This window comes from Lemur catta, chromosome 7, assembly GCF_020740605.2.
Source record: "Lemur catta isolate mLemCat1 chromosome 7, mLemCat1.pri, whole genome shotgun sequence".
Classification (NCBI taxonomy): domain Eukaryota; kingdom Metazoa; phylum Chordata; class Mammalia; order Primates; family Lemuridae; genus Lemur; species Lemur catta.
In genome coordinates, this window is record NC_059134.1 from 15,855,593 (window position 1) to 15,916,540 (window position 60,948).

The window sequence follows — 60,948 nt, forward strand, 5'->3', positions numbered from 1 at the left end:
AAATAGAACAGTTATGTTGCTTCTGACAAATTCAGGTAAGTTTACTTAAAACAAGTGAAGAGCTGATATACAGACACTCATCAACGATTTCCTATTGTCACTGGATAAAAGTCCAACTCTTCAGTGGTACACAAGACCTTTCATGATCCAAACCCTGCCTACTTCAGTCTCTCCTCTTGCTTCTCTCCAAACACATCTTTCACTCTGATCAAATACTTGCAGTTCCCATGCTTCTCATAGTGTTGAGCCTTTGAATATGCTGTGTCCACTGCCCAGAATGCCCTCCTTTGTTCTTCACTGGGCCAACCACTCACTCTCCTCCAGTCTGACCAGGCAAATCTCCTTTAAGAAATCTTCCCCTTGCAGATGATGTGCACTTGCTATTGCAATAAATTAAAAAAAAAGAAAAGAACAAGAAACCTTCCCTATCTCCCGCCTCCTCCCCTAACTGGGTGCTGCCATATCAAACAAAACCTACCTCTGAAATAAACTTTTTATACCATATTAATATTGCCAATTTACTTGTCTGTCTGTCCCTCTTAAAGTAAGGTTGTATCATCATAGGCCCTAAATAGTCTTCTGAACAAATAAGTGACTGAATGAGTTGCTCAGCAGAACCACCTTTGGAGCAAGCAGACCCAGCCTCTAAATAGTCCCATATGGAAAGAGCCTTGTACACAAAGATACACTTCACAGCAATTAGTCAAAAAGTCAAACAACATAGAAATAATTACGCAAAATATAATATAGCCATAACTAAACTATGAACCACACATTTAAAATTTTGCTTCTCAAGAAATCATAATAACACTGAAATGACTATAATGGTAAATTATTAAAAGGAAACATTATATTTCATATGCTCTAACTGATATAAAAATGTCTGAAAATATGAAACACATATATTAATACTTACATGTTAAAAGTGGTTCACTCCAAGGGGCAGCATTATGGATTTCTGAACATCTTCCTTGTACTATATATTCTACATTTCTAAAAAATTTGCGTGAAATATTTTGTAAGTGTAAGGAAATGTTTCTAATGAAAAAGAAACGATAAACATTTTTACATAAATTCCATTGAAGTCCTTTAGCCAGAACAGCCTACAAACTAAGACAAAGGATTGCACTTTCCTTCCCACTAGATACATGTATATGAAAATGAATAATACAGATAAAGTTAGAACCCCAAGCTTGCAAGGACAAAATACAGCTAGACAGCAAATAAGTCAGACAATTAGCAAATATTCTTCTTTTTTTTAGAAAAGAAGAATAAAAAGAAAGTCCCTTCCTATCACAGGAACTATTTTCAGGTTCCAAGGTAAAGTGTCAGTGTATATTATCAAAGGCTTGAGTGTGAGTATTTTGTGATCTGGAAATAATCCTGGAGGTTTCCAAAGCTGAATCTTTATGATTGCCTTAAGAATGTTTTTGAAAGTGTACTGGCACCCTGAGAAGCTGCTCTATTAAAACCCAGCCAGGTCCAACAAGGGCAGCTTACAGTATGGACAATCATAAAAGGGCTTCCATAAGCTTTTGCTCTGTGTTAAAAACCATTTCCACCCCCCACCTGCCCAGACCCTGTCACTCTTTCTACAATTTTCAGAAACGAAGTACCTGGGTCATCAATTCTAAATCTATCATTTTTGAATTCTGATTATAAGTTACTTTAGTGTTAGAATCTTCCTCTCCAGTAATTCAATGAACTTATTGTTTTAACTAGGTAACATATTTTCCAGAATTTCCATATACATCTCTAGAAGTCTACATTTTTACTATATTAACAGTAATTATATATCAGTAGAGAACAGTTTAGAAATTAATTCACCTCCATTATTCTAAGAAGTATATTCAGTTTTGAGAGAAAAAAACAACCAGATGCTCAAGGGTACTGCTGGAAGAAAGCCTTCCACCATCCAGCCCCGGGGCATTTACCAAATCTGCACCCAAAGATTTGCCTCACTTCCTTATTTAGTGATTTTAGATAGACCTTGGTTATATAGTTAGAACTATATAAATGTTAGAACTTTTGGTTTCATTAGGCAAACATTTACTTAGTGCTAGTATTTTATGAAAACTGCGTGTTAAATCTCCCATCTTCCCTACTAGATTCTGAGAGGGCCAAGGCCTTTTTTCCTATTCACTATTGTGGCCCCAGCTCCTAGGAAGAGCAAAGTATAAGAGACCCTGAAGAAATATTTATGCGAGCAGGGAAAGAAGCCCAGTCCCAGCACTTGCGCTCAAGTGCGTCCTACTATCCGGGAAGGCCTGTCTGTACCAAGTGTGAAAAACGGGTATTGAAACGCTGTGGCCTGTGGGCAGCGTGAACCAGAGCTCACGTTGTTAAAACCCTTGTTCGTTCATGCCTTAGTTCAACAACGGTACTCCTCAGCTAAACGCAGATACGCAAGTCACGGGCCGCCGTTTCCGGCCGCCGCCCTCCCTCCTCTCCTCGCCCGGGGCTCGCCCCTAGCTCTTCCCTCTTCCCGGGCCTAGGACCCGCAAGGTCAAGGCCGCGGCCCCGGAAGTTACGCGAGGCCGGTGCCGTTGCGTAACTTCCGGGCAGGGCTTACTTCCGAGACAGACGCGGAAGTGTTGGGAGGCGCCGGCGGCCGATTCGGTTAGAAGATTTCTGGCCCTGCGGTCAGCTCGGGGAACGTCCGGTAGAGCTAAATCCTTAGAGGCCCGATTCCGCCAGCCCCGGAGAGACTAAGCCGGCGCTCCTGCCCGCTCCTTGGTGTAGGGGCCGATGCCGGCCGCGTCCTGGAGCCCCCGTAGCGGGGCCGGACCATGAGCCTGCTGGGCGCCCTCACCTCCTCACCGCGGGCCCCGCTGCAGTCCAGCAGGGCCAGGATGAAAAAGCTCCCGAAGAAGAGCCAGAACGAGAAGTACCGGCTGAAGTACCTGCGGCTGCGCAAAGCGGCCAAAGCCACGGTGTTTGTGAGTCTAATGGTCTCTCAGCCCGTCTCCTCGAGACTCCGTCCTTGCGAAATCTTTCCCCAAGCTGTTCCCTTTCCCAGAGTGACAGTATAATAGAGTGTTAGCTTTTCAGTATATATTACTACTTGTAAGCCTTATATCTTTGGACAAATTAGTAATGTCTCTAATCCTGTTTCCTCATCTGTAAATGAGAGCTAGTAACTACATTGCAGTTATGAAGATTAAGTGAGAAAAGTAAAGTGTTGCGTACCTAGAGGATGTGTCAATAAATTGTAGTCATCATTGTTACTACAAAACTCTCAGAAATGTGTTTGATTCTCGAGAGGACCCTGAGATTTAGGCACTATAAAATAAGAACAACGAAGCCCAGAGAGATGATTTGCTTAAGGGCACTGTGACAGGGCCCTGACTCCAACTTAGAAACCAGTTTACTACTTCAGCTACACAGCCTATTTCCTGAGCACTCCACATACCCCATAACTAACCCCTTGCCTAGTACGTGAAGCTTTCAATAATGGTCCCTTCTAACCTTTGAGTCTCCCAGCTGTTTCTGCCTTTCTTTTATTGTATAGGCACTGGTTTACTGAATGAATGAATGAACTGGCTTGCCAACCATAACTTTGTGTTAGAATATTCTGGCTTGCTCAAGCTTGCCTCAAATGGAAATATGGGTGGATTTCTCAAAGATCCTCCCACATCTGAATCAGCAGTTAGTACCTCTTCTTTCTACCAAAAGCTTGAACATTTCTCAGCGTTATATAAAGAAAGGTTTGGAAATTAGAATATTAATTCCAAAAACATTTATTCAGCACTTGTTATATGCACTGAAGAGAAATAAGAGTAGAATTAAGAGAACTTGACATCTTATTGACTGTTCTCTTTCATTTATCCCCTACCTGTCAAAGGAACCTAAAACTTGGAGTCTATGTTATTGAAGGATGTTGGTTCAATCATATACATAAAGAAGGTTTTGTGAAGAAAAGGGATACTGTTTTGAACATTGAGAGTTTTTGAGGTTCCACCTATGGAGCATCCAGATTGGAGCATTCCCTTCAGGATTGGTATTTGAGAGACAGATTGAGTCATCAGTAAAGGTAGATGATACTTGAATACATACAAGTAAATTATAAAGCTTAATAGTTTTACACACTAAATTTGATTTTATTCCATCCATTTCTTGTAAGGTTTTTATTATATGGGATGCTTTGTGGCAAGTTGGCTTTGTAAATTCCTGAAAAATTAAGGCACTTGGGAATAGACAATCCTCATATATAGTATTATATTGAATTTAAACATCTATGGATCTAAGCAGTATGCCCTTTTCTCTGCAAAAGACTACACTAATTAAGGTAATCATTAATGTTGGTTTGCCCAGGACAATCCTGGTTTACCATGTTGTTCTGGCATAACCAATAATAGCACCCCGTTTCACTCAAAGGTATTCCAGATTGGATAATGAGTTATATAATTACTCTGCCCATAGTAGAACCTGGCTACCTTTACCTAAAGATTTATTTATAGCTTGTCTGCAAGGTATAATAGCTCTTCCTTCTCATCCAGCAACAGACTTTTTTATATGGATCTTCTCAAAAACAATACTTTGATTTTTTATTCATTTTATGAGATTATGTTCAAAATTTTTCTTCAAGGAAAATGCTGCTATTTGTGATGAAATTGCTCGTCTTGAGGAAAAATTTCTTAAAGCAAAAGAAGAAAGAAGGTAAGCTGGTTTCATTTTGTATTCAGGATCACATTTTTGACAAATTGATATGGTGTTATTGCTCTGGAGATTTTTCTCCAATGGGATTTTTGTGCACTGCACAGCCCCTTGGCCACTTGATCAAGTACAGAGAAACTCACAACCTGTGGTAGTGGTTCCTGCATACCTAAGTCATATTGGACCACAGTGATAAAACAGCTCCTCCACTCATCTTTCTAACAAAACCATCTTGCTACATCTAAGAAGTAATCTTATAACTCCCCAATTATAAAAGCCAAGTAATAAAGAAACTGCCTTTCATTCTATAACTATTTATTTAGTGTGTACTATTCTATGCAAAGCACAGTGGGTCTATATACATTTTTAATTCATGAGATATGCCGTTCAGAAGCCTAACACCTTCCAACATTAAAGTAGGGGAACCCTCCAGATGCAAGAGAAATAAGCTGTGATTCTTATCCTTGGCTTCTTGAAATATTGAATATCCTCTGGGGCTTCATTATTCCCAAGGTTCAATAAGAACCTTATTTTTGTGAGTATAATAATCTTTGTATATAATGCTAGCTCTCCCCAGTACTTGAGTAAAATACTGAATTGAGACAATACAGAAGTTCATACCTCTGCTCCCTTTCCTTCCTGACCTCAGGTACTTGCTAAAGAAGCTCCTCCAGCTTCAGGCTCTAACTGAAGGGGAAGTACAGGCTGCAGCTCCTTCCCACAGCTCCAGTTTGCCCCTAACTTATGGTGTGGCCAGCTCTGTGGGAACTATACAGGGAGCAGGGCCCATTTCTGGGCCCAGCACGGGGGCTGAGGAACCATTTGGGAAGAAATCCAAGAAGGAGAAAAAAGAAAAAGGCAAAGAGAACAACAAACTGGAAGGTACTTTGGGGAGACGTTACCAGTTGCTCCAGTGACTCAGCTACTAGTGACAGACCTGGTACCAAGTAGTAGGCACACACAACCATAGATATACTTAAAGTCTCATCTGATTCTTAAGGAGCCCTAATAGCCCTTTAGAAGCAAGTGTCTTATTAGAGCCACTTCGGGTGGAGAAATTCTGGTTAGACTTGGTTAAATGTGAAGGGGGCAGACTGAGACCTCCTCCCTCCCCTTCCTGCAACACCCTGGGTTGCATTCTGTTCAGTCTTTCCTAGAGGCAGGGAAATGGGCTGGGTGGCCTTTTGAGCACACTGCTGGCTTGGGACATTTCTGATCTTACACATGAACTAAGAGGCCTTAAAACGTGTAAGGCTTTTAGCTCCTAAGCACTTATATTAAAGGTGGGCAGGTTAGATACTCAGGGCTTTGGGGAAAAGCCCCACGTGCCCATTCAATGAGTCTGTAAACTCAGGATTGGCTTATTGCCCTTAACAATCACATGTAAATTTTTCCCTTCCCCTCAACGTTAGGAGGGGCCTAAAGTGGGTGACCCCAGATTTGCGTTTCAGTTCTGAAGAAAACATCCAAGAAAAAGAAAATGGAGGGAGGTGCTCGCAAGCTGGTTCAGCCCATTGCCCTGGATCCCTCAGGACGACCTGTGTTCCCCATCGTACTAGAGGGTCTAACAGTATATAGCCTGGGGGAGGTGAGTGAGACCAGCAATATATAGAGAGGAGAACCAGAGAAATATGGGAATGGGGTTGAGCCTTCCCTCCCTGTTCCCATTAGCAGCAGCCCCTTGCCGATCCATACCAACCCCAGAATATCTCCAGTCCCTACGAAACGAGGTCAGTTGTGTCTGCTGCACAGCCTACTCTCTTCCTTGGTGTATTCTGAGTCACTCGTTAGCCCCAAGGTGGTTCTAAAGGCTTCCACAGTAAACCTGACTTCTAAATTCTTCACAGACCTCAATTCCAAGCTGGGGGAATCTTTTTTGTAGATCATCACCGACCGACCTGGCTTCCATGATGAGAGTGCCATCTACCCTGTGGGCTACTGCAGTACTCGAACATATGCCAGCATGAAGTGCCCAGACCAACAGTGTCTATATACCTGTCAGATCAAGGATGGTGGTGTGCAGCCCCAGGTACTGCTCTAATAATGGCTACTATTTTTCCTTCCCCCCCTCCCCGAGAACTTACTCTCTGCAAGGCACTTAAAGTGTATTACATGTTCTGACACCTTACAAGGTAAATACCATGTAATCACCATTTGAGTAACCCCAAGATGCAGAAAAGTGACTGGCCCTAAGTCACATCTCTGCTAATGAGTGATTGAGCTAGGACGTGAATCTGTGTCTGTCTGATTCTCAAACTGATGCCCTTTCCCTTGAACCATGCTGTTTCTGCTGTCGATATTGTGACTGTGTGGCTTGATCAAGCCTGCTTATGTGAAAGGCAAGCCCAAATGCAGGGAAGATTAGTTTGATACTCTGCCATTTCAGGATAAACCAAAATGGAGGTAGCAAAGAAACTGCATATTAGTTTCTAGTTGCACGTAGTCTTAAGGACCTGGGAGTCCTGAATCCTTGTCCTGTTACATACTTTTGTTCATCCTTCTCAGTGCTAAGATTCGAGACAATTCATTTTCCATTTTCTCCAACATCACCTCTTGATGAAAAAATAGAGCCATTGACTCACTATTGTAGCAATATATCATATTTATAATAAAGCTATAAGTGCAATGCAAATCTAATCAAAATCCTGATGAAACTGACAAGCTGATTCTTAATGTCTTCTGAAAGACAAAATGCTACAACATTTTTGGAAATAAGAATCTGTGGAATTTTTAGTTTTCTTTTTTAGCTGATTAACCTAACTAGACATTATCTTTAGGTATATTGTGAGCTAGGAATCTAGCTTCATTTTTTTTTTTTCAACTAACATCAAGTGGCTTTAGTTTATATACTAAATGTTAATATATGTAATACTTGGATCTATTTCCAGATGATTCTGTTTTATTGATCTGTTGGTCTATAAGTGCCAATATAACTTTTAATTACTTTAGCTTTATAGAGCATTTTATACCATAAATATGTTAAAGCAAAATGTAGAAGAATTTTTTAATAATCTTAGGATGATGTGAAAAGGTTTTCTTTAGCAAGACATGAAACTTAGAAGCCATAATGGAATATATTTTAGTATATGTACTGCCGAAGCAAGCACCCATGGAATATAGTAACAGATTTGACAGTTTTAAACACTTTTAAATGACAGAAGACATCATAATGAGAGTTAAAGCTCAAGCAATAAACAGAAAATATATGCCAATGGATTACTGTTCAGATAAAATGCGCCTATAGAATACGAAAAAGCAATCAGGTAAAACAGACATCTCACAGAAACAGTGCAGATGGTTGATAAGAGTAGACCTCACTAATAACTAAGGAAATGCAAGTGAAACAACAAATGAGATCTGATTTTCCTCATAGACAAGTATCAGAGGATTGATGATAACCAGCACTGGACAGGGTATAGGAAAACAAGTATACATTAGTAGGACTGAAAATTGGTAGTCGTTTGGGAGGGCAACTTGGCAATATGAGCAATTATAATATGTTTATCCTTTGACCCAGAATACATCTAGGTAGTCTAGTATTTCCTAGAGAAATGTGCAAATGTACAAAGAGTAACATATGACACTGTTCATTATCATTCTAAAAAATTATGCAGAAAATAATCCTGTTCAGAATAATTTGAGTGAAATAAACATTGAACAACTGAAAATTATTTAACTGAACTTTGTAGAAAACTGGTCAAGGAATTTAATTGGCTAGGTAGAACTTGTTATAAAAATATTTTCTTGGCAAAAATTCCTCAGGATTAATATAATTTTGATGCAACAGTTTCTTTTTTTAAATACAATCAAGATATTTTAACATTCAAAAATGAAAGAAAATGAAATGGCAGTTTATAATCAAAATGCCCAGCTCCTCTCCTAGATACTATAATATAAACTTAAGATTTCATGGAGAGTGATCTCATTTTTTTTTAAAAATACCATTTGTATTTGTACTTACGGATATAAGTCAGTGGCTAGGAAAGGGTCTGGAAAGGTACATAACAAATTAAATGGTGACCTCTGGAGAGCAGTCAACCAAGAGAGTAGAACTGAAACAGTCAAAGGACTTTCTCTGTTTATTTGGATTTGTTTTAATGTTTAATAGCACTATAGGAATATGCCCATCTTCCAGGATGGTATACATCAGTTTCAAATTCCAGAGTGAAGCAATGTTTATAGGAGTAGTATGACTCTCCCTACCTCTTCCTTCTTGAGGATTGATCAGTTGCTCCTTTATCTTTCTCAGTTTGAAATTGTTCCTGAAGATGACCCCCAGAATGCCATTGTCAGCTCTTCTGCAGATGCTTGTCATGCAGAACTGCTCAAGACCATAAGTGCTACTATGTAAGTTGACCAGCAACTTGAAGACAGGCTAAAAGGATCACTGGATCACCATCAGTACAGTGAGACCTTTACTCTTGCTTTTAATGAGTGGAGATCCCTTATTTTATAAAACAGAAATCTATCCTGAATCCTTCAGACACCTTAGCAACTAGAGTCTCCACAGTATCAAAGTCAAGAAAGCTTATCCTGTGTGTTCATACCACTACTGCATTCTTAAACCCATCCTTATCTCTCTCTAAGCTCTCAAACTAAAATTCTCCCTTACCTGTTAGGGGGAAACCAATGCCTAACCTGTTTCCAACTGGAGCTGACTTCTTTGGGTTTTCTCATCCAACCATCCACAACCTGATCCAGAGTTGTCCAGGAGCTCGAAAATGCATCAAGTAAGTGTGGTCAAATCCATTCCCTTGAGAGAAGCTCAGTGATCAGCCAGCCAGGGACCTAAACTGGCAGTAACTGCTGTGTTCATGCATACGTTTATTGAGCTTCTCTGCCCAAAGCATGCTTGCTTCTTGAACAATGTGCCTCAGTATTGGGCCTCAGTATTGGGCCTCAGCTTCAGACAGGTGAGCAGGAGCTAGTACGCCACTGTACCATATTACCGTTTTCTGTGTGTACCATGACAGCAAAAGGATTGGGAAGTCTAACAGAATAATGTGTCACCAAAGAGGCCTATTTCTTTTATGTGTTTTCTTAGCTAATGTTTTAGATGTATATGGGAGGGATGTAAAGAAAAAATACTTGATCCCTTTGGAGATAGGAGTGGGTTATGACTAGCAAACAACTCTAGAGATAATGATTCCCTTTGATCCCACAGTTACCAGTGGGTGAAATTTGATGTGTGCAAACCTGGAGATGGGCAGCTACCGCAGGGACTGCCAGAGACTGATGCATCTATGAGTTTTGAAGCCTTTCAGCAACAGACCTTTGATGAAGATCATGATGATCCCATTCTGCCAGGTATCTTTTAACTTTACCTTTCTGGTTTGAAAATTGACCATTTTTAAGCTACGCTCCCCCTCTTCACACATAGCTGAGTGCCCCAAACATCCAGGCAATCAATAAGTGATACAAGCTTTCACTGATCCAGCCGTGGAGAGCGCTGAGTCAGAGGGGGACCCGCAGCCTGCCTAGCTTCCTAGATTACTCACAGAAGTCACAGGGAGCACGTGCGATCGTAGGAAGGCAGGGCACCCCGAGAAACCTGAGCAGAATACCAGGGGAAGGTTTGCTGTGCAGGGAATAGAATTTCAAGTGCAGTCAAAGGGGTCAGGTCATGGCCTTGGCCCTATGTTCCATGGATTTCCTCCTACAAATGCGTGGAGTGATCCAGGGACATTGGGGTCATGTAGAGAAAATGGGGATGGAAATTAAAAAAATGGAATTAAAGTTCTCACTCTTTACCTAATATACTGTATAACCCTAGGCAAGTCACTTAATCTGTTTCAGCCATACATAGTTTTCTTCATTATAAAAGTAAATATCTGTCCTAAACAAAGGCAAAATTGGGCTGACATATGTAAGGGTATTAAGGAATTTACTGAAAGGACATATATGTGTCTGACCAAAACAGTCTCCTGAGATTCCCAGGCAGCAGTGGAACTGACAGAATTGTTTTCTCCAGGATCCTTGGACCTCCCGGAGCTTCAGCCTGCAGCCTTTGTGTCTTCTTACCAGCCCGAGTTCCTGACACATGAACCCTTGGTAGACACTCACCTGCAGCACTTGAAGTCTCCATCGCAGTGTTAGCCCAATTCAGTCTTCAGATTGAACAAGAAGGGATCAGATACCACATGTTTTCATCATGATGAATTTTTTAATTTAAACCAAAATTTAGAATATATGGAAGAAGGCAGCAATTCAGGAGTAAAGAAGATATTAAATTAACACATTTCATCATGGAGGTTCCTACGGTGACAGTTTACCCTGGGAAAAACTTCAGCTGCTTTATTTTTAGTAATAAATTTCTCTTTACAGTTCTGCTCATTTTCATCTTGTTGTAATCAGGATGTAATCTTTTTTGCTTAGCTCTGCCTCAGAAAGAGTAAACTTCAGTCCTTTATAAACCAGAATAAGATAGATCCATTGTCTTAGTCCATTGGAGCTGCTATAACAAAACACCATGGACTAGGTAGCTTATAAACAAAAGAAATTTATTTCTCATATTTCTGGAAGATGGAAAGTCCAAATTGAAGGTGCCAGCAGATGCAGTGTCCTAGAGTTCATAGCTGTCTTCACACTGTGTCCTCACATGGTGGAAGGGGCAAAAGAGTTCTCTGAGGTCCTTTTTATAAGGGCACTAATCCCATTGATGGGGGCTCTGCCCTCACGACCTAATCACCTCCCAAAAGCCCCACCTCCTAATACCATCACATTGGGGGTTAGGATTTAACAAATTTTGCAGGGATACAAACATTCAGTCTATAATAGCTGCTGACTAATAAGGGAAACAGTAAAATTCTGACAAATTTCTACTCTTGATTCTGATCCTAGTTCAAGGAATATCAAGTTCCAGCCCCTGCAACCCAGGTCAAAACCAAATTTGCTTATAATCAGCCTGGAAAGTCCAGTCCAGGATACTGTTCATCTTTTTCTTCACATTTTGCACATCCTTCAGGGGGATCAAAAAGCCCTCTTTAGCCCTCTCTAGCTCGTTACGTTGAAACCATATGATAACAGAAATTCAGGTATAACATAAAGGGGATTAGTTCTCATCCTCCATAACAGACTCACTCCTGTCATTTTATTAACCATGTAACAAGATAACTCCATGTTCAATACAACTGAATTTTTTGGACCCTGTTTATAACATTAAGGTGGAGGTTTACTGCATCACCTAATCACGGTTAGTACAACTCCACACTACCTTGTGGGATGCTACCCATGCAACAGGGACCCAGGGCTGGCTGGAATGGGAGGGGATGAAAAGACCAGAAGTAGTAGATGGGGAAGGGCTGGTGAGAATTGAATTGTTAGTGTGCTGTCACTCATAACTGCCAACTGAGTACAATACAAATGCTATCACATTTTATAGTAATAAATCTGACCAGCAAAGGAGGGGATCAGATGGAGCAGTGTTTAGAGCACACACACTGGCCACTATAAACTCAGAAACTATAATAAGTTAACTGGTCTTAGTTTATGAGTCTAAGTTATACAAACTGTTATAAGTTTGTATAACTTTTATAATATAGAGGAAACAATCTAATAAAATTTGGACAAAGCAAACCAGGGGTGGGAAAGGGATTACTCAAACTGTTAATATTTTAATGTTTTTTTTTTCTCTGCATAAGTTGCTTGAGCATATTTGCACTTATATGGAAATGATATATGCTGCTTTTATCATATAACAAATATTTTTATGTTCTATTACAGCCTCAGTGAAACATATTAAAAGAGAACCTCATTTTAGAAAGACATTTAAATTTTTTTAATAAATTAGTGTAAGTTTCCTAGACCTGTTTTTCAAACTAAAATCTCAACTCGTTAGTTGTTCATAAACTTAGTGCGTCAAGACCTGCATCTTTTAAAATTAAAACAATTAAAACATGTTGGAATGTATCACACGGAGGAAGGTTGAAACTGGTTTCAACTATAGTGTGCATACATGTATTTATATAAACATACATACACATATGGGGGATACATGAGAAAATGCAAAATGTTTTTACTTTGGATCATGGTTTTAAACTTAAAAAGTACTGCCCTGGTATACTTAAAATATCTTTTCATCAGATTGTTACAGATTTTCTAAATTTGACAACATCCAATGTCAATGAGGTTGAAGGAAAAATGGGACTATACCCTGGTGAGAATGTAATTTGTTTAATCCTTTCGGAGGGTTAAGCTGTAGGTATCAAAATTTTAAATATATATTTATCCTTTAACCTGTTAATCCATGTTAAGAACCCTAAGAAATAATTGAACAAGTGTGATATGATGTTTGCATGTAATACTCATTACAGTATTAGTTTAATAGTGAAACTTTGGTAAAAACTTATATGTCCCTTAATAAATTCATTAAATAAAGTATGAGACTTCCACAAACTGAAACACTATATTCTGTTTACATAGGAAAATTATTTTAGTAAAATAGTCAAAAACAGATTACATACTATATAGTGTTAAAATTATATAACCTAAACAAATTAAGTGAATGTTCACCAAAATAGTGTTTCTTCTGAATGATGAATTTGGGGATGATTATTGCTTGCTTATATTATACTTTAGAGTCCAAATTTTCTACAGTGATTATAAATTTCATTTTCAAAGAGGAAAAAGTTCTTTTCATTTTGGGAGATACACTGAATTCCCACAAAATGTTTCATTCAACCACTAAAAATAAATTTACACATGATTTCTTTAATATGTCTACTACCTAAACCAAATTTTTTACACGGTGCAACTATGAATAAGTTACTGGGGGTGAAAAGAATCTGGCCTTAGAGTTCTTGGCTACCTCTAGCTGCCTCCAAATTATTAATAGAACAGCCCATGGGTATATGTGTATTGGGGGTGGAGGAGTGGACAGACAGATTTACTTTTTCTCAGGAGTTACTAGGTTTGTGGTTCTCATGGGCCCAGATGCATGAGAGGTCGAAGTATGAATGGTTAGGAGTTAACTATATGCTTAGGAAGTGCTCAGGGGGGCCAACGTTCCTTGCAGAGTGCATAGGGGTTTTTTTGTTTTTTGTTTTCTAACTAAATAAAATACTGACACTGACAAAGCTATTCCTGCTGTTTGGAGCTACACCCCAACCCCTTGGAAGACAGATGTGGAGTAAGCGATACTTACTGCTTTAGTACTCATTTTTCATATTAAGGGATGAAAACTACCCATAGGGAACATTCTTACTCCTTTCCCATGCTTTAAGGAAAACTTATAGGTTTGTTCCTAACTGAATTTTACCTGCATATAAATATAAACACATCACTAATGATTACATTTTTATTTCCAACTTTTAACAATACAATTTTCAAATGCCATTAGCTGTTTTTAATCAACAAATAAACCACATTAAACTTCTTAACAGTACACACAAAAAGCCTCTTTCCCATTTGTCGCATCTGCATTATTGTACTATATGCTTACCATGTAGCTAGCTTTACTTTCAGCCTCATTTTGTTCTTCCTTCTAGATTATCTTCAGTTAAACCTTTTACCTTTACAGAGCCTGGGATTTGTACTTAACTTGAATGACCCATTTGCCTCTGTTACCTCTACTTTCGTGTTTTCCTAAGCCCGTGTTTCCCCACTCCTGTTCCTTGCAACCTGAGTGCCTTCCCTGGGCTACTGCCACCTGGCCCTTTCTTTTCATTCCTTAAGGCACTCCCTTAGCACCTCCCAAAATGCCTGCACATTCACATTATCAATATTTAGGTTGAAGGAACAATCATTTTTGGCTTAAATAGATTACAAATAGGCCTATATTCAATTATTGGATAGACTGTCATGCAGTAGTAAAGTTTCATGAGAGAAAGATTTCAGTTCCACATAAAGGAAAACTGTTAAAAAGTTTAGAATGGAAACTTCATACAGAGCTTCAATAACCACTTGTCAGAGATTTGTGAAGAACACATAAGCACTACCCAATCCATGTGGCCTTTAAAATCTCTTCCAACCCTGAGATCCCACAAAGGGGCAAAAGTGTTAGACATTTCACTCCCAGTAATAGGAGGGAAGTGAATGACACTTTGTTCAGAATTAGTCCAATACAGACCCTTAGACAAACTAGGTGACAAGAGGCAAGCGTTTCAAGTTACCTACAAGCCCTAGTGCCTCTGAATATAGGAACAGCTGTGTGGTAGCTGGAAGCTGTTCAATGAGGTCTTCTGTTAATGTCCTTTCAAAGCAACAGTTGTTATCACTTAAACTCCTAAAGGCCAAAATCTAAAGGATACACCCTTATATCTAAATTCTAATCATACTGCAGCTATCATTTGCAACCTCACTCTAATTTCCAGGAATGTGGTCTGTGATGAAAGCAACGAAGGGAGGAGCTGGCAGGGTACTGTCAGGGTGGTATAGGGGACACTGCTTATATTCACAAGGCCAGGTGGTCCAGGCATAGCGCAGAGCAACCACAGTGCCATGACAAGAAGTGATCGACAGGGTCAGGGTCTGGGTGGAGAAAGTGTTCATGGGAGCTGGAAGCCACTTGCATTGATGGTCACTGCAACATGAGATCTAGTAAGAAAGCCATAAAACGGAATGGTCAGGTCAGTTAGAAGGGCGTCCCCAGAAACTGGGAACTGTTCTTTGAGACAAACTAGACGGGAGGGAAGGAGCCACTCTTAGCCAAGGACCTACTTTAGACAATAGCCGGAACAAACCTGAGTCCAGGTTGCGTCCAGTCAATGCAGCATAGGTTGATAATAACATGTTCATGTGATTAAATAAACAATTTAAATCAGTAAGTGAAACATTAACTTACTGAGGGAGACAAGGAAACATAATCATATAAAGCATGTAGGGAAGCCTCCCCTTGAGCTCTTCCAGTGATCCCTCCTGCCACATGGCAAGGCAGGCAGGAATGTGAGTGCGCAGAGAAGCCCAGCTGCTGTCACTACGCTCTGGACTCCCAAAGGAGCTACGGAATGAAGAAGTGGCACAAAGGAACTTTAGATACAAAGCTTTTCTCACTCAGGTCAGAAGGCAATCCAGAAAAGGGAACATAAATTATCCAGAACCCAAACATTAAAATCTGTTCTGACTCCATCTATGATCTGGGGCCAGATGGTGGGCAGACGGCCAGCAGCTGACTAGGGGAGAGAACTCAGAAAGCAGAGACGTCTTGGGAGTCTCTAAATTCATCTAAAACCCCATGTGGAAAGGAGCTAAGTGGGGTATGCACTGAGCAAGCACCTGAGGCAGGTGTATACTGTAGTTAGGATTCCAGAAGCAACAGCCCTAGATAACTTGTAATTAAAGTTTGTCTTTAATACTCTTTCATCTTCAATGCACTCTTGTCACACACACGTAGGAATGCCTCCACCCTCAATGACAGAAGACTCCTGAATAACCTCTTTAATCAACAGTCTCAATTCCACAGCAGAACGATCCTTGCTGGGTATTAAAAGAAAGTAGTCTCATTACATTTATTCACACTAAGTTACAAACCACTAAGATTAAGCCTCTTAAGACGTGAAACTCAAAGAATGTCAGAATTTAGGATAGTCTAACAAAAAAGACACCCGAGGATGAGGTATTAATAAATACTCAGGAGCAAGGATCTTCAATAGGTAACCTGCAAATAAAGCCACAGGCCCTTCCCTGAGCAAAGATGGCTGCTCTGGGAGAGAAAATTAAAAATGAGTATTATCATTTTAACATGGACTTGTTTTCCCTTACTTGTCTATCAAAATTGCCTCCAAGCTAATGAACTAATAGCTGCGTATGTGCCCCTCTGAGAGAAGCTCAGCTCCCCACCAACCAAGACCTGCCTCATCCCCACGTGATAATGAAACAGATGGGCCTCGTGTGGAGGAAATCCTGCTCCCAGCACAAGATAAACACCTATTTTTCTGCCATTCTCACCTCAAATGTCTTGTCCTGCTTCTGCACTTGGATTTGCTGGTCATACGTGAGGCTGAGCAACCCCTTGTCTGCCAAGAGCTCTATCTTCGCAGGCAGTGGTCCTTGAAAGGTCACACTCTTCTCACCATAAGCCACAGCACGGGCCCCCAAGTGCAGCCGATAGGCTACAGTCTTTTTATCTCGAGGGTGGATGCTACAGGATAAAGAACAAGTAAAGAACTGTGGATTTGAGCTCAGCAATAATTTTTTTTTTTTAAAAAAAGGAGATCATACAAAGCACCCTTTAAGAAGGTAAGAATAAAGCTGACTGAATTCCATGATCAGTGCTAGTCAGCTTAAGATAATGGTGAACAGTAACCAAAGATGGGTCTCTGGGCCCTCTATGGGTTGGAAACCATGAAACGATAGAAGGCTTGGAAGGAAGGAATAAAGGGAGGGATGGAAAGAGGGAGGAGAGCAGAGAGGAGGGAGAAAAGGCATTAGAACTAACTTAGGAGAGCTAACTCGTAAGATTATTCCCAACCACTGAAAGTCAGGTTTCATCTCAACCAGTTGCTCATTATTTGGTCCCCTCCAGCTCTTATTTGTTCATTCAGTAAATATTTTCAAGTTCCTACTATAATCCAGACATTGCGTGTTAGGCTCTATTTCATATTTGAAATGCCCTCCAATCCTACAGTTAGTGCGTGGTATTCACTGGGGCAGTTCACAAGCATTCCAATACTCGACTCTCTTGAGTCCATGCTAGAATTCCATTTCCTGCTCTCACTGTAGCTAACCATGGCCATGTGACTTGGTTCAGCCAGTGCAACGTGAACAAAAATGACTTGTGTTACTGCCAGACAGAAACATTTAGTTGCCAGTATGAATCTTTAAGGTAACCATGGAAGTGCAGACCAACTTCGAGCCTCTGTTGCTCTGGTCTGTGAATGATTACTATCAGTAAAGATCTGTTGATCTTTTTTGGATGTGTAGTGTGAATGAGGAATAAATTTTTGTTGCCAAAGAAACTGAGATGTTGAGGGGTGTCGTTGTTGTTGTTGCAGCACATCCCAGCACAAATAATTGCCATATAGTGCTTCTAAGCTCTAACCCTTAGTCCAATCTCCCTCCTCACAAAAGAACATGAGAGTGAAGGACTACGGACAAAGAACATACATGGTTCATGCAAAGCCCAAGAAGCAACCTTACCTGCCAAAAGGCGAGTCCTTATCACAGAGATCCATAGCTACGGCCATAAAAGTGTTGGGCATCTTTCGGTTGGGGACGTAGCCAAAGTCTGCTGTTTGATGCCAGCGGATCTGGGGAAATCCATCATCTGAGGTATCCTTAGACAAAGCTGAAGATAACTAGAAAGCAGAGACAGTGTTGCTTTTATTGCATCAGAGTTGTACACTGGAGTCTCTTTCACTGGCAGATTCTGCTTCAGTTTCTCTCATTTGCTCAAATGCTCATTCAACAAGCTTTTACTGAGCTTCTCACTGCTGTGGCAGTGTCTTTCCAAAGACGGATGCAGTAATCCCTCTCACCCCACGTGCTCTTTTATAATGCAACTTTGTCACACCTCTCATCAAGTGGTGAAGTCCATTTCTCCTCCCACTGAATCTACTGCATCTGGGCTAGCCCTGTGGTTTGCTCTGATCAAGGGAACACAGCAGATGTGATGTGTGGCGTCTGAGTCTCTGTCGTGAGGGCCCTGCCTTCTGATTTCATTCTCCTGGAACCCTGACCTGGTCATGTAAAAAATAGTGCTTTTCCCTCCTGGAGAGACTATGCAGAGGGAGGGGCCTTAGAAATTGAAAGATCATATAGAAAGAGAGGCTCTCGCATTCCAGCAATCCCAGCTGAGGGGCCAGTCATGTGAATTCTAGGGCCTCCATTTCAAATTGCAGCCACATGAGCAAGCCCAGCTGATATCACATAGTGCAGAGATGAGCCATCCCAGTTGAGCCCTGCCTGGTCAACCCCAGGAATCATGAGCAAAAAGAATGGCTAATGTTTTAAGCCACTAAATTTTGGGGTAGCTTGTTACAGAGCAATAAGTAACCAATACATCTGTCTATAACACAGAGTTAGGCACCGTAGGGAAACAGAGAAGACTCTGCCCTTGAACATGTGGTAAACTGCATCAAAGACCCCAATTCTTCACTCCTTCCTATCTGCACACCCTCTTGTCATGTGGCTTTGCAGTTCCTGCCATTAGGAAGAAGACTATTTCCACACCCCGTGATTCTGAGTTCAGCCATACGGTTTGCTTTGGCCAATAGATGGAAGCAGAAATTATGGTGTGTCAATTCCCAGCCTAGGCCTCAAGAGACCCTACATGGTTCCACTTGCTTGTTTGTACTTCTGCTATCACCATGAGAAGGTGAGCTAGCCTCCTGCTCTCTGGAGAAGGGTAAGAACCATGGAACAGAGCTGCCCTGTTTAATCCACTCCAGCCAAGCAGAGCACCTCTCTGGCTCAGAGAGATGTGAAAGAGCACTGTGGAGCTTAGTGAAATCACCCAACCTCCAGCTCCCCAGACAACATGAGCGCTATAATAAAGGTGTTTTAACCCATGAAGTTTTGAAGTGGTTTACTACATAGCCCCTAACTGGTGCATGTACTTTACAGCTTTGATGGGGACAGACTTGCACATAAGAAATGTTCATAAACAACAGTATGAAACAGTATGGAGTAAATGCTAAATTGGTGGCACAGACAGCAAGTGCTATACATTTACAACAGGCGAGGATTATTATTATAAGAAAACATGGCCTTAGAATACGTTAAAGAAAATTAGATGGGCACAGAAAATAGGAGAAGTCACTACAAATAGTAATGCTCATACTTCACATGTTAGAACCTTCTAAGATGCAAAGGCAGGAAGGAGAATGGCTGTTTTGAGAGAGAGAACAATGTAGCTGGACTGGAGGATTTGTGTAGGAAAGACAAGCTTGGAAAGATAGTGAAGCAAGTAATAGGGTTTATACTTAATTCCGTAAGCAATAAAGAACCACTGTAGAGTGATGGTTGTGCAACATTGTGAATGTACTAAAATGCCACTGAACTGAACTCTTGGAAATGGTTAATTTTATTTTATATGAATTTCATCTCAAATAATTACAGAGCTACTGAAATTATTGACATGATAAAAGGACCATCTCAATAGATTAATCTAGTGATTGTACAAATGGCTCCGTTAAAAAAAAAAAAACTTAACAGCAGAGAGACTGATTATTTAAGCAGCTATTACAATAGTCTAGACACAGAGGCCTAATCTAGAGGGAGAGTAGAAGGAATGGGATTGCCAGAAATTAGACAAACTGACAGAATCAGGCAACCGACTGGATATGGGGCACAAGAGAAAGGACAAACTCCATCACTCCATCAACATCTGAACTATCTGCTTGGAATCTAGGGCAGCCAAGCAGTGCCAGAATATTTGGGAAGTAATATTGCTCCAGAAAAGGCCTGTGAACGAATAACAGCTCATGTAATATCAGTCAGCTCATGTATTGATTCATTCTTTTAACAAATATTTATTGAGCATCTACTCAGTTCAGGTACTAATACTGGCCCAGGCAATAGAGCAGTGAACAAAACACAAGAACCCCTTCCCATGCTTACATTCTAGTGGGAAGAGATAACCAATAAACAGAAAAATAAGTAAACTACATATTCTATGAGGAAGTGATAAGTGCATTGGAGAAAAATGTAGCAGGGAAGGAGAAGCATGTAAAAGTTGAACAAAGACAAGAAGGAGGGCAGAGAGAAAGCTATCAGGATACCTGCATGTGTTAGGCAGAATTCTAAGATGACCTGCAGTGACCCATGCCCTTACATAATACTCTCCCCTTTGTGAGGGACCTGTAACTTGCTTCTAACCAACAGGCTATGCCAAAAGTAATGGGATAGCACTCCCATAATTATGTTCTGTCACATGGCAAAGGTGGAGGGATTTTGCAGAGGTAAGTGAGGTCCCTAGTCAACTGACTTCCAGATCACCAAAAGGGAGAATATCATGGTGAGCCTGACCTAGTCAGGGGAATCCTTTCAAAGAGGGTCCAGAAGCCACAGACTCTCTCCTGCTGGCCCTCAAGAAGTAAGCTGCCATGAGTTCTATAGCTTTGAGGAAGTAAATTCTGCCAACAACCACCTGAGTTTGGAAGAGAACCCCAAGCCTCAGATGAGACCCCAGCTCTGTCTGACACCTCCATTGCTGCCCTGAGCAGAGGACCCAGCTAAGCCATGCATGCTCAGACTCCTCGCCCATAGAAACTGTGAGATAATAAACGTGCATTCTATTGGTTTTGTTTTTTTTTTTTTTTTTTTTGAGACAGAGTCTTGCTCTGTTGCCCGGGCTAGAGTGAGTGCTGTGGCATCAGCCTAGCTCACAGCAACCTCAAACTCCTGGGCTTAAGCGATCCTCCTGCCTCAGCCTCCCGAGTAGCTGGGACTATGGGCATGCACCACCATGCCCAGCTAATTTTTTATATATATATATATTTTTTTTTAGTTGGCCAGATAATTTCTTTCTATTTTTAGTAGAGACGGGGTCTTGCTCTTGCTCAGGCTGGTCTCAAACTCCTGACCTTGAGCGATCCACCCGCCTCGGCCTCCCAGAGTGCTAGGATTACAGGCGTGAGCCCCCGCCCCCAGCCCATTGTTTTAAGCTGCTAAATATGTAGTAATTTGTTGTGCAGCAACAGAAAACTAATACAGTAAGGAAAGAACTTTCCAGGCAGAATGGAAAAGAAAATGGCAGGCCCTAGGGCAGCAGTGTGCTTAAAGTAAAGTAAGGCAGCCAGTGTGGCTAAAGTGGAGTAAGCAGAGCAGAGAGAATTAGGAGATCAGGGTAAGGGGAAAATAGGAGCAGGGGACAGATCACTTATGGCCTTACTGACCCCAGTCATACGTGGGGAGTACTGGAGCCTTCTGATCACTTTGGTGTGTTGAGAATATCCTAAAGGAGAAAAGGCAGGCACAGGACGAAGACCAGTTAGGAGGCAAGAGTTCAAGGGAGAGATGATGGTGGCTTAGACTAGCGCAGAAGCAGTAGCAGTAGCGAGAAACGGTCAGGTTCTGAATGCAGAGCGAGTTAACAGGATTTGTTTTCATCTAAACTGACAGTTGATATACTCCTACACTAGAAAGGACAGAGGCTCCCAGAAAAATTCTTCACTATTACTATGATGCATGCATTCCCACTATATCTTCCTTACTTTTCTGATGTTTGCATCACCCTGTCCCTTGATTTACATAGCATATTATTCTTAGCCCTAGTTCCAGCCAGTGAGAGGCATCAACCTATTATCTTTTACAAACCATGACCTAACTGTAAGTCAAACCGCAAACCAGGAAACAGTCCAGGCCAGCAACTGCATTGTCTTTTGACTCAATTTCAAAATATCTGACCTCATCAGAGGACTGCGTTATAAACAGACTTTTCAACCTAGTCTTATTACTCACACAGCCCAGAAAATACCTAACATCATCCCTACAATGTGGCCAAATAAAGCTTTGAATGGAGCATGTTTTCTGCTTCCTGAGTTGCTCCAGAACTAGAAAACCATCAGGAAAACATGGGGAAAGGTTGCAATAGAAGCAGAAAGGAACCTTGGATGTGATATGGAACTAAGGGAACATTTCCAACTTTCTTATTAAAATTCTCTTATGCAAATTAGCTTTAACATAGGAAATGATAGTTAATAAAATGTGCTGCTGAAGCTTCACAATGGAATCTCATGAAAACCAGAAAATAGGAATAAAAAAATCCAGTGAGTCACTCTACTTCTTCCACACAACTGGCAAAAGACTGAAAGTGGAACCGCATGCACCAGCCAGTGTCATGATGCAGATCACAGCAACAAAGCCACTGGAAAGAGTCTATGGTAAGTACTAACCTGAGGCTCAACAGGGAGAAATGCTAATGACAGCCCCTGAAGCCAAGGGCGTTTACTCACAAACAGGAGTTTGCTGAGAATTCCCACAGCAAATCCTCCACTCTATTTCATTGACTGCACTTCCACACACTGGCCACATGGGGGCACCAGCACACCCAAATGAAATTTCTGTGTTTTTCCTAATCTGAGATGTAGTGAGGCACTATTCAGTCTCCCACAGCGATTAATAGAAATACTGAGGCTAATACAGGCACAGACCAGCTGAAGAATATAAAACTGGCCACATTCAGAGAATTTTACAAATAACATACTGCAGTTCATGGTCTGTTCCACTGTTCTTCCAAACTCTTTTTAAAAAACATACTCCTAGGGGCTCCAGTCCCTAGCCTCCTGCTCTTTCTTTCCCAGGCTTCAGGTCACCTCTCTACTATAACTCTCTGGTACACATGTCTAGCCCTGGTCTCTCCTCGGAGTTCAAGTCCTACAGCTCTAACTGCACTCTAGTTATTGCAACCATCATTTCAAACTCAACACTTCTATAAAGCCAATTCACCATTCCTTACAGACCAACTGTCCCTCCAGATTTTCTGACTTCTCTCATTGCTTTTTGTTTTTTTTTTTTGTTTTGAGACAGAGTCTCACTCTGTTGCCCGGGCTAGAGTGAGTGCCGTGGCGTCAGCCCAGCTCACAGCAACCTCAAACTCCTGGGCTTAAGCGATCCTACTGCCTCAGCCTCCCGAGTAGCTGGGACTACAGGCATGTGCCACCATGCCCGGCTAATTTTTTCTATATATATTTTTAGTTGTCCATATAATTTCTTTCTATTTTTAGTAGAGACGGGGTCTCACTGAGGCTGGTCTCGAACTCCTGACCTCCAGCGATCCACCCGACTCGGCCTCCCAGAGGGCTAGGATTACAGGCGTGAGCCACCGGCGCCCGGCCTACTTCTCTCATTAATAATAAAAAACACTAACGTTATCCAGCATGTGCCAGGCTTTACATGGATTAACTCATTCAATACTTAAAATAACAAAGAGGTTCACTAGCTTGTTCAAAATCATGTAGCTTAAGAATTATCAGAGCTGGAATTTGAACCCAAGCAGTCTAGCTACAGACCCATGATCTGAACCATTATGTTGTTATATTTGATATTTCCCTTTGAAGTTATATATTTATATTTCCAGTTTTCCACAAGTAACCAACATATCTTTGTCGGCAATGGTAGAGTTAAAGCCTGGAGGTTAAGGGTCTTCTAGTAAACTGTATAAGTGCAAGGAGCAGGTCTCTCTCATTCATGCTGTATTTCTAGTATCTCACAAGGTTCACAGCATATATAATATTAAGCATTCAACACATATTTTGTTTGAACTGGCTGAAGTCATGTTAAAATCAACATGTACACAGACTAAGAAAAAAATTCCTCCAGAGTCCATGTGTAGTTTTCACCAACAGTTATACAGAACTGGTGACAGGAGCTGCTATTTTGAAAATAATGAGCAGAATAATCTTGTTTCAAAGTCAAAACAAATGTAAGAAAAAAGGAAAAAAAATGATCATAAAGGCATTTTAAGTGGAAAGAAGGTCTATAGAAATCTTTACTCAAAAAAAGTGTGCAATGAAACAGGATGAGGTAGAGGAGACAGGAGGATGGCGAGAAGACGGATCCGTGGGAGATGTGGAGGCAGATGTCTGGAACTATGGGTGTCCCGTTCCAACAGCAGAGCCTACTCTATTATGATGTTGCGGGTTGGCCCTTGCTTTTATAACACCTTACTTATTTAATTTCCTATGTTCTAGAAAAGCCAGAACTACCTTTCTGCTAAAAAGACTAAGTCTTGGTCATATGAACAGGTGGAGGCAAGGCAATTATGACCTTGGCCAAATACGTTTATTCTTTTTATGCAAGGCTGAAAGCACAATCTGACTAGTTATCAGAATCTTTCTGACTAGTTATCTCTAATTATGAGTCTGGTTTCTCTTGACATACTTGGTCATTCATGTGTTAAGCCATTATTTAATAAATGCTGACCAACTAGGTACTAGGGATGTAAGTGTGATCCAGGAAAATATGGTCACATGTGCAACCTACAGGCAAGTAAAAAGGGGAAGTAGAGGGTATTAAGAAAGCACATCATCTGGCTGCTTTCTTATCCAGAAAGGGGGCATTAACCCAGACTTTGGATAGTCACAGAAGGTTTCCTATTATCCAGGCTGATATCTAAAGGATGATTATAAGTTAGCTAGGAAAGTATGAGAAAGTTGGTTCCAGGCAAGGAATATGTGCAATGGCCTGGGAGTGAGAAAGCATGGTGCATCCTAGGGGATGGGAGGAATAACACTAATTAGGGAAGCTGAGGGGAAGTGGACTTTCTCATGGAAAGTTGCTAAGCACAAAAATTTATACAAATTCATAAATTTCTACAGAGAAATTTTAGGACATGTTCAAAGCCTTATAAAGGTGTGCCTTTTGACCTAGCAATTTCATTTCTGGGAAATTATCTTATGGAAATAATTAAGTATGTGTGCAATGATTTAGCAATAAGGAAAATAAACATGCCAATGCTTATAAAAGCAAAATGTTTAAAACAACCTAAGTGCCTATCTACTGAAAAACTAGTTAAATAAATCATAATGCAACCATATGTCAGAGTATTCTGTAATCATTACAAACTATGTTGAAGATTAATATTTATTGACATGAAAAAAATGTTCACGATATGACTTTAAGAGAAAGAAGCAAGATACGGTACAGATCCTGTTTCAAAAATACATGAGCAGGTGCTTATTTCTAGACTGTAGAATTATCAATGTTTTTAGCTTTCTTTGCTTACTTTTTTAATATTTCTTCAATGAATCTATAATGCTTTTTTAATAAAAAGAAATATTACTTAATTTTGTTAAAAGAGCTAATTGTCTCATCAATGAACTGAGTTGAATTCAGCTTTACATTCAGTTCTTGACCAGCATACAATGAGGGCAAAAGAAGGAATATGAATTCCAGGAAAAAGCTCTAAAGAGCACATCCCACACCAATTCCCATGAACCCTCTTCCCTCAACACAGGAACAGGCACTGGCATGGCCAGGAAAGCCCTCACCCAAATCGCACCTGCACAAATCCAAATGGGAAGAAGCGTTCCGTTTGCCCCTGGGAGCCGCGGTGGAAGGTCTGGCGCCAGTCTTCAATGAGCGCAGGGAACGTGCAATTGTACAGGTCTGTGTTATAATTTGTGTTGGCCTCCCCTAAAAACAGTCAAAATTGTAAGAGGAGTTTGGGGTAGACCACAAAAATAGCCACACATTACTCCCCTCCCTCTGTCCATGCTCTGAGTTAGTGGCCTTCCCGCAGTCTCTCGGGACTGGCCTTGTCACTTCCTCTGGCCAATGGGGCATCAGCAACTTTGCTGTCTCGTGATGCACCTGGAACCCTGAGACTACTATGTAAATAAAACAATGATTCTGAACTAGCTTCCTGAAGGATGAGAGGCCACCTGACAACCATGGCCCAACAGACAGCCCCCAGTAGATAGATACAAGGGCGAGGCCATCTTAGATCATCCAGCCACCAGACAACCTGCCAGGTGGCCAAAGACACACAGGAGACACCAGGAGAAATTAGTTAAAGCAGCCCAGACAGAGAAACGACCCTGCTAACCCAAAGAGTTGTGAGCTAAATAAAATTATATAATTATTGTTGTTTCAAGCCACTAAGTTCGAGGGTGGTTTGTTATACAACAAAAGCTAACTGATGCCACGGAGAATTAGCAAACTGAACACTCACCCTGGTACCACACCACCCCTTTCAGAGTCATACTATGCAGCGGGTGGATCATGGCGTTCCAGAGAACAGAGTGCTCACTGGGACCAGTCACAGAATCATATGGAATGGACCTGAAATCAATAGGATGCACAAGTGTCACCAGAGAGCTAGTGATTGATCACATGACGATCCCTAAGTTGGACTTCCATCCACTTTCACTTGGAGCAAACTTCTGACGAAAGCAACACAGAATTAAGTTGAACTGAAAAACTGTTTCACCTGAAAACATGTGAATAGTCTCTCAATTTCACCTCCACATTCTCCCCAAGTTATGTGTCTCAGTCAGCTCTCTGTGAGTTCAGAGGGGGCCATCCCAGTTTCTGGATGAAGTCCTTACAGCCAGAGGGGAGGAGTGTTTTATTATGAGTCTCTCACACAGGCAATAAATTTATTTAACCTAGTAATCAATGGTCATCTAGGTGATTTTAAACTTTTTGCTTTTATAAGCAATGCCATGATTGTCTTCCTTATAACTAAATCATTGCATATATGTTTAATTATTTCCTTCACATAAATTCCCAGAAATGAAGTTGCTGGGTCAAAAGGAACATTGTTTCAAGGCTTTGAAAATGTCTTCAAATTTCTCTGTAGAATACTTTCACGAATGTATCCTCGCAGCTGCTGTGTGTGAGAATGGCCACTTCCCCACACCCTTGGTATTAGCCTTTCTACCCCCCAGGGACCTGGGAGGCCTGGCTTTAGATCCCCCTCCCTGACCACGTGCTGGGCCTGACCTCGCCCCTGCTCTACCACAGGCCCTTCTTCCTGTTCCAAAGTGGAGTGTCTTCACTCCCCCGCAGGCAAACCTTTACCCAAACCGCACTAAGAGCCCAAGTCCATCCTCCCCCTAGGGGTCTTCCCAGAGTGAATCAGACAATGTCTGTGAAAGCAGGTCACATATTGCTCATCTCTATCTTGATATTAGTATTGGGATTTTTCTTAAATAGCTCTTTCTCTCCCCAAGTATTCTTCCTGATCCAACTTTTCTGAAGTGGGCTTTTACAGTCAGTACACTAGTATATTTCTTTAAGTACATGTTTATACATTTGTTCTTCCTGCTAGACTATTTAGTCTCCTGTGCAATATAGCACAGTGTTTAGGAGCACAGACATTGCAGCCAGGCTTTGCCATCTGCTAGCTGTGTCCATGCACCAGTTACTACATGTCTCTGAGACTTAGTGTCTTTATACATGGTATGTTAATAGTATCTATACTTCAAGGGACTATCGTATTATATGAATTAATCTATATAACATGCTTAGAACAATATCTAGTATATAAAAAGCTTTCAGTAAGTATTAGCTATTACTATTATTAGGGAAAAGCATCATCATTTTTTTTGACATATTCTCAGATGATTGTGGTGGTGATGACAGGGAAAATAGTATCTTACCTGTGCATGAATACATTACATACATTCAATACATATTTGGACAGTCAACATATACTTAACTCCCCAAAGGAGATGATAATTCTCCCTCCTAGGTAATTCTCTAGTAGGCTGTCTCTTGGCCTGGAGAATGCTTTCTTACCCTTGGTTATGGACTCCACAGGCCTTCAGTGACCTTCCAGATGACCAGGCTTCAATGGGTGTCCCGCCCCAGCTGGAGGAGATCAGCCCAATGGGATACTGCAGAGTGTCATACAGGTAACGCCCAAAGAGCCAGCACACTGCCGACATGTACTGGAAATATCCATGGCCTAAGTTTTCTGTTCAGAGAAATAGTTAAAGAGTCAGGAAAAAGTAGACGGATACAAACTACAGCTACTAGATGTGTCTAAGTGAGAAGGGTGAGCATGGTCATCCCTTCTGTTCCTTTCTAAGACTTCAAACATAGGAGAAGACTGAGAGGCACTGAGGAGACACAGCATGGAGACTAACATGCTTGGTCCTGATGCTATTATCTCTTTCAGACCTTCCCTAAGGAGAATCTTTTCCAAAGGGGAAACTATAACCTTAATGTCTTCATTTTTTTTTTATTGGCTCAAAATGCTTGCTCTCATAATGAAGAAATAATGTTCTCTGCCTAAGACAGAGGCAGTGGTAACTATTTTGCTCTCGAGCCAAGTATAAATAATTCACTTACATAATCAGGGAGTCAGAGAGTAGGCTTCCTCATGCGTCCCATCACGTACAGGTTCCTCAGAATCTAGGAATGTTAACGCTCCCCTCGGAAGGTAAGAGGCAGAAAGGCCATGGGGCCCCTGTACCACCCTCTCCTCTGCCTCTCCTCTTACCACTCATCCCTACCTAGCTCTGTGGAAGGCAAGGGGCAAGCGGGGAGCACGTTGAGAAGAAATATGTGCTTTTTTTCTGGGTGGTTTTATACTCAATTTTACAGCTATGGTAATGAAAACACAGAGACAGGATGGGAAGTTCGGCCAAAAGGGAAAGCAACAGAAACCAAAACTAGTGTTTAAATTTTCAGCATAGTCTAACTCATTTGTCCACACTGCCCAGTAACCAACACAGGCCAGGGTGAGCGATTCCCATGTTCGAGGAAAGCTGATGAAGAAGGGAACACACACACACAACTGGTGCCATCAATGCAATCCAACATTTACTAAAAATCTACTCTGTCTAAGTCACTGGGCTCAACACTGCGAAAGATCCAAACTCAGCACAGCGCTGGCACTCCAGAAGCAGGCAGTGCAACAGTGGGAATTCGAATCAATTTCAAATGAGTTCAAATTGATTGGGCACCTACTATGTGGCAGGAACGAGATGGCTGGGATAGAGTAATGAAACAGATATAGTGAAACAGGAACCTCTCCTCACAGGTCCTACAGTTTACAAAGTAAGATAAGAATTTAACTGAATAAAATATACAGCAAAATTTGGTACGTGTCTCAAGAGATATAAACAAGTATTAAGAATATCATTAATGAGAGGTAGATCATTAAAAGCCTAATAAAAACTGACCTCCTCCCCTGAGCTTTCACAGTGCCCTGTGCAGAGCTCGCCCACTGTGCTCTCCTGTAACAGTCTGCTTAGTGTTTCCCTTACCCCACTACCCTACTGGCTACCTGAAGGCAGGGACTGCCCCTTATTCGCTTCTGTACCTCCAAAGTCTATGACATGGTATTATAGAGAGTCAGTGTTTGCTGACTGGTGGTGAGTAGCTGTGGGTAGCTGGTATAAGGGTGGTTTCATTGGTAGGTAGGTAGAGGGGAGAGGTAAATAGCAGGAAAGAAGAGAGCTGGGGAAGCCTTGAAGGATCAACAGGAATTTAATAAGCATAGCTGGCATTCTAGGCAGAAGAAAAATATGCAAACAGGCACATAGAATAGAAAATATTCTGCAAGTATTTAGCTGGAGCAGAGATTACAGAAGGAGAATAGTAGAAGATAAGACTGAAGGGAACGATGGAGCCACTTCTTGAAGTCAATAAAATGGAAAGCCACTTGGAAATGCTTGAGAATGAGACTGTGTGGTAGGTAGCATAGCAGACCCCGAAGATATCTGCACCCTGATCTCCAGAGCCTATGAATATGTTACCTCGCATGGCTAAATGGACGTTGTAGATATGATTAGGGTTAAGGACCCTGAGATGGGGAAGGTGTCCTGGATTATCCAGGTGAGTCCAATCTAATTCAATGAGTCCTTAAAATCAGAACCTTTTCCAGCTACAGTTGGAGACACACTACAATATAAGAGGCAGGAAGGAGTCTAAATGTGGGAGAGACTTGACCTTCTCTGCTCTTCCTCAGATATCTGCATTGGCTCACCTCTACAGTTACTACGGAAAAGCTGCCCTTCTCATTTATGACTTCCCCAGCCACTCTAAATTACAAACCACTACCCCATCCCAGCCCCAACACTCCCTGTTGCCTTCCTTCCATAATGTATTTTACTGATATATTTTTGTATCATTAGCACATATCACTATCTAAACTATCCCATGATATCCAAATTTATTCAGTCTCTGAGTTTGGAGAGTAAAAAAGAGTTCAGATAGCAAGGCATAATACATTATCCAAATCTGATTGATTCCTGAATTTTGGATAACATGTAATAAGAGTTCATAAAGCAAAGGATTCATCCAAAATTACCTGAATCCATTTACTTCCTGAGCTCACATAGGAGGAGTTCAGATAGTGTGACACTGCATAGCATCAGATAACTTCATTATAATTTACTAATTTTATTATTCATTTTCTGTATTCCCGCACACTGGAATGTAATCTCCATGAGGTCAGGTGGTCTTGCCTGTTTTATTTGCTACTGTACCCCCAGCACTTTGAACAGTGCCTAGCATATAGTAGGCACTCAGATATTTGTTGAGTGAATTAACGCTAGAAAATGTAGGAGCAACTGAGGTCACCAGGGTAAAGCACGTACAGACAAAAAAGAAAAGGGCCTAGAGAGAACACAAGGACCACATCCGAAGGGACTGAAGACCAAAGAAACAGGGAAGGAAAAGACAGAGGACCAGGAAAAAGCAGCACCATGCAAGTGAGGAGGAACATGAAATTTCTAAGGGGGTGATCTATAGTGTCGAATGCTACAAAGGTCTCCAGGCTTATAATTAGAAGAACGATAGTAACCTTGAGGTGAACAAATTATCAAAGTAGGAAAAAAAAGCCAGATTACAAAGGGTTAAAGAGTGAACACATGGAAAGGCAGGGAAAAGAAGGAAAACAAAATAGGTTCTAAAAAGGCTGAGCAAAGCAAAGGAGAGAGATGGGTATCGGGAGAGGGTGTTTGTCATGTTTAGCTGGGTTTTGTTTGTTAGAATAAAGGAAAGGCTAAGTACTGAGAGCAGGGACTGTGTCTGGTCACTGCTGTCTCCCTAGGGCTTAGCACAGGGCCCGACACAGAGCAGACTGGAAATAAAGATTCCATGCTGAATGGAGAAAGGGAAAGAACAGGGGCTAAGGGATAAAAGAAGGCTCTGGGCTCTAGAGGAAGTAAGAGCCCACATCAGAGTTAGCCCTGAAAGGGGACCAGTCTGTTGTCCTCAGACATAAAAACAAAGGAAGAATGAGAAGAAAAGAATATAGAGTTAAGGCACTGGAGAGAGATACTGGAAGAACTCATGCTGCAGGACCCCAATATTTTCACTGAAGTTGGAAAGGAGGGGTCATTTCCTCATAGCAGGGGAGAAGAGTCATTGGTAGAGTCCTCGGAAGAAACATGAAACAGTCACCATCAGGAATGGGATGGAGAGTCAATAAGAAGTGGATAAAAAAAGGAGTTGAGTAATAATAAATAGACAGGTGAGAACCAAATTCAGGCTTACAAATTCTTCTTAGGGCATTAACCCATTAGGTAAGAGATGGCACATGTTTAAGCAATCAAGTACCTGAGGTGGGCTTAGACCACTGTAAGTCAACCGCAACAAGGTCCTCCAGCTCCTGCTCTGCCTGAACGAGAGAGACGGAGAGGATGCGAACAGACTGGTAGGCAGCAGTGTTAGACAACTCCTTTGTAGCATTAAATATCTAAAAGAGAAATTGAAATGTCATTTAACCTCATGAGTGGTGAACTAGCCTGATGCCTCTTAGTAAACACTACCAATCCTTTGAGCTCCTTCTGGGCCTTCAATATACTGAGATCAAATAAATAACCGAAACTGATGGGATGGACTGAATCACTTTGATCCACTCTGACTAATAGGGACGGACCATGATGAAACATGTTCCCAAAGAGGGTAGGAATATAATGAAACCTGTGACCTTAAGGAGCAGGTCTACGTTAGACAAGAGGAGCTGTAGAGTAGTTTAGGCTACAGAATTGACTATCAGAACACTGTGATATCTCAAAACTAAAATAGTTCTACTCTGAAAAAGTATCTAATAACACAAAACCATGGCAATTAACTTCCTTAAAAAATGGTGCTTAGGATCCTATGGGAACCCAAAAAGGTCATGGGGAGGCAATTTGTCTAATCCATACCACATAAGAGAAGTGTGATAAAAAAAAATACACCTGAGAAATGATTGAACTAGCGAAACATACTAAAATGAGCCTCAAAATACTTATAGTCATCCTTCCATATCTGCAAGGGAGTGGTTGCAGGACCCCACTTCCCCTAGGATACCAAAACCTGAGGATGCTCAAAAGTCCCTTATATATAAACTGGTGTATTTACGTATAACCTACAAATATCCTCCTATACACTTCAAATCATCTCTAGATTATTTATAATACCTAACACAATGTAAATACTATGCGAATAGTTGTTATACAGATTGAGCATCCCTTATCCTAAAATCTGAAATCCAAAATGCTCCAAAATCCAAAACTTTTTGCATGCAGACAAGACATCAAATGCAGAAAATTACACACATAATTACTCAACACAAACTTTGTTTCATGAACAAAATTATTATCAATAAAAAGATTGTATAAAATTACCTTCAGGCTATGAGTATAAGTATATAGTGTTTAGACTTGAGTCCCATCCCCAAGATATTTCATCATGTTTGTGCAAAGATTCCAAAGTTCAAAAAAATCCAGCATCCAGAACACCTCTGGTCCCAAGCATTTCAGATAAGGGATACTAAACCTATACTTTATTTTTTTATTTGTATTTTTTAATTGTTGTACTGGTTTTTTTATTGTATTTTTTTCCAAATATTTTTGACTCATGGGTGGTTGACTCTGTAGATGTTGAACTCATGGATACAGAAGGCCAACTGTATTCTCATCTTGGTTCTGGTAAGCCACCAAAAAAATCATGGGAGTCATGATTTGAAAGGTGGGATTCAGGGTAACCAAAGACAAATCACGTTTTCCCAAATCGCTTTGCGGAACCTCATCAGTTGCCAAGAGTATGACAGGAGCGGCTTAGGGTTTTCCTGCATAAGGATATGTGTGCTATACTGAGTAGTTTCTTTGTTAGTCCTAATAAGCAGCATCCCTCCGTGAGCTTATGCACATGTGCTATTTCCTTTAATCCTGATATTTTTAGTTATATGTTTCTTTTATTTTAAAAAGAATGTATCAGAAATATCTTATTTTGCTTTATTTGTGGGAGTGTTTTTTTCTTGAGTCCTCTCTATCCCCCTGGACCAGTCCAGCTTCTCCCAAAACAAAGGGCTAAGAGGAGCATCAGGAAGCCCAGTTACCTTTCGCCTCAGGGAGCAAGCGCTCCAGCTGAGTCGGCTGCCACAGCAAGAGGCACAGGAGGCCTGATACCTTCCATTGGCTGGGAGCCACAGAGTGCGCAGCTGGCTCACTTTCCCTCCCACCCACCGCAGAGAGTACAGCTGGCCCTCCGGCCACAGTGTAAGAGAAACGATGGAGCAGCCAGGGTGCCCCCACAGAGCATTTCACTGAATATGCTGTCCCTGGAATCGCTTTCTGACATGCTACTGAGTCTGCTGCAGGCCAGTAAGATCGCCAGATGCAAATGAAATGGCTCCTTTGGTCACCATGGGAGCCACAGCCTGAAATGTTCCCTGAGTAGCAGCAGTTCTAGCCTGTCAGGGTTACCGGTCTTCCCGTTATCAGGCCAGAGATTATACATGGTCTCAGGAAAATTCCATAGGTGATCCACACGTGTTCGTTCAGGATCTTACCTGCAAGCTAAATGTAAACACTGAAGAGTAAGAACAGGCTAATGCACTCACAGTATATTCTGGCAGCGAAATTATTTTTCAGCAGCAAGTACCTGTAAAAAGTCACCTCCCTTGAAATTCAGTTCTGCACTAAGCACTAAGGATGGTATGTTGCTTCCATGGAAACAGTGGATGAAATTGCTTTCATTCTCTCCACCCACACCAGCTTCCGCACTGACTGGGAACGCAAGTGCCTTGTCGCAGTGAGATGCCAGCTTGGGGAGGCTGTATGGGAGAACATGCGACTTGTCTTTTAGACCCATTGCTAACACTGTAGAGCACTGCGAGGCCAATAGAGTCAGGGTGGCTGGCATTCTCTGATATTGTTACCAGCACATGGAACTGGATCCAAAACACTGGCTGGAAAACTTCCATTTTCAAATTCACATTTGTGTATTATTTCAAGCCAAAACTTGAAAGCCTCAGAAGTGTTAACAAAAATGGGGATGGGGACAATTCCTGCTGTACCTGACAATGTAATGACAATTACTTCTGAAATTGGTATCCTTTCCCAGTATCACTAGGCCTTTTTGATGGAAGCATTTCCTCGGGGATATTGGCAGCAAATTTAGGAATAAAGAGATTTCAGGAAGATTTTCATTTAAATGACACTTGGTTTCCCTGCTGATGAAAGGGGAAGCCTTACTCCATCTGCTGAGATCAGATTTCATCTCATCAAACACCTCAGTGTAATTATTTTTCTACCAAGTATTTAAATGAGGATGTAAATGAATACCAAGGTATTTGAAGTCATTAATGCTGCCGAGGCTGAGAGAGAGCACCGCTGCCTCTCTAGGGACCAAACCATTCACCATCAAAGCAGCTGCTCACCGATGTTCATTTTGTAACCTTTATACCACATTCTTGAATTAATGAAGACACGTCAAGAATCTATTTCCTCAGAGAATCCTGGCACGGGGTCTACGGGGTGGGGGGCAAGGCATGTGTGTGGGCGTATGTGTGTGAGCGTGTCTGTGTGCACACACACATGCACAAGGACACAGAAAAACTTTATTTACTTAAAAGAATTTGGAGATCCTGTAAGTTATTTTACCTTCCACTATGGCAGCAGTTCTAAAGTTGAGGTACTAACTATAAAAAGCCAGCCATCATCTCCTGTGAATCTTTGATTGTAATATGGTACCAGCCATTCTCTTCGGGGCCTTAATTTCTCTACTTATAAAGTAGGCACTTGTAAAGGAGGCTCAAGATACTGAAAAATGGGTTTCCTCACTGACACTGGCCATCTTTTTCTGGGCCTCACTAGAAATATCCAAGTCTTAAGACCTACCCTGACTTAGGAGGCGACAGATGAACATTTTAGACTTTTCTCCATTTATAAACATCTCACTCAGTGTTATAAATAACACTCAATTTTAAAATTCTACTTTACCCTAACAACAAGATGGGCATACAATCTGCCATTTCCTTCATTTGAATGTGAAGAGTGGTAGCTTATAGTGGAAATCTTACCTCCTCAGAAAAGTCACATGGAAGGAGAGAAGGAGAAAGAAACAGACACTGTGTGTGTGGTGTGTGTTTCGAGTCTGGGAAAGGAAGCAAAACGAATAAAAGGGAAGCCATGTAGAGCATCTTTTTGATCAAAAAATAAGATTCTACAGACTGTTAAGAGACTAGAAAATTTGGCTTTTGGTTCTGTCAGCACCTAAAATGCTCTCTTGCAAACTAAGTGCATGATTTAAAACAAAAAAATTAAAAATTAACACTTGGATGTTTCAGATATAATCTGTTTTCTATTCCCCTGTATCTCAGAGTTTGCAGCCCTAGCTTAATACTGAAGATGCTTAAGAGTAAATTCTAGGCAGAAAAAATGTGTTTACTCCTAACAATCAAAATCTGACTTAACTTGACAGGAAATGGGATAGGATCCCCTGGCACAGACTGCTATTGAGAAAGTGACTACACACATACAAACAGATCTGGTCCATGCCTTTCTGTGTAAACAGGGAACTGCTATGAAAGCATTAAGGAAAGCACTGTTTTTCAGGGTGAGCAAGAGTGAGACCTGTCTCTATAAAAAATAGAAAAAAATTAGCCAGGCGTGGTGGCACGCTCCTGTAGTCCCAGCTACTCGGGAGGCTGAGGCAGGAGGATTGCTTGAGCCCAGGAGTTTGAGGTTGCAGTGAGCTATGATGGCACCACTGTGTTCTAGCCCAGGGTCTTGCAGTGTGTGAGACCCTGTCTCAAAAATATATATATAAGAAAAAGAAAAGTACTGTTTTCCTTAATGAGTTAACAGCAATTCCACTTCTATACATAAACCACACTTTTTATCAAGAGATAAAACTTCAATTTTGCTCCCACTCACTTATGCTAAAAGAGAGTCAAGCCAAAGTTCAGTTTAATAAACATTTCAATTCAAAAAGCTTCCCCATGTTTAAGTAAGGCAGAAAGTAACAGTAAATAAAGTATTAATTAGGAAGACTTAAACACAATAATTTAGATTCTGAATAAGAAAACTAATGATGAAATGAAGTAGATATGTCCAGAGTAAGATCATTTTAGTAGCATTATTTAGTAGTAGGTTTAAAAAATTAAAAAAAGTGAAAAAGAAGCTATAAGGAATAAAAGCTATTGAAGCAAAACAAGAAATCATAAAGCATATAAAAGGACTAAATTTTATGAATTTTTTAAAAGCAAAAATGAATTGAGACCATGATCTAGTTATAGAGATTTTTTAAATCTCAAATATAAATATTTCTCAAAGATGGAGAGGTAAATAATAAAAAAAAAAGGCAAGAAAATAAAAATCAACTTGAGAAGAAACCCAGTTTTGGAGAAAGTGCTAGAGAAAACAGTAATCTTTCTAATTTCCTAACCTATTAAAGGAAATAAATCAAAGTATATAAAAGATATTAGTGCCAATCAGTAACTACTGACTTAATCAATAACGTACCTCTTAAGGTTGTTAAATCAAATTAATTAATACATTCAAAGCACTGAGAACAGATATTGGCACGTGGTAAATAATCAATAGAAACAGCCCTCCTCCTCATCACTGCCTCCCTCTTCTTCTTCCTTTTTCTTCATCACCATCAACATTGTTTATTATTTCTGAGGCTTTGAAAATTACCTGTAAAACAGTCATCTGCATGTTACTCTGCCCACTACAGAGCCAGACATCTCCAAATAAGACATCATGAACACTCAGGGTGAAATTCATTCTCGCCAAAGTCTGCTGTGCTATCACTTCGAAAGGTCCACCAGGCTTCATAGGATCTAGTACCACCATCCAGGTATCAGAGTGTGCTGAAATAATAAGAAGGCACCAAGGAATTAATTAATTAAAATTAAAGTAGAGCCCAATCATACTCACTTGCGGTGATTCCCAGCCTCTGTGATACTGAATTCAAAGCTGTGAAGATGGGCCAAGAGCAACAGCATTTTTTTTTTTTTTTTTTGAGACAGAGTCTCGCTTTGTTGCCCAGGCTAGAGTGAGTGCCGTGGCGTCAGCCTAGCTCACAGCAACCTCAAACTCCTGGGCTTCAGCGATCCTACTGCCTCAGCCTCCTGAGTAGCTGGGACTACAGGCATGTGCCACCGTGCCCGGCTAATTTTTTCTATATATATTTTTAGTTGGGCAGATAATTTCTTTCTACTTTTAGTAGAGACGGGGTCTCGCTCTTGCTCAGGCTGGTCTCGAACTCCTGACCTTGAGCGATCCACCCGCCTCGGCCTCCCAGAGTGCTAGGATTACAGGCGTGAGCCAAAAAGCAACAGCATTTTTATCCTTAATCTGTACCAATCCATCCTTTTAACTGAAGCATTTACAGAAAAAATTTTAAAAGTTACCCAGCTTTAATCCTAAATAAAGACAGGCAAAAATACACACAGATTAAAATTCAAGGGAATTTAATAAAAAACATAAAATAGAAATTTGTGTTACATTATCCAACTGTCAGTATTAACATAATCTAATCCAATCAAATGTGAGCACAGGTTAGAGAAAATTTTTTATAATCTGAAATTTCTCTTTACTTGCCAGTATCGCCCTTGTCATCAATCCCCACCTCCTCCCATGTTTCTAACAAGGACTGACACTACCAGTGGTCTGGGTTCCCCCAACAACAAAAGAGGTGAGTGGAGAAATTTATACATCAAAGAGTAATGAGAGGGACATAAATTAATCTCTTTGTGAAGAAGATAGTCTGATTTGCCCAATTAATTATTTTCAAAGAGTTATTTACAAGACTTTAGGTTGCTGGACTGAGGGAGATGAGAAGCTACCCAAGACCCCATTTTGGAAATACTGAATTATCCTTAGGAACCACCCCTAGCACCCTCCTACCTCTCACCACTCACCAGACCACCCCTGCCAATATCACACTCAGAAACTTAAGGAAAATACCTTCAAAATGACAAAATTATGCCTAGGCAAACCAAACAACATGAAGAAAGTTGACAAAACAAGAGTGGGGGGAAAAGAAAATAATAGAGAAATGGGTATTTTAAAATAAATATTCTTGGCATTATGCCAAAGAATATTAACTGATTTATAATTTGTATCCATCAGGTCAATGTAAATTCAGAGAGAAAGAATGGCAAGAACTGGAAATGGAACATCCCAAAGTTATTATACCCAATCTGTGAAACATAATAATTATAAAAATACCACCCAAGTGCCTACTATGTGCTAGACATTGGGCAAAGTTCTTTCTAATAGCAAGAGATAAGCAGAAGCATGAGATGTCCAAATACACGATAAGTGATTAGTAAAAACTCAAATCATAAAGGATTTCTCAGCATCCTGGAGGAAATGTCCAAAAACCCCCAGGCATCAGTGAAAGGGCATATGTTTGCTCCTCTTAAAAGCAAGACCAACTGCGCTTGCTACTCCCATCCCTAAGAGGTTAATTAAGCCAGACCAAATGTTCGGTATTGTTTTTATACCACCAATAGCAAGACATCAACATATTAAATGTATAATTCACCTAAACCAGAAAAATCATTGTTTTGGAAACAGTGGGCAGCTAGTACAGATTGTGTGGCACAGGTGTGATGTGCTCCATATGGCTCACACTTCTGAGCAGGCAGACACTCCAATCTGTCCCAACTACAGGCTTGCCAAGGTCTTTCCAGGCTTCCTGCACTGACATATCTTACCGGAGCTCGGTCCTTCTGCCACCAACATTACTCACTTACGATGATAAGGTCAACCCCCAGAAAACCTAGGACAGGACTATTTCTTAGCCTTCTGCCACTGTACAATTTATTCCTACTCACTGCTGTTAATCAGGTTCTTACACTTAGCCTCAATCCAACATGGCTGGTGAAGAAAACTACCTTCACCACAGCTTCTACGGAATTTTGCTACCTGGTCACAAAAGACAGTGAATGAGGGGGAGGGGCAAACTATTCGGGCAAAACATGGCAATACCATCCTCCTGCAGCCAGAGGGTGAGCTTCCTCTAGCGCCTAAAGCCTGAAGAGAGCTAGACATCAAGACCTCGGTCTTATTCCCAAGAACTGCCCTCCCACAGAAATCTCAGCTTCCTCAAAGACCTTGAAAAACTAACTACTTCTGTGCTGGTTCTCAAGCTCTTTTAGTTTCTAGCTTGTTTCCTCTTCCACTTGATAAAAGAAAAATAAACTCTGACATAATAAAGGGTGTTAAGAAAAATTAACTTCCAGGTAAGGCAGGGGAAAGCTGATGCACTACACAGAGGTTACTAATGGTCAAACTAACTCAAAGACAGTTCGTTTAAAACAAAAGGGATTTACTCCTACGTAAGTATATACAAAGAAGAACAGCGTCTGTGAAGACTTTCTTAGAGCAAAGGCAATGGTGGGATTATAAAGGCAGAAACCACCATGTTGTGCAAGGACAATTAGTCCTTGGTTTGTCTGTTCAGGATTGGTTGGTTGAAGTGGAGCTCACCACTGGCCAATGAAGTCCAGCGAAGAGATTTTACAAACTGTTTTAACCCATCAGGTCCATTTGCTTGAGTCCAAACAATAAATTTGAACCCCTGACCACAAAGAGTTCACCATCACTGGATGCAAGTTCACCATCCCACTGGTTTTCTGTCATACACTCTGGTTCCTCCTGGCCCCTAACCACTTCCTACCCTGTAATCTCTTTTACCAGTCCAGCCAGGGTCAGGTTTTGAACATTCTCATCTTCAGTGCATTCAAATCTCTACTTCTTCATATTCTTTCTTCTACTACCTAGGAAGATTAATTTCCTTCTTTCATTATACAGCTACTTAAAGGGTTTACCGTGTACCAGGCACTCCATCAGGTAAATGACAGAAAATAAACCCCGTCCCTGGGTTATAATGACAACAAAGCTGTGCAAATTGGGGCTTTCCGTTTTCATGTCTACATTCCTGATGGCCTATTTCTTATTGTCACTCTTCTCTTCGTATTCCAGCCAAGGGCATAAGTAAAGAACTCTCTATTCCATGTCCCCTCCATCTCCCCAATTAACTCCCACCTCAAAATGGGAAGAACAAACAATCAAAGGAGAAAAAATGAAAATAATCTTATCTAGAGACATAATTAGTCATAAAGCGCTTTCTCGCTTTTTCTTTTTGCTATTCACATCAGATGTTAATTATTTTGCAGGTTATCGTGCCAAAATCTCAGATGCCAAGAAGAGAAAAAGGAAAATTATCCATGACCTTTCCCTTCCCAAGACTAAAAAACAAAAGCTGAAAGAAGCAGCCTGTTCACTTCTCCCCCACAGAACGTTGGCTCTGTATCAGCTGCAAAGTGGTTTGGTGGTTTGTGGAAGTGGCTTGGAGATAAAGAAGGCCTGACTACCTAAACTGCTCCTTCCTGACCTACATTTATTCCGTAATCTGAAGTTCACCCCCACCACCAAATATGAATGCAAGAAAAAAAAAACAGCTTAAGTACTTTTCTTTCAATAAAACTGCTCATACAAGTGACATAAATTCTAGCATGCTGTGGCAGACACATCCCAGGGTGACATCCCAAAGTCACACCATTGTTTAATCCCCTCCCCTGAAGTGCAAGAAAACTCTGTGATTTGCTCCCAACAAAATGGCAAAGGGGATGAGATGTCACTCTCATGATTAGATTATTGATTAGATTCTGTTATGTGGAAAATATGAAAGGATTTTGCAGATATGATTATAGTCCCTAATCAGTTGACTTTTAAGTTAATAAAAAGGAAGATTGTCCTGGGTGGGCCTGCCTACTAAAGTAAGCCCTTTATAAGAGAGTCTAGAGGTCAGAGATCTACAGAAGCAGAGATGCTGCCATGAATTCTATGCCTCAAGGAAATGAATTTTGCCAGCAACCTAAGGGAGCATGGAAGCAGGTAACGCCCTACTTGTGCCTCCAGATGAGAACACAGCCTGGCCTACACCTTGATTTCAGCCTTGTGAGACCCTGAGCAGAGAACCCAGCTAACCCATGGCCAGACTTCAGACCTACAGAAATTGTGAAATAGTAAAAATACGTTGTTTTAAGCACCTAAGTTTGTGGTAATTTATTATATAGCATAGAAAACTAGTATGCATGCTAACATCACAGACAGAGGTGGGGAGGGTTTCAGGATTTTTGCATTTTTTTAAGTTAGAGAAAATGTATGTATTTACCTCAATCATGATGACAAATACAAGCAAACACACTCTCATTTTATCACCTACATATACATAGCCCTACCATTGATGTCATAGTGGGAGGATATGCCCTTTTTTCCCTGATTTTATTCCTTGTGTCTGAAGAAATCATCATGCATCATTTGATGACATGGTTTGAACTGATCCAGTACCTGACCATGGTCCCAATTATCTCTCAGGTTTTAATTTTCCCAATGCTTAAGTGTCAGTCTGCTGGACAAAAACCTTTATGTTGTTAAATCCCACTTTGTTCTGGATACCTGGGAGATACTTATAGGTAATAAGTTAAATATTACCAGAGGTAGACAAAGTGGCAAATTGAGGTAGTCTGGTTGAAAGTCTCAAGAGTCCTTGTCAAAATCTAAAATAGAAATCCACCTTCCAACATCCCCCGCAGTATGTCTTTTGAGAGATATTTTCTTTTCTGCCCTGTGAAATTTCTTACATGTCTACCTCCTTGATTCCAAAAAACACTACATCTATTTTGCCTCATAGGCAGGACAGAGCAAGATGCCCACTGAAGCAGGTTTGTAGATCTCTGTAAACTCAAATACCTTCCTTCTCTACTAAGCAAATGTGGGAAATCTGATAACTAGATCCACCACCCCCCACCATCACCAATAACATCAACCCCTTTTCCTGTGAAATTATCAACAGTCTATGAATCACTTGATTTCTTTAAGTTGCCATTGGTTATTTTAACTCCAAATGATACAGCACTTTGCAGTGAAGCAGCTGGAATATTACTTGAGTCTAAACTACTAAATGTGAAAGGGTGGAATGAGAGAGTCAGTTCCTAAAAGATGGGAACTATGTGTATTCTGCTTTGTGTTACTGTAGGGTTTCTGGCTCAGTGTTTTATACATAGTAAGCCCTTGATCAATGTTTATAAAATTGAACTCAAGATAACTGATCAAGTTCACAATCACCATAAAGGAAAAGGGAGGCTCATCTTCTAATTATTCCCTTTTATTCCACCTACCCTCCTGCCTCATGACTGCCTACCTCAAATATTAGTTCTGAAACAGGAATGAAGGGGTAAAAACTCTAAAAATGATGCATAAGAACTTTTTTAAAAACTGAAATGCTATATAATATTGCATGTTTTCTGTATCTCTCTCTTCAGTACTAGGTAGTCTCTGACTCCTAAATATTTATTGATACTGTTAATTATTAGCACCAAGGAAATCCGTTTCTTACTTTTAAATCACAGCAGTTCTTTGGATTTCTACCCCAGTGTCATTTGCTGATAGTGTCACTAATTGTACATGATGCTTCTCATTTCTAACAAGGACACAGCACAAACAGAAAGCACTGCTGGTCCCCTGAATTCTTCACTTCAATACATCCTGCAAGTCACTGGCAGCCTTTAGATCCAACAGAGAACCATGCCTCAATCAACTTAAGCATCCCTTTCAGTTCTTTTTGTTTCATCAACAATATTCTTACCTTAAAAAGTCTTAAAATCCAAGAATTAGAAGCACTTACCTTGCACCTATGCCTGGCACATAGTATTTAAAAATGTTTGCTGAATGGAAGTGAATAATGAAGAAACTGTACCAAGGCCCAGATCATTCTGGGTTAGATCATCAGTTCTGCATACTGGTAAAACTAACCAGGCAATCCTTGTTTTCGGAAGCCAGTACAATTCCCACAAGCTTCCCTGCCACTATATATGCTACCCATTGTTCAAACCACCAACTCGTGCATTAATTCCACCACCACCCCAGAGTAGCCTCCTTACCTGTCTCATTCTCACTCCCACATTCCATAGCTATACAGCTACCTCTAAGACCCAGCCCTGAGCGTGACTTCCTGCACCCCATAACTTCTAGCTTTGCCTCCTCCATGCAGTCTTCTACATCTTTATGTCTTCTGGACAGAGACTCCTTTGTAAGGTCTCCCTGCTCATAAAAACTGCTAATTCTTGCCTTCTTGAATCCTCACAGCCACTCTCTTGGGTCACGCCCTCACCATCTACTCTCTCGATAACACAGTAGCCTGCTAGCAGGTTCTCCCACCTCCGTCTTACTGATCTCCGTCCACCTTCCACAGTGCTACCAGAGTGAGCTTTCTAAAATACCAACCTGATGTTATTTTGCTATTTAAAATCTATCAGTCCAGAATAAAGTACACACTCCTTAGCAATGACAAACAAGCCTCCCTACCTTTCCAACCTACCTCCTGTCATCTGCCACCAGTCATGTACCTGAGACCACCAACCTTCCTGGCATTTCTCCAATGACCTATACACACTCATGCCTCCATGCCTTTGGCCAGGCTATCCCCTCTACTGGTCTGCCCTATTCACCTGTCAAGATGAGCCTCAGACTAAGATAATTATCCCTCCTCCCTACAAAACATTCCCATAATGCCATGTCCTTCCTCACTGTGGCACTTATCACACCCAACTGTAATTGCTTATTATTTTTCTATCTCCTCCCCTCAGCTACAAGTTTCATTAAGGGAGAGGCCACATCTGTTTTTCTCAGTGCCAGTACCTAGCACAATAACTGGCACACAGTAGGCACTCAGTAGATATTTGAGTGACTGACTGCATAATAATAATAGCAGTGACACTAATGACTGCTAAAACTTAGTACTTATTGCATGTCAGGCACTGTTCCAAGTACTTTTCAAGTGTTAATTCATTTAATCCTCACACTATTCTTGTAAGTATTATGACTATCTCCATTTTACAAATAAAGTGTGACATACAGATGTTAAATAACATGTCTAAGGCTACTCAGCCATTAAGTGACAGAGTCAGGACCTAAATCCAGGCAGTGAATTGCAGAACCTAGTTTTAACCACCCCTCCATACAACCTCTCCTTTATATATGATTAAGCTCAAATGCCACCATCTGTCACAGTCTGAGTTAGTCTGTTTCTCTTCGGCACCCCCTGACACCCCATATACACCTTCATCACAGCATTCATCACACTGCGCTATATGACTTGGTGTCTATTCCTATTATTGCATGAGCTCCTTGAGAATAGGACTTTGACTCAGTCTTAATTTTCTTTGTATCTTCGGTACCCAACACATGGTAAATACTCAAATAATTCAGATGGATGGATGGATGGATGGCTAGCCTGAGCTGGAGCATAAGCATTCATTTTCGGATAATCCAGCAGGTGGCAGAAGAAGACAATAGCTGAGCAGAGGATGGGCTGCCTTACCTTTCACAGTGGTCACTTTCTTCATGATGGCTTCCTGACCTTGGCACAGGGTCACTGTCACTGTGGCTCCAGGCATACCAAAGCCCCATATCACTGCCCCGGCAGGCTCCTTCTGCAGCACCATGTAATTATCAATGTATGAAGCAAAGCGAAAACCAGCACCTAAAAAATTGAGCAAACACTGAGAGAAGCATCACCAGGGAGATTCTGCACCAACTGGATCGAGTGAAGCAGCAAGGACCATTTAGTCTTTAGACAGGAGAATCTGAATATGCTCAGTCCTTTTAATCTTCTACGACGCCGTCTTATTCCTCTAATTAGGTAAGCAACATAACAAGAACAGTTTCCAACAGTAAGAAAAACTCAAGGCACCCAGGGGAACCAATGTACCACAAGCCTCCTCTCCTCCCCTTCAGAGCTCTAGACCTTCCTTTGCTCTCAGGCTTGGCCCTAACATTGAGCTCTCTCCCCATAAATCACCAAAATTCTCCTTTCATGCACCCCACAGATGGTGTTTTTGAGAAAAAATAAACCACTTCCTTACCCTCCTTTCCATTACCACGCCCACTCCTAATGACTGGGAATAAAGCAGCATGCCTCTCTCCAACACAGCCTTCTCTAATCTTACCCCCTCCTAATCTCCCCTCCCTACACTACCAGTGTCAATTTCTTTCAAATGATTCCCCTTATTTTGGTTTTTTGACAACCCAGTGTACTGCACTGAAAACTCTAAATAAGCATGTATGAAAATCTGTGACGAGTCTGCTTCTTTCTCAGGTAAATTCAGATAAATCAAAACACAAAAGTAAGGTGAGAGAGAGAAGGTCAACATGCCTAAACAAAAGTCTTCTGTCACAATTTTACCCTTTTCACAAGCTAAATTATACCAAAAGAACAAGAGGAAGCACACTTGAAACTGAATTCTATTCTAGAGTCACTAACAAGACTGAATAAGAACTCACTTTAACGAGATCATTCCTATTTTTAACATCCAGCCTATATGGAAGTATTTTATTAATAACAAACATCGATCCAAATTATCTCAGAGTTCCTCATCAAGACTTAACAAGGAAAAAAATAAAACTTAAGTTATATCTCAATTTGTCTGAACAAAATAGACCAAAGAAATCCCTAAAAGAAAATAATTAACAAATTTTTTTTTTAATTTTAAAGGGTTTTAAACAAAACTGATAGGCAGGAAAGAGAATCAGAATTAACAAGACTGACATTTTCCTCCCTGGACGCTACAAATGATGATGGCCCTTAGGCTATACTTAACAGGGCAGTACAGCTAATAGAGTCTCCTACACAAGCTCCCTGACCTATTTATCCGGCTCTTAGAATAACAGCCCAGGCCTTAAAAATCCTCAGCTCTGTCTCATGAGCTAGTTTGATCAAGAAACCTACATGACAATCAAACATCACCCAGAAGGTCTACTGGGCTGGAGATGCACAGCTGCCATGAGCAAAATGCTCTAAGAAAAGATTACAACAACCCAGAATTGCATAAGCAGGTTGGGAGCCTGCTGGGGGGAAAGGGAAGACACATGTGTGGGAGGGCCTTGTCTTGGGTAGGTGCTTCATATGGAACAAAAAAAAAACGAACACCACAGGCATAAATAAGAGCTAAGTAGAGAGAGAGGAATGGAGTCACAAGCTGTAACTTGCCTATCTGTGTGTGCAGCCAGTAGCCCACAGGCTGGGGGGGAACCTTTTCAAGTCAGCCTGTTTTCACCAACACGCGCTTAGGGAACCTCATTGTGCAAGACTCCACGCTGAGTAAAGAATTTTAGAGGTAGAAAGGATCTTTATAATCAAAGTATAAGCATGTTACTTACTGAGCAAGAGGAATAATCACATTGCTGATCAACAGACTGAGATCCAATTAAGAAATTTTTAAAAATAGCTTGCATATTCGTTAATTCAAAAATACTTACCTATCGATGCCTACTATGTGCCGGGCATTATTTTAAGCATTGGAGATATAACAATGAAAAAAAAGACCAAAAAATACAAAATAAAAATAACAACAACAGCAAAATTCCTTGCCAGCAGGGAGCTTACATTCTACTGGAGTAGGCTCTGTGCTAAACAAACCCCAGGCATTAAGCTTCTTTGGCCTTACCTCATATAGGTAGTTTATGACAGCACTAGAAACCAAGTCCCAAGATTCCCAAGTTCTTGTAACTTTCACAAGTTTGCCACAGTTAGATTGTGGTGGTAAATCAAAGAAAAAATCAAATTCCTTGCCCTCATAAAGCTCAAATTCCAAGCTGAGGAAGTGAGCAATGGACGAAAAAAAAGAGAAAGAAAGTGAGACTGGTAATTGTTTGGGCCAAACACAAGACACATACATTTAACATACGAATTTTTTCTTTAGGTCTTCAGTTTTTTTCCTTCATTTAGGTGTTGGAGTAGAAAAATAAGAATTATTAGTGTTGTGGGGACGGGACCATCTTTAAAAGTAGACTAACAAAATCGGAACAGTGGTTACCTCTAGTGGAGAACTGGTTGGGGCACATTGGCAGTCTCAATAAAACTAGCAATGTTCTAGTTCTCGAGTTGGGTGGTGTGCTCACGGGTGTTTACTTTATAGTTTTATTGTTACATATTTTTTACATCTCCGGTATTACATGATAAACATAGGCACAGAGGAATGATTTAAAGGAAGGATGTCAGGATATGCGACTAAGTAACAAGGAAGGAAAATTTGGAGCACTAATGAATGAAAAATGTAGTCAATGTTAGTGAAGATGATGTAACCGTATGACCCAAAGGAAGAGATAAAATATTGACACTAAAATAAACAGCCTTTAACAGAAAAACTAATAAAATACCTTCTCCCCACTTCAGTTGATGGATCTCAGAGGTCGCTGAGTGGGAATAAAAGTCAAGAAACATACAGAGAGCTACCTGTTTGTGCTTTTGTTAAACTCTGCGAAAGCATTTATGGGCTGCAATTTGTCTGCATCTGCGTACGCTGGGGGTTCTCAGGTACAGCAGCAGCCATTTTTTCTGCACGCATTTCTCCCACCTCAACTTTCATTTCTTAACAGGGACCTTTGGGGTCCACTCTGAGTGGTTTGAAGAAGTAAAAAGCCTAACATTATCACTTTATTTTGCAATAGCAGACAGATTCCATCTCTGGTTTCTCCAATCTATGACCCATCCAGCCTAGGGTATTCAAATGAGAGCATCTGGCCTACATAATAACCAATGCGGTCACCCTCCTCCCCAGTGCCACGCATATGCTCTCACCACCAATATCTGTAAGCTGCACCAGAAATGAAAGCTGAGCCTTAAATATTCTGAGCTAGTGAGGGGGTTGTATTTCTTAGCCCTAATAACCACTTAAACTAGTAAAATTTAATTCCCCCAAGGAACCCAGCCTGAAACAAACCCTCCCCAAAGGCACCACTGAGGGGGCAGCGCTGAAATGTTTTGGATGACTCAGTCACCTGTTTCCAAATATTATCTAACTAGCTTCGCCCCCTTCCCTCGGAGTTCCCCTGTAGTTATCTAAGACCCTGAAGGCCTCGGTTTGGGTACATTTGGACCTTCCCACTCAGATAAACCGAACTTCCTCTCTGCCCCACTCGCGACACCTTAACAGGGCGGCGCGTGGGAGTGGAGGAAGCAGACAGGCCCCGGGGCTCCAGCCCAGCCGACACTTGCAGGCCAGGCCTGGGTCGGACAAGCAGACGCCTGGCCCGGGTTTCTCCTCCGACCTTGAGAGGGAGCCCAGGGTGGGTATCCCGCAGGGGCCGCGGGATCTCGGAGTCCGCACAGCCGAAGGGCAGGGGTCCGGCAAGCCGGGCCGCCTCACCTGCACTTCTGTCGGCGCACAGGATTAATGGCAGAACCAGCGCAAGGGCAGGTCCCGGCGCAACCATGTCTGCGAGGATCCGCGCCACCGCGGGACTCGCACAGTGGCCTCCCGCGGGGGCGGAGCCATGCGGGGCGCACGCGGCCGGGGTGGGGCCCGGGCGGCCGACTCCGCCCTGTCCAGGACCTCCCGCCCTCCAAACCGCCCGAGGCCGCCCCGTGGGACAGCTCCCCTTGCCTTCTCGGCCGCCGTAGTTTAAAAAAAACCGGTTACCTAGCAACGAGAAAAACAACCGGAACCATCGGCCCCAGCTCGGAGAGAAAGAAGAGGTGAGGCGGCTTCCCCCACTTCCTCTCCAACACCCAGATCTCGCCCTTTCCCTTCGTCTCTCGTGTTCTCTCAGCATCCTGGCCACACCCTAGGAACCCTGGGGCAGATTGGGAGCCGGGACAGCCCATTCTGCGGGAGTCCGAAATCCCAGGTCCTCGACGTCTCGCCCCGACTAGACCTGCCTTCCGCCTCTGTCCGCCCTCCCCTCCCCAGATTGCTTCAGGGCCTCACCAGTTCTTTCAGAACCCTAGGCTGAGTCAGTACCCCATCTCCTGAGTCCTCAAAAAAGAGAAAGAGGAGCCGGACGCAGTGGCACGCACCTGTTGCCCCAGCTAGTTGGGAGGCTAAGGCAGGAGGATCGCTTGAGGCCAGGAGTTCAAAACCAGCCTGGGCAACATAGCGAGACCCCTATCTGGGGTTATGGGGGAGAAAGGAAAGAAAGAAAGAAAAAGAGAGAAAACACTCCACAAATTGGGCCTCATTAAAAAGCCTAATTCCCCCAGCCTGGACCCTACTATGGCCTCCACATTTATTATACATTGACACTGTCAGAAATGGGCCAAGTCCCTAAGGATACTTTTCATACTCAGTAGTCCAATCCTCTGTTTGGCAGCTACCCTTAATCTAGCCGTTGTATCCCAGGACAGGAAGAGAAGTCCTGATCAAGACAAAAGGAGAAAATACAAGAATCCCAAAACTCTAGAGGCTGGGGTTTCAAAATCATGGCCCACCCCGGCAGCAACCCTATTCCAGAGTACCCTATTGGAGGCATTATGGGTCATGCTTCAGAAGTGGTGGCTAAGAGAAAGATTAAGTTTGAAACTTCTCCGTTCAACAAGTTAGAGTGATTTCCAGAACCAGGACTAATTTCTACTTTTTAAAATATTTTTAAATTTTAGACATTAAACAGGGTTTTCTCAGCAATTGGTAATGAATTCAATTAAACTAGCTCTTTAACAATTATTTGCTCTAAATTCCTGCGAGATAGCAAAAATTACATTTTTAAGGACAGAAAGAGGAACAGAAAAAGCACTTAGTATCATATTGAAAAATTGTAATTTTTTGTAATTTTTATTGAATGGGTCTCTATATGTAATATCCTAATTCATAACAGAGAATTCAAAACTTTTTGGGAGAAATTGATATACTTAGGTCGTGTTGGGAAAAAAAGAATTGAAGTTCAGAAAATTTGGGTCGCTGAAATAATTCTTTGTCATAGTTGTGATCATATAAGTAAAATCAGACAAATTTAAAGACAGTACTCTTTGATGACTCTCTAGGTACCATAGGCAGTTCTTCCCAAGGAGATGTCGATTCCATTCTCCAACACCCAGTACCGAATTCCGCAAGGATTTGGGAATCTTCTTGAAGGGCTGACACGCGAGATTCTGAGGGAGCAACCAGATAATATACCAGCTTTTGCAGCAGCATATTTTGAGAACCTTCTAGAGGAAAGAGAGAGTAAGCTTTGTAAAAATAGGCATTTTTTTAAATAAGAGACTAAACATTTGGTAATTGTAAAACTTGCTTAAGACCATCTTCATTGTGCAGAAAGCCTTTATGAGGCAGGTAACTTCAAATAACAGTTCTTGGTTTTTGAAACCATATGCACCTCTTTGATAGGTTCTCTTAAATAAGTTTCACATTTTTCACCCAGGCCTTCTTCATTATCCTCATGGACATACAAGGTAGAAGTGTACTGCAAAAGATCATACATTCTACCCCCTCCACTTTCCAGCAGGCAGTTCCTATGCATCCCAGGCAGTTGACTGTCTATTCTTCCTGAAAGGAGAGTTTGCAGTTTCCTTTACATTTTGATTTTTCTTGTTTGAAAGTATTATAAGCATTATAAAAAAGAATTCTACACTCCTTAGATTAAATAAATTGGTATTCACTGGGATATGTGAAACTGTTCTGGAATAAAGGCACAGAGACAAACTGCTTTGAAAAGTAGAGTGCCAGCTTGGGAGAGTAATTTATATTCTTTATACTCTCAAAGTCCCATCCTGCACAGAGACTAAGATCCACGCTAATGGTAACTCTTTGGTTGAGAGCCAAAGCAAAGTTCCTATACTCCCATAAATGAAATGTCCAGATCTCTAGCTTTGAAGGTTCATAACTATCAGGACCTGACCCCAGTGATCAAAATGGAAATTATTACAGCTATAAATTTGTGCTAAAAACCTATTCTTAGCTGGGCACAGTGGGCTCCTGTAGTCCCAGCTACTCCGGAGGGTGAGGCAGGAGGATTGCTTAAGCCCAGGAGTTGGAGGCTATAGTGAGCTATGATCATACCTGTGAATAGCCACTGCACTCCAGCCTGGGCAACATAGCAAGACTCCTTCCTTTAAAAATAAATAAATAATAAAAACCTATTCTTGACTAGGACAACCATTTTGTACAAATTGTTGTCATCATTACTTTTGATTACAGTTTTCCAACAGAGTGACAAAGATGAGTAGAAATAGCCACAAGCAAACAAACATTCCATTGTAAAGCATTTTACAGAGGAAGAAAACCTAGCACAGGACTTAAATTCAAACAGCTCCCCCACCCACTGCATAGCTCCAACCCTTCACCTTTTTTGCCCTGCCCAGTTTCCTGAATGTTGCTGGTCTTTTCCATACACGGTCAGTGTGAATATTTGTTATGTAATCTGAAACTTGAAATGTTTTCCACTCATTTGACAAACTATATTTGGGGGGGGAAGTTATTAAGAGAAATCTTTTGGAAAAAGAGGTGAATTGTAATGAATATTACTTTAATTTGTTATTATAACATTAATCTTACAAATTCATGCAGTAAAAAGTCTTTAGTCATTTATTTAATTTTAGAACTCAGAAATATCCGTTATAAAAACACATGAGTCATTGTTACCAGATCATAGTAATTAAAGCAAATGATGATTCAGATTAATGGTCTCAGGATACTAGCTCTCTAACTTATAAACAATGGATAAAACCATTTGAAAAAAAATTAAGCACCACACCCACTTCTATCCATGTCAACCAAAGGTGAATTATCCAACTGATACAAGTATCATAATTCAGTCTCTCCAAAAAGGCAAAAAAAAATCATGAATTTCTAGCCCCGTCTCTCATACCATGCAAGAATTTCCTTTTCCAGCATTCCTTATAGGTGATTACTAGTGGAGTTATTACTAAGTGATGTTGGGAAAAAGATGGAAAAAGATAAAATTGGATCAATTTCTTATATCATACACCAGGATAAATTCCAAGTTGGTCAGTTTTTTAAATATCAAAAAAAAGAAACCATACAAATACTAGAAGAAAATATGAATGAATTTCTCTACAAGAGAAGAAGCTTTGCTAGCTAAGTTGCTTGAATTGCTTCAAAAATCCAGAAGGAATTAGAGAAAAGATTGATAAAACTGACAGCATAAAAGTAAACTTTTACATGACAAAAAGCACCATAAGAAAAATGAAACTACAAATGACAAACAAAAAAATTGCAATTCATACCCCAATGGGTTAATAAACCTATTAAATAAACAGCTTGCAAAAACAGTGTATTATAGACTTAATACACTGTTTAGAAAAAATTGGCATGAGATAAGAGCAATTAACACAAAGATAAATGTAAATAGCCCTTAACATATGAAAATATACTCAAACTAACCCATAATAACAGAAGCCCAAGTCAAAACTACACTGAGCTAACAACTACCACCACTCCATCGTATTGGCAAAAAGCCAAAAGTTTGCCAACATACTCTATAAGCAAAGCTGTAGAGAAATAAGCATGTATGTACATTGCTGATGGAGGTGCAAAATTTTACACCTCCAAAGAGGGAAACTTGGCAATACCTACCAAAATTGTATATGTATTTAACCTTTGACACAGAAGTTCCATGTCTATAATTCTTGTTTCATCGTTACTGTGGAAACAACCCAAATATCCATAATAGATTGATTGAATAGAGTATATCCACACAATGGAATAATATACAGCTGTTTAAAAAATGAGGAAAATCTCTAGATGATGTTATGGAGTGATCTTCAGGACATATTCAGTGAAAAAAGCAAGGTGGGAAAAAGTGTGCTTTGTATGCTACCATTTATCCAACAAAGGAGGTTGATATGAATACGTAACTTCATTTATATTTTCAAGAGAAGACTAAATCTTTAAAAAGTTAACATTTACTTTTAGGAGAGAACAGTGTAGAGGGAACAAGATAGAATGTGTTTTGAATTTGGAATCATAAATGTTTAGCATTGTCATAAATTTTTTTTTCCTCACCACTGATAAAGAGTAAATGTCATAAAATTAAATTTAAAAATTGTTAAGCAATACTAAAATTCAAAACCAAAGTGAAACAAATGTGCCTAACTAGTATTGACTGGGTGACATAACCACACAGAAAGGAATTATTTCAAGTGATTTTAAAACACAATAATTTGACTGTACATCCCTGGTGCATATATCCTAAAGTCAAAATGAACTATAAAAAAATCTTAAACTGTTTTCAGTAGTCATTACTAATATCATCGTATGGTTATTCTGAATTTTTTTTATGTATTATAGGACAAAGCAAGTAAGTAACTATGCTAGTGTTCTTAGGAATAAGATTTTTACTGTAGGAAAAATGACATACAATTATAAAAATGAAAGAAGTTAATAAAATCCTGTAATTCTAAATTTGAATTGAAAAATATCACTGTGATCTTATGATATATTTTCTCTTTAAAAAATAAAAGAAGTATTTTCTAACTTTGTACATTTTTTAATGTGCAAAGTTTAAAAATGTACAAAGTTAGTTAATGAGCCCTACATTTTTTAGGGCTCTAAACAATGACCAACCCAGTACCAATACACAACTAGCCCCCACCAGGGGTGGGGAACCTGCAGCCTTCTGATTTCAAGATTGATCTTTTTTAAGCACCACTGGAGGCAAGAAAAGCTTCATCTTTCTCTGCTGCACCTCTTTTAATCAAACGATTTGTTCTGTAAAATTTGGATTCAGTCAAAAGGCTGCACTTAAGGACAAAGAAGGAAATGTGAAGCCTTAGGCCACAGGTTCCCTACCCTTGCAGGAGAACTAGCTAATTCCATGAACTGGGAAGGAAATATACAAGATAAGGCTGAACATCTTGCCATACCAGAAAACAAGGAAGCTATCAAAGAGTATTGTCTCCAAAGGACTCAGGAGCACCTGAGCACCTGAGTAAGTTCCCACTGGCCAAATTTTGAACAATTAGACCATCAATAAAAATAATAAATGCAATGGATTAAAATTCATCCAATTTGTTAAATATTCGTGAGTTCATAATGGTTTTTTAAAAAACAACACTCATTGGCCACTTTGAATGAATCTTAGGAAACCAACTGATTATTCTGAAAACTGGTAAATAAAGGGGAGGAATCAAACGTTTAACCTTCCTTCTCTCTAAGAACTCTACCTCAGAGTAACCAAATAGTTGATGAGGGTAAGGTTTTCTTTAATGAGTACTCCAGAAAACAAAGTAGTTATCAAATAAGAACACTACCATTTATATCTCCTAAAGAAATAATCTAAGCAATGATCATCACGAGGGCCGTAAAAATCATAAAAAGAGAGACAATCAAATATTAAAAGCCTCCTGACAGAATTATATAGCACTACCAATATCAATCAAGTGTTCTTGCTTAAAAAAAAAAAATCAAACCCGAATCAGATCAAAACTATAGATCTAATTACCAGTCTACAGGAAATTCAAAGACAGAGGAACTTTGTAAAAGCCACCATGGGGATAGAGTTAGAAATATCTAAACTGTGGAAAACACCAGAGGAAAAAATGACCCAGTTTCATCAACAAATAAATTGCAAGGAAAAAATGAGGGGTTGGGGAGTTTTCCATTAAAAGAGATTTAAAAGACATAACAAAGAGCTGTATGTGCCTGTTTTTTGGGTCCTGATTTGAACCAACAATAAATAAATAAATATATTAGACAATGGAGGGAAGTTGGATAGTCGACTGGATAGTTAATGATACTGAGGAATTATTGCTGGTATTTTTAGGTGGGATAATAGTGTTGTGGTTATATTTTAAAAGAGTCTTTATATTTTAGAGATACATACTGAAATAAGTATTTGTAGATAAAATAATTGAGTGCCTGGGGTTGGTTTGAAAATAATCAGAAGAAAGTGTTATAGATAAAATAAGATAAATCATGAACTGACAATTTGAATCTCAGTAATGTGCACATGGAGGTTTGTTACACTATTCTACTTTCTAAGTTTGAAATTTTTCATTATGAAAAGTTAAAAGAAATTTGTTTAAATGTCAGTACCTCTTACCTGCTAATTATTGTTGATGGTAAAAATAAATAAATACATAAATGTAAATACCTCTTCCTGTATGTCAACTGTCTATACAATATGCTTTTTTTTTTTAAAAAAAAGTCTCCCATTCTTCACTTTTCCAAACTTCCTGACTACTTAGCATTTATTTTTGTACACTTTTCTGTGTTTACTAATATTAATACATGTTTTTAAGTGTCCATACTTACATTTAAGTATTGGCATTTTTCTCTATCCCATTTTATTATAAATTCTGTAAAGGCAGAAATTATGTTTTTTAGTGTTTTCTAAATATCCCCAAGGGCTTATCCAATGTTTAATTGATCATCATATATTTAATGGCCACTGGTTATGTCTGTAGTGCTAGGTTATGTACAATGTCAATAAGATTTTCAACTGTCAATGGAAGAACCTGTAATTTGAAACAGAAAACTTATTTTTGTGTTACTATTCTATATTTGCTTTGATTAATTCAAAATACATCTGAAATTATTATATTTTTATCATGTAGAAACCAACTTTGATCCAGCAGAATGGGGGTCTAAGGTAGACGACTGCTTCTATAACAACCATGCATTCAAGGTATGGTCTTGTGAAGCTATTGGATTTGGCTAATTCTTCTCCCTCTCTTCAACACAGAGATTGTTAGGACCTTCCCAGAATTGTGAGAATCCTATGAGGATTCCTACATCACAAATAACTTATTAAATCTTTTTAATTGCGCTATTTTTTTCTGAAGAGAAATTCTTTTCTAAAGTATCTGAATCATGTACAGATACTTAGCTTTAGTTTAAAGATAATCACCGGGAAGAAGGTGCTTGAAAGCTGTAGAATAAATACTCCATCATGTATTCTTCTAATTTTATTGAGCATCACAATGCTTAGCAATAGCAGGTATTCAGTGAATACTTGTTGAATTAATTAACAATATTTCATAAAATAAAGCACTATTGGTCCAATTATTTTATTATCATTGACATGTTACAAAAAACTGATTAGAATTAAAGATGGTAATGATATAGAGTTTTCTCTACAAAACGAATCTCTTTGGAGACTGAACCTATCTTTCCCTTTACAGCTTTCTCAAAGACAGCCTTTCTCAACCAAGGCTCCTTAAAAAAATTTAAGCCCTAAACCAAAGGCCCTAATTGCATGTAAGGAATCAGTGTCTTGCCTTTGTATCTAGAATGGTTCTAGTTATGTACCATCCTTGGGAAGGTTGAGAAAATAGCCACTGAAAACATTCTCCGTGTTCTATGGTCCAGATGAGGGACACTGGTTGAAAAAGGCTGTGTGGCATCAGCATCATTGGCATCAACTGGGAACTTGATAGAAATTCAAAGTCTTGGGCCCCATCCCAGGCCTACAAATCAGAAGTTACATATTAACAACATCTCCACAGTAATTTGTAGGTACATTAAAATATGAGAACACCACTCTAGACAACTGAGATAATACCATTAGCCACAAAGTACCAGCAGATAGTAGAATTAAATTAACAGGCCAGCAGGGCACGGTAGCTCATGGCTGTGATCCTAGCACTCTGGGAGGCCGAGGAGGAGGGATTGCTTGAGGCCAGGAGTTTGAGACCAAACTGAGCAAGAGTGAGACCCCCGTCTCTACAAAAAGAAAAGAAAACTGAGCCAGACGTAGTGGCATATGCCTGTAGTCCCAGCTACTCAGGAGGCTGAGGCAGGAGAATCGCTTGAACCTAGTAGTTTGAAGTTGCAGTAAGCTATGATGATGCCATTGTGCTCCAGCCTGGGCAACAGAGTGAGACTCTGTCTCAAAAAAAAAAAAAAAAAGGAATTAACAAAGTTCAACTTTTGATGATGTTCTCCAGTAGATACGAGGAATTTCTTGGCAAAGTAATTGTCACATATTCCATGAGTTCGAAAGTGAAGTTCCATCCATTTGTACCTGCAGATGTGGGCATGTTGTTTATTTCCATTTTACTACATTTCCTGTGTTGGTGTTTTACTTGTGTTCATATTTTATTGAAAGTTAAGAAATAATGTTGAAAAATTTTAAATCCTTATATCATATAGCAATTCCAGGGTATTTCTTTTTCTTTCTTTCTTTCTTTCTTTTTTTTTTTTTGAATTGTAAAGGCTTTATTTGATTAGCTTTTATGTCCTTAAATTTCTGTTTTATGAGTTAAAGAAGTTCTTCCTATTGGTGGTGAATTAGCAATGCTATTTTAGAGGAAGACTTCAAAAACTATGTCAGAATAGGTGGAGCTTGTTTCTCTCTTTATGTTTAAATCATTATCCACAGCAAAACTTACTTCTTTGACTTAGTTTTTAATCCAAAAACCTCATTAAAATGTCAACTTGATGTCACATTATGAAATGCAATGGCATATATTTATTTTATTCCTATTTTAGAAACTATTGGTACCTCTGTATTTTTTCAGAATTCATTACAGCATCTTATCAACTTTTAGTGTAAGACAATGGTTTGTTTTTAACATAAAACAATGTTACACATATTACAAAAGCAAAAGATCAAATGTTTTCACCAATTCCTTGGCCTTTCATGTTTGTTTACACATAGTCCCTTGAGAGCTTTCATTTATTTCTTCTTGTTTCAACATATTTTCCTTGTTAAAAGATAAATACGTAGTATTTAATTCCCCCTATTTCTCAATAACTTAAAGTAATATTTAATTACCTTTAAGCAATTTGATCCAAGACTTTGCTATTTTGGAAACATTGGCCTTCTCCTCTCTCTCCAGGAGCAAGAACCATCTGAGAAATGTGCTGAACAAAAAAAGTCTCAGGCACCTATGAAAGATGGGGAGACAACAGTCACCGCCGTAGTACGTAATATTTTTCATGTACTATTGGATTCCTATGAAGAAAGATATCACTCAATTTTAAAACTGTACTCCAAATATAAATCAGTCTGTTATCTATCTATATTGCTAAAATTGTGATTTTGCTTTCTAGATAATTAATATCAGTGATAAACTAACTGGTGGGTCATTTTCAGCCGTGCCTCTTATAGAGGAAAATTCATTTTTCCCTTAAAAATAAAATTTTATTTTTTGACATTGTCAATGGATGGAACATCTCCCCATGGGAAGGGCAAATGGAACTCACAGCCCCATTGATCCATCAAATTCATCTTCCACTTTGGGAAATTTTCACTAATTGATGCTGTTACCACCATGTAACAGCAAAGTTTCAAAGATAACAAAAAGAAAATCACAGCAAATTACATACAGCCAAATATGATGGCTTTACACAATGTGGCTTTTTCATTTTCCATGTAAGACCCTCTACAAAAATGCCTTCCTGCCTGATACCCTGCATCCATGCAGTTCAGACATAGGGAAGTCCACCCTCAAAGATACCTATATTCAGTGGTGTGCTAGCGCCAGCTCTCAAGAAATGATTGTGCACATTTCTACCCAACCCCATGTTCAGCAATGTCATGTTAATAGCTTGGAATCAGCTACACAGCACGAGTATTCAGACCATGGCAAACACTACAGATCAGGGCTTTTTTTTCCCTGGAGAGCCAGTTGCTAAACATTTACCGGCACATCACTTTCTTTTTTTTTTTAGTTCAGGATATTATGGGGGTACAAACATTTTGGTTACATGAAATGCGTTTGCCTCGCCCAAGCCAGGGCTACAAGTGTGTCCTTCCCCCGTACAGTGTGCTCTGTTTCCATTAGTTGTGGGTTTACCTCCACCGCCCACCCCCCAGCCCCCCACCTGACTGGCACCCAGTGAGTATGTATCACAACGATGGAAAAACATGCAGCACATCACTTTCTATACTCTTCATCATCCAGGCTCATGAAGCCCAGGCCTAGTGAGAAAGAACTCATTCTCTACAACGTCAAAGTCCCAACTCCTGAGTTTCTTTTCATGTCTTAATGTCCCAGGTAGTTGCCCAATAACTGACACCCAAAATGGGCATCCCCTCACGGAATACGCTACTTCCTGCCCAGTGAGGCATGGCTTTTCCCTACAACATTTACAAGTTATTGCAGAAATATATCAATATCACCCAAATGTAACGGGAGGTCAGGGAAGAAGGAAGGGAGTGTTATTTCCTTATATCTTTCGTAGGTGCCCTTACACAGGTTTTCATGAGTTTGAGTTGGGATTTCATTGATTTCCAACCTGAGCATAATTCATTAGGGCATCATCTCAGAGAATTTTTACCACTCTGTTTATATTTAAAAGTTTAAGAGCTAGATTTGCCTCATTGTTTGTAATGGGGAGATGTGGGGAGGGCTTGAACAACCCAAAGGTCCATCGGTAGGATATTGAGTAAATCAGTCAAAGTACATAAGTAAAATAGAATGTGATGGTGTCATTAAAAAAGGAATGGGTAGAAGTATAAACTGAATAACAACAGGAAAAGAGAACCAAGATATATTGTTCCATGGTAAAAGTAGTTGCAGAACACTATGATTAGCATGATCTCATGTTTAAAATAAAAAGGCATATATATATATCCATATGAATATATTTGCATATAGGAAAATTTGGAAGGATATAGATACTCAACCCATAATAATGGTTATCTCTTCGGAGTAAGATTTGGAAAGGGGGAGAAAGTTTTCACTGCCAGTGATATATGAGCTTTTTAAATGTGTACATATCGTTTTTATAACTAAAAAGATATATTAAAAGCTAATTAGCTATTCAGTTGTACTCTTAAGATTCATGCATTTCACCATCTGTAAATTATACCTAAATATAAAAAAAAGATGATGCTATATGTCAAAGTTCAACCAACCATGTTAAAACTGACATTACTAGACTAAATGGATTTCTCTTTGACACTCCACTTTAAATGAATGATTTTGATTAGCTAATAATCATTGAGAAAATGAGAATTTAACATTTTAATCCATCTTATGTAACCATGATTATTTTGAAACAGCACATTTACTATTCTTCTTAACATTTTTACCATGCTTCAAGAATTCTTCCTTGTTTTCCCCCCAAAAATGTTATTGCTCAGGAAACTGTTAAATAGGAGCTATTTTGGGGAGAAAAAGTTGGCAATGATCTTTTATTGCAGAGACATATTAAAGAGTGACAAAACAAAGTGCCTGCTTTGTTGGCATTCATGATTTGGTACATATACAACGTGACAATATATAAAATTCCCTTAGGAAGCAACAGATCCCTAAACTGATTAAATTTATGCATTTATTTTTATGGAATCAAAAATATGGGATATTTAAGAAGTCTCTTTTTCTCCTTTCAATGAAGGACTCTTTTGAGGAAGAGAAGGAAAAAGAGGAGTTTGCTGCTCTCAAAATCCAAGCAGCCTTCCGGGGACACAAGGCCAGAGAGGAGGTAAAGAAAATGAAAACAGATAATGATCAAAATGAGAACACAGAGTAAAACAAGTGAGGATACTGATTTTACCCCTAGAAAATGCAAAAAAATAATCCAAATTCATGAACCTTGTTGTGGTTGTCATTTTTTTCCTAAGAAGAGAGATTTGGTGTTGTGAAATAACATTTGTTGCTGTTGTTAAAATCTGTCATGAGCATTGTTTAATAAACATGCCATTGAAACATACCACTTGAAGATTTCTCTGACATCATAAGTCTTATTTACACTTGTCCTAAGTCTATGTAAAGAGACCCTTGGATTTAGTTACAGAACTGGAGTATCTTGAGTTTACAGAGATCTCAGAGGTTATGCAGCCTAACCATTATCTAACGAATAAATTCGTCTCTATCACATCCCTGAAAAATGGTTCTTTAGCTCCTGTTTCACTCCTAGTGATAGAGAATTTCAAGGATAGCCTATTTAATTTTTTAGTTATTAGTCAAAGCTAAGTTAAAAGTCTGCTTCCTTGTAAATTTCACCGACTGGTTTCATTTGTCATACATGCATTCAAT

General features: G+C 40.1%; 3 protein-coding genes across 3 annotated transcripts; 2 read left to right on the forward strand and 1 right to left on the reverse strand.

The window, feature by feature from the left end:
• The first annotated feature begins 2,574 nt into the window (after positions 1–2,574).
• TBRG1 (transforming growth factor beta regulator 1) lies at positions 2,575–10,982 on the forward strand. Its single transcript, XM_045555706.1, has 9 exons — positions 2,575–2,939; positions 4,589–4,659; positions 5,306–5,538; positions 6,108–6,244; positions 6,539–6,685; positions 8,906–9,003; positions 9,276–9,386; positions 9,821–9,963; positions 10,628–10,982. The coding sequence occupies exons 1-9, from the start codon at positions 2,790–2,792 to the stop codon at positions 10,750–10,752; spliced, it is 1,215 nt and encodes a 404-aa protein (XP_045411662.1). The 5' UTR covers positions 2,575–2,789; the 3' UTR covers positions 10,753–10,982.
• A 2,955-nt stretch (positions 10,983–13,937) lies between these two features.
• On the reverse strand, positions 13,938–48,541 carry SIAE (sialic acid acetylesterase). The gene is made up of 10 exons (XM_045555705.1): positions 48,434–48,541; positions 44,608–44,769; positions 36,906–37,081; positions 31,552–31,690; positions 27,778–27,955; positions 26,207–26,316; positions 25,535–25,668; positions 17,731–17,888; positions 16,540–16,732; positions 13,938–15,189 (listed from the first exon to the last, which is right to left on the reverse strand). The coding sequence occupies exons 1-10, from the start codon at positions 48,498–48,500 to the stop codon at positions 14,956–14,958; spliced, it is 1,551 nt and encodes a 516-aa protein (XP_045411661.1). The 5' UTR covers positions 48,501–48,541; the 3' UTR covers positions 13,938–14,955.
• Positions 48,542–48,674: 133 nt separating this feature from the next.
• SPA17 (sperm autoantigenic protein 17) lies at positions 48,675–60,622 on the forward strand. Its single transcript, XM_045555709.1, has 5 exons — positions 48,675–48,762; positions 50,044–50,224; positions 55,576–55,646; positions 57,802–57,885; positions 60,308–60,622. The coding sequence occupies exons 2-5, from the start codon at positions 50,071–50,073 to the stop codon at positions 60,440–60,442; spliced, it is 444 nt and encodes a 147-aa protein (XP_045411665.1). The 5' UTR covers positions 48,675–48,762; positions 50,044–50,070; the 3' UTR covers positions 60,443–60,622.
• The last annotated feature ends 326 nt before the right edge of the window (positions 60,623–60,948 follow it).

What these genes read in the sequence shown, in the direction of transcription:
- SPA17 (XM_045555709.1), top strand. Translation starts at nt 50,071, where the DNA reads ATGTCGATTCCATTCTCCAACACCCAGTACCGAATTCCGCAAGGATTT. An exon ending in CCTTCTAGAGGAAAGAGAGA is followed by an intron (nt 50,225 to 55,575) that starts GTAAGCTTTGTA and finishes TTTATCATGTAG; the next exon opens with AAACCAACTTTGATCCAGCA. An exon ending in AGACAACAGTCACCGCCGTA is followed by an intron (nt 57,886 to 60,307) that starts GTACGTAATATT and finishes CTTTCAATGAAG; the next exon opens with GACTCTTTTGAGGAAGAGAA.
- SIAE (XM_045555705.1), bottom strand. Translation starts at nt 48,500, where the DNA reads ATGGTTGCGCCGGGACCTGCCCTTGCGCTGGTTCTGCCATTAATCCTG. An exon ending in TGTGGAGTCCATAACCAAGG is followed by an intron (nt 26,317 to 27,777) that starts GTAAGAAAGCAT and finishes TATTGATTTCAG; the next exon opens with GTCCATTCCATATGATTCTG. An exon ending in AGCAGGACAAGACATTTGAG is followed by an intron (nt 15,190 to 16,539) that starts GTGAGAATGGCA and finishes CTTTCTTACTAG; the next exon opens with ATCTCATGTTGCAGTGACCA.
- TBRG1 (XM_045555706.1), top strand. Translation starts at nt 2,790, where the DNA reads ATGAGCCTGCTGGGCGCCCTCACCTCCTCACCGCGGGCCCCGCTGCAG. An exon ending in AGAGAACAACAAACTGGAAG is followed by an intron (nt 5,539 to 6,107) that starts GTACTTTGGGGA and finishes TTTGCGTTTCAG; the next exon opens with TTCTGAAGAAAACATCCAAG. An exon ending in TGATGATCCCATTCTGCCAG is followed by an intron (nt 9,964 to 10,627) that starts GTATCTTTTAAC and finishes TGTTTTCTCCAG; the next exon opens with GATCCTTGGACCTCCCGGAG.